This window comes from Rattus rattus, chromosome 3 (genome assembly GCF_011064425.1).
Source record: "Rattus rattus isolate New Zealand chromosome 3, Rrattus_CSIRO_v1, whole genome shotgun sequence".
NCBI classification, from domain to species: domain Eukaryota; kingdom Metazoa; phylum Chordata; class Mammalia; order Rodentia; family Muridae; genus Rattus; species Rattus rattus.
In genome coordinates this window covers 50,737,421-50,795,331 of record NC_046156.1, presented here as the reverse complement: position 1 = coordinate 50,795,331, position 57,911 = coordinate 50,737,421, and the positions used below count along the sequence as shown (strand labels likewise).

Here is a 57,911-nt window from a genome sequence, read left to right as displayed (position 1 = left end):
TCTTTCTCTACACCTCTTACAGCTACCCCGCTCGTATTGTTGTGGTTTCACTGTTTCATTGTGGCTGACTGGAAGCCAGGATGGACTACAGTGGCAAGCCTGTACATCAAAGAAGAGACTGTCCTCTCCTCTTCCCGAAACATGGTCTGACCACCGTGGCCCCATCCTGTGTCTCGGACACTCTGGATCTTGATATTTATGATCTCTGACATAGTCACCACAGCTTCCACCTTGGAGCCAGGACAGCATGGCCTTGGACAGAGAAATGTTTCTGGTCTAGGTGGAGGGAAGCTCTAAGCCTGCTGCTGTCCGTGGAGAAATGGTTTATGAGTGTGTTCCTGAAGATGATCAAGTTGAAGGCCTGGCTCCCTGTTGCAGTGAAGGGAACCTAGGAGATGCCACACTCTACCTCATGCTATCTTAGGGTCCTACTGCTGTTCCAGTCCTTGCACTTGTCTCTGCCTTCTCTCCCAGACTGCGGGTTCCTCTAGGCTGCACTGTGCTTTTTCATCTCGATAACACCCACAGTGGCCGCCTCTGAGGACCTATTTGCTAAGTAATTGAGAAGCTGCTGTATCCAAAACATGAAGCATTAGACTTTGTTGGCCTTCTCCCAGAAGCAATTTCCAGATTCATTAGTTTTAGGGTTTTTGTTTTTTTGTTTTTTTTTAAGCGTAGAACCACACCTACATCTTTAATATCCTCCCTCTTCATCTCGTCCCCTTCTCTCTGCTTCAGGTACTCTGGGAGATACAGGGAGGACTTTTAAACAGAAGTACAAGGTGATTGACACATCACACCTGACCACCTGACACTACATGTGCGTACCACCTGAGATCTGGACCAGGCAGCTCCGAGAGAGGTTAAAGGGCCAATGTAAACGCAAGGGATTTCTATAAAGCAAAGGTCTTGTCATTAACGAGGGTTTTAAAACCCCAGAAAACAAAAGCAAAACAAACAAACAAACAACCCCAAATTATCATGTGTACTAGCATGCAGGACAGGCCCATACCACCATCTTGACTGTAGTTAGAAGCACTCATTTGTGGGTATCCTCTTTGGGTACTCCCTTACTCTTAGATATTATGTCTGGATTCCAGAGTTTAGTGCAGCAAAAGAAATGCTTCAACATGACTGAGAAGAGAAGATCGAGGACTGCCTAGGACCGAATTGAGAAAGGAAGCACTACCAAGAGGATATTGATGTCCTGATGTGATGACATTAAAGTCCTCTCAGGATTGTGTCCTGGCAAAAAAAAAACAAAAACAAAAACAAAAACAAACAAACAAAAACAAAAACAAACAAACAAAAAAAACCTCTTCACTTTCCACTCTTCAGCCTGAGAAAAGAGACAAGTGGCTAGTGTTGGCAGGAGAGAGGAAGGAAACAGGCTACAGCATCCCAAATTTGATTTGTTTATTCATTGAGCACCCAGTACCTTCCAGAAGCTGTTCCAGACACTGATCACACATCTGTCTCTAGCCCCGGGAGACCTCTGTCCAGTTTGTGCTTCCATCCTGCAATACTGGTGGGATGGGGATGAGTGTCTGGGGAGCACAGAGGAGGAACCTTGCCAGGAAAAAAAAAGAGGCCATGAAAGAAGAGAGGTAGATGAGAAAGCTGCTGTGCAGCTTAGAGGGCCTTAAGAAGAGCTCAGGAAAAATGTGTTAAAGGTATTCTGAGACAGTTTAACCTAAAGCTCTTGACTAACCTGCCTCATGGGCCTTTCCCAGATTCCCTGGGAGAGTAAGCATGCTAAGGTTGGCATTCTGAGGTTTACTGCCCTCCTCTCTGTTTGTGAGGTAAGGCTAATCTCTTCCAAAATCTACAGGCTTAGAAGAGGCAAGCCCCCTACCCTACTGTGTGGGAGCGTGCTGCCCCCTAGTGGTGCTGGGACAACCCAGTTAAGGAACTGGCTCAAAGCTGTAAGGTATATGGGAAGTGGGTTCTGCTTACTATTGGTTACTAATGGCAGTTGACCCAGGATTTCCTGTTGATGCTAAGACCTCAGGCCTTAGCCCCACCTAACATTCCCAGGATACTATCTACTCTGTTCTCCATTCCCCAAGATCCTGATAGTTACAAGCCTAAAGAAGCCTGCCCCAGCCCCTGCTGGAAATGTTTATTCCCCAAGCTTCTCCCCACCCCATCTTGGTATTCTCTCTACTTTTCTTATCTGAGATATTGTCAAGAGCATCTAGAGCCAGTTCATACTGTGGGATCAGATGCAGTAAACTTCCAAGCTAGAATTAAGGGGGTAGCCGAAGGGTAAGGACAGAAGGCTAAGCTTAAATCTAGAGTGATGCGGATGCAGATTCTTGGGCTCCTGTATCCTTTGTAGGGCTCTTTCCTCATCTCCACTGAAGCCAGAGGGAAATTAAGAAGCTAAAAATTAAAGTTTCTCCCCATTGGAGATGGTCTTTGGTCTCCTTCTTTTAAGTGACAGGGGTCATCTGATCACTTTTCCACTTCTTTGGGACCCCTTTTTTCTGAGGGGCCCCAGGTCAAGGAGCTGGCCTATGGCTATTAGGATAAAGCTATATCCTTGGGTGCTCACGTCTCTTAGCATTACCAATCCTGCCAGGGACCAACCCCTCCTCCTCCTCCTCCTCCTCCTCCTCCTCCTCCTCCTCCTCCTCCTCCACCTCCTCCAGATGCAGGCCAAGGAGCCAGCATCCTTTCCCAGCATGCTCTGCTCCCTCTCAGCCCAGCAAATTGAATTGCTTTATCAGACTTCATCACCAGGCACACGTGGTAGGTCTTTGATTCTGTCCAGGATGTGTAGGGTGGGTGAGGGAGTACTGGGAACCTGTTTGCTCAGGAGTCCATTTTATTCTTCATCTCTCACCCCCACCCCAGACTCTCACACTCCATATCAAATGTGAGAGCTGTCTCAGGAAGGGTCTAGGAGGAATGTATGTAAGACAGTGAGCCTAAGTACTACCAGCAATATGGAGATCAGCTACACTGGCTCTGGCAGGGCTACAGGCAGGATTGGGCTCATTTTAAAGTCTCAGAGAACTCCAGATGGCTTTTGGTGGTCCATCTCCTAAGAGGAAGAGGCTGGAAAGGTACAAATCACAAGTTCAGGCTGGGTTAGAAGTCAGGGCTTCAGAAGCAGTGGCTTAGAGTCACAGGACTGGGAGGGACTGGGTGCTACCTCATAGGCATGTTCCTGTGGAGGGGTTCAGGCCTAGGCAGTAGCAGTGAACCTTAGAGATGGAGCTACCGCTAGGTTTGGACCAAGAACAGAGAAAACATGGAGGCCCATGTGGTCTCCACATGTAGGAGTCTGTTCATGAGAATCACAGAGCCAGAGCCAGTTGAAGGGTCCCCTAGAGGTCTTTTTATTCAAGGCTGTTGGGCTGTGGGAGGCAGCTGGGGCTGGAGAGTGTATACACACACACACACACACACACACACACACACACACACACACACACACACACAGAGTGCACAGCCCAGCTGGCATGACTCCCTGGCACTCTGCATTTCCATCTAGAAAAGTACATATTCCTCCTACCCGGGCTGAGTTCCAAAACGCAGGCTCATTCCAGTAGAGTAGTTAATTAGTCCCGATGGGTTTGATCCCCTCCGGCAGTATCCTGGGGAAAGGGGAGCAGCTGTCTGGAGAGACAACTCAAACCCAAGCTCTTGTCGGATAATCATGAAGCCCAAGAATCTATCTCTTCTCAGGTTAGTTCTGGACACAGGGCAAAGACACATTATCCTGCCAACGAGGACCCTGGGAGCCCAAGGGTAGACCCCTACCAAGTCTTTCTGGTTTGCAGCTGGCACCTTGTCTACATGGAGTAAATCTTATTCATAATAGGTTGCTGTTAAACAACTTGAGTCTTCTACACATCTTTCACACTCCTTACCATTTAAGCTAGTATGGCTGGCACCACTGGGAGGTGGACACACTAAGTCTCATTGTGATTGCTCGGACAAGACAAGGAACCTTGCCTGAACCACGCCTTTATGTAGGTCCTCAGGGTTTAGCACAATTCTAGGCACTCCAAAGAGCTGCTCCATGCTCAATGAAGGGATTAATGAGAGAAGATGAGAAGTGAAAGAAGGCTTTCCACCAGGGCCTTGTAATGTGGCAGAGTACACTGGATCGGAAGTCAGGAAACCAGGCAATGGCTATAGTTTCCCCTCTTTCTACTTGTTCGAGAAAGCCTTACCCCTTGCCTCTGTCTCCTCAGTTGTTCTAAGGAAATTCGGTCAGATCATCCCTTGAATTCACTTCATAGTTATTTTTACTGTGAAATAAAGTACCACTATATAAGCTTACCAGTAATTTTTCTCACTCACTATTCTATGGGCCAGGAAGTTAAGAGGGGCCCAATTAAGCAGTGCTTAGAGCTCATGCAGTTGCATTGTTGCTGCCAATGTATGAGGCTCCTTGAGCTGACTGTTCAGTGCAGCACATTCACATGGCTGGTGGTTGATAGGGGCTAAGAGTTCAGCTGCAGCTGTCAGCAGGAGCACCTGCAAGTGCACAGCTTCTAGCACTGTCATCTCAGGTAAGTGGAAAGCCTCCCAAAGCGGCTAACTTCCCCCAGAACCGTTATCCCTAGAACAACACCCTCTGCAAGTTCACAGCATTGCTTCCTCCATTTTCTGTTGGCTAGAAGAGGGATTTGCTGACCCAGGTTCAAGAGGAAAGGCAGAGAATATTCCTGATGGGAGAAGGGTTAAAGAATGGGGAGGTCTTTGAAAAGCCATCTGCAAACAAGCCACAACATTCCAGGAGTTTCTAGAATTCCCTAGCCCAGGCCTGTGGCTAGGGCTGGACGAGGCTGTGTCTGATTGTGACTAAGGAGGCATGACAGGGATAGGATTGGTGAGCGCCTGCTTCCCTTTTCTTTCCACCTTCCTTGGCTTCTTCCAGGGTTAGGCTGAGACTGTCTTTTAACAATGGTATCAGGGTGCTGGCTCATTGCATGGGTGAAGCAGGCCATGGCGCTTGCCCAGGGTTGGTGGAGAGAAGACAGTAATAACCAGCATATATTATATCCCCCTATGGAAAACTTCTATGCTACAGTCCACCTGGCACCTCAGTATTCATTTATTCCCCCCAGCATCTCAAGGAAGAAGTTCTATTGTCATACAGGTTCAGAGGGTTAAGCAGCCTGCCCGAGGTTGGTGACAGACTCATGATTGAAACAACCACAAACAGCCTTCCCCTGGGGCCAAAATGAAGCAGAAGAAACTGTCTCTCCTGTCCTTTGGCTTGCCCTTGCCATCTTCCTCCCTACTTACTGCTTCCATTCGGGGCCCAAATTTAGCTGTTCACCTCCTCATCCGGACACATTAACTCTGTGTCTCAGTTCTGTGTTTCAGAGCTAAGATCCTCTCAGGAAAAGCCTCCAAAAAGATCCCAAAGATGGACAACGGACACAGTCAATGCTCCAGAATAGATTTATTGTATGAGGACCCTCCAATTTCCAATCTACAGCGGGGTGAAGAACAGACACTATGACCCAGAGACTGGTGGAGGTGATACATTCCCAAGGCCAGGCCTTAAGAAATGGGCACCGCCAGCTTCCCTCTTTCTACTCCTGAAGTGGTCTCCCCAGGGACTTTGAATCATCAGATAAGAATTCGGTCACTCTGACCAACAGGTTCAGCCGTACTCCACGCCTACCCCCTTTCGACGAAGAACTAAATGTTTGCACAATTGTGAGACGGGTTCCAGACCGGCTCTTCTACCAACTGAACATCGCTCTAGTTTTCGCCAGTCCGCTGCCCCAATCCGTACTGGAATTCCTCATTCATAAAATGCAGAGGTGCGAAATGATGGCTGTTTTAAAACTTGAACTGATGTGGAACACTGCAAGAGACAACTGTTTCAGGATCACTGCCTTTAAACTACCCTCTCTCTTTCTTTCTGTCTTGCAAGTTAGAGGGTGTGTCTCTTTGGAAAGACAAGACCCAGCTGGCACCGAACTTAGACTTCGACTTGAGGAATCGGACTTCAGAGCTCCACTGCAGTGAAGCCCTCATCACCTTGTGCCTTTGTGTCTACGCACCCTTCCTGGAAGGATGGCTGGCGTTTCAAGCAAAATTACCAAAAGACGGAGTGACTGTGTGGGGAGTGATTTGTCCCTTGTTTGAGAGATAAGTAGATTTGACGTGACAAGAGAGGTGCGTGGCTAACTCAGGGCAGTGAGTGCTGACTTGCCTGTTTGGGGATGGCTGTGACCAACACGAGTCTGCTCGTGATGTGCTCTCATGTCTGTTCAGTGACTACCTCACAGTGACAGTTGAAGAGTTTTGCCAGGCTGAAAGGAGGACTGATGGGGATTCTGGCCACCTGGTGGCTGCTCCCGGAACAACGGGTGGCAGGGAGAGGAGATGGAAGGTTCCTTTGGAGGACCCTTCTGAATGAAACAGATCATATGGTCTTGAGCCCCACTGGGATGGCGAGAGATGAGAGTGAGGTTCTTCTGAAGACTATACTCCTAGCCGAGGCAGGAAGAGGGGTTCTCCGCCACCAGCCCTTTCCATTCTTTATGATCCTACATTCAGTGGGCGCCCATTTAACAAAACACTTGTGGCATCACCTCTTATACTTCACCTTTATCTCCCACTGAAGATTCCAAAAGACATTATCTGAAGTGAAGCGTAACTCCCAGAACTTAGAGCATGGCTCGCTGTGCTGTACCTCACTTCCCTGAGGATCAAGTCAGTCCCCTGCCTTCCCTGTGCTCCCCCTCAGACCTCCTTGTGAAGTGAACATAATATTGTTCTTCCTGAAGCCGGGCAGGATAAGAATCACCCTGAAAAGTCCTGGAAGAGGACATTAAACACCATCCTCATATCAGATGGAGGCCTGCTTTCCTTACCTGGAAAAAACCCCGTGGATTCAAGCATTTCCTTCAAAGAAAAACCTTAGATGTACAGAGTTGCTAAGGCCCAGTAAGGGCAAGCACTATACACACACGACTCTGGGGATACTCCTAGGAAACTGACTGCATATCTGTCTGCAAATTTCTCAGCCAGGACCCACAAGAATACTGCTCCACCCATCCTAAGACACACTTTTGTCCCGAAGCCTTCGTCAGCTCCCCTCCTGTAAGTAAAGAGGCAAGAGAGGATGCTAAGAACAGATACTTTATTGTACACCAGGGTAGGGGAGAGGAAGTGGGGGCTCTGGGGTGACAATGCCTTGTCTCCTCTCCTGGGCTCAGCGATGCTGACCCAGAGCACTGATTAGCCCAAGACACTCGAACTTTAACTGTTCTGAATGTGTGTCTGGACTGGAAGGGACTGCCTGGTATGTCTTTAAGGTCTGTACAAAGCAGAACTTCTCATGAGAAATGACCCTGGGCCCTCCTCCCCCAGCTCCCCGTAATTCAGACCTAAGAAGAGGGATCCAGGGGCGCACAGAGTCAGGTGTATACAACCTGCTTGATCTCACGTCTCTTTTCACAGTGGGCATACTATAGTTGGGGGGGGGGGATGGCGGTAAGGAAGGGAAGAAGGGCAGTCCCTGCCTGGTAATACTGCAGACCTGGAAGGGGCCTGGCTCACAGCCCCAGGGCTCATACGCACTGCCTCTGGAGGGCATTTCCTGGCAGCAGCAGCCTCGGAAGATTTATTGCTTAATGGCGGAAGCCAACCCTATCTACCATCCCTCTGCACCTCAGGTCTCCCCTACCACCGAACCTAAGAACCTCAGGCTTCTTGCTGCTCCATGAAGAGAGCTGAGGGCTCCCTGAGCAAGAAGTTGGTGATTGGAGCTGAGAGCAGGCAAAACAGGAACCCTTAGGTGTACCCCTGCACTGCCCCAACTCTATTGACTCATAGCCACAGAAACCCCTCGCCTCCTGGCAGGTACCGTATGGGCAGCACCAACCAGCGGCAGTAGGGACCCTGGGCAAAGACTTGGAGACCCAGCCCTCATTTCCGGCTCCTCCCCAGAAGCTGGGCCTGGTCTTTAGTGGTCAGGCGAGCCTACTTCGTCTCTTCTGAGGAGTCAACAGAGGTCTAAGAAGCAGCTGCCGCTTTCTGAGTACTCAGGAGTTTTTCAAGGACAAATGCAGGACTGAAGGGCAGAGAGATGCCTTCTTCCTAAGAAACCCGGTACTGTCTGCCTAAGACGTCATGACTCCAGGGTGAACAACAGAAGGTTGACTGGAAAATAAATCTGGGGGCTTTTCCCTCACCCAAGGCCCTCCTCCCCGTCAAAGGTGAAATGAGGGTGAGTCACCTGCAGGAAACACGTGCCTTTTCCCACAGCTAGTGTTTCTTAGAAGCGCCGGTCCTGAGACCTCACCCACAGAGCTGAGAGGGAGACACTAAGTCTTCAGAAGGTGATGAACACTGGGTGGGGGGCGGTGTCACAGATCAGCACCTTATGCACTCACACCAACGAATGTAACACACACACACACACACACACACACACACACACACACACACGCACAAAACCACAGAGCTCTGGGTCCTACGCCCAACTCACAGCAAAGATGTAGCCAGGACAGGGTCTGGCCTACGGCAAAAGGCTACAACACACACTACAGAGCCCACAATGCATAAGCCAGCAGCTCCAGCTCGGCTCCCCCTCCCCCACTCACTGCAGGCTCACAGGCTGGGGCCTGGCCCAGCCACGCTACAAAATTAAAAATATATCAAATATACAATGAAAATAGATCTGTACAGCACTGAGGATGGAAATAGTCCACCAGCCACAGTATAATATTGGGTTTGTCATTTCACAGCATTTACACCCACATGTACAGATTGAATGTACAATAGAAATAGCATGTGGGGAGGAGTAGAGATAGTGGAGTCTCTGCTAGGGCCTGGTTTTCCTGTTTTCTAATTCTGCTTGGGACTAGGCATGGGGCCAGCGAGGAGGTGTTGTCAGGTGAGGGGCCGATGATGGGGTGCCATGCCCCAAAAGCTCATCTCCCTCTCACCTTAAATACTAGGATGGGTGGGACCAGAAAGGCTAGAAGTGAGAGAAGGTGTGTGGAACTTAGGAAAAGGAGAGATGGCAGACTGAGAGGATAGGCCTCTCCGGCTAGGGAGGGAGGTGACCAGTAGGCTTAGGAGCAATGGGTGGACACCTGGGCCTAGACCGTCCCTCTCAGTACTGAGAAAAATTTGGACCACAAAAATAACCCAGGAGCCTCTGGAATGTGCCCCGGTCTGTTCCTGCCTACCAGAACTTTCAAAGATAGAAACCGTGTCTGTGTGTGTGTGTGTGTGTGTGTGTGTGTGTGTGTGTGTGTGTGTGTGTGTGTAAGACCACTGTACCTGGCTCCAGGGTGTGTGTGTGTGTGTGTGTGTGTGTGTGTGTGTGTGTGTGTATGTATGTATGTATGTATGTATGTGTGTGTGTAAGACCACTGAGCCTGCTCCAGGTTGGATAGAGGAGATTGAGAAATGACTAAACCCTAGTTATGGTGACCCCATCCACCCACCCATCCATCTGTTCACTCCAGTCAGCCAAGCATCTATGTCCATACACCCATCTCTCTAAGGTGATACTGCAGAGAGATACTGTGCTTCTCAGGTCAGCTCCTGAATCCTCACAGGCTGCTCTGAAGCAGCCCTTCTCCTAGGCAAGCCTTGAAAGGAGGTCAGGGACACTGCCATACTCAGTATCTCCCTTGGAACCTAAGACCAGAGGCTCTTTCTTGCCCAGAATTGCCTGTGCCACTTCTCTGGACAGGCTAGGGAAGTTTGGGGAAGGTTTCCAAGGTGTCTTCACACGATGTGCACACTGGTGGCTGTGCTTGTGCAACAAGGAGAGTGAGTGGCAGCCCAAGGGGGCAGTGAGTTTACCTGTCTTTCCTTAGAAACAAGGGCTCCTGGTGGCACACCTCTGAACTCCAGGAACCCTCATTCCAGGGGAGAAGCTGCCACTAAAGAGAAAATCAAGCCCCAGGTGAGGTGCGGAAGATTGTTTCTCTTGTGCTCCGAACCATCTAGATTGTGCTGGGGACCTGCAAATTGTGCTCTGGGAACTTCATCTTGCACTGTGCCCTTTTCTCTCTGGGACAGAGGCAAAGACCACCACCCCTGGCCCCAGGTTGGATAGCGAAGATTGAAAAATGGCTAAACCCTAGTTAAAGTGACCCCATCACTATGCTCTCAGGCAGGATCAAGAATATACCCCTCTTTGCCCCTGTTAGGGTAAACAGGAACATTCAAAGACTCCATGAGCCAACTGGATTCATTTCTTTCAATGCCAGCGTTCATGCTTAAGCCTGAGAGGGCTCCGCCTTTCTCATAGGACAGAATTGAGGAGATTCCATATACCTCCTGCCAAAGCAAAGCCCGAGTCCTGACCCACGAGTCCCTATCCCTATCTTAGCTCACGAGCAGCCTGGCTGGGTTAGACAGGACAATGAGCCCTGTTCTTATGCCGGGCTGGGCTAACGTCCACCTCCTGCACCCTCAGCCCTGAAGCCTCTGTCCACCACCACATTGACCAGTGGCACAAATGGACCCTCCCTGAGAACCAAGAACCGCAAGTGATAGGTTTTACAGGGAGAAGAGGAGGTGACACCTAAAGTGCCCACTTGAAGTCCCCCCATACTGGGATTGTTGTGGTTACATGGCTGCAACTTGGCAAGAGTTCTCAAAAAGTTACATGGGTTGGGGGCCTGGAATAGGGACTGAACTGTCCCCAGTCCCCTGCTCATAGGTAGGGAGTCTGCCGGGACTTGGGTGGGGAACAAGGCAGGACAGATCCTCAATCCTTGGACTGGCCTGGGTCTGGTGGCCACCATGGAGGAAGAGACCAGGCCCGGCCAAGTGGGCAGGTTGGGTATTGAGGGGAGGCAGGCAGGGTGGAGCTGTGGTCACAGCTCTGACTCAGGGGTGCTGGCCAGGAGGTAGCCACTCCCGTAGCGTCCATTGGGGTGGTTGCTGCTCTCCAAGGGTGATGTGCTGCCAGGCCCCAGATAGGAGCGGTGGGTGGGCATGGGGGAGGGTGCCTCACTGGGCACCTTGCTGAGGATGAAGCGTGTCTCATCGTTCTCCTCCAGGTTGGAGATGTCCTTCATCATGCGGCCCTTCTTGTAGGACACAGAGAGGGTGTTGGAACCATCGGAGAGCAGGTGGAAGTGCCTCAGGATGAACACCACAGGGATAGGCAGGGTTGCCACAGCAATGAGGGTGATCAGCAGTGCCATGGCCCAATTGGGGAAGTACAAGTAGCGCTCGGCGGCCTGAGGGGTGACAGCAGGAGAGAGGCTGCAGGGCACCAGACAGTGTGGGTCCCAAGCCTACAGGCCGATCTTGTCCCACCCTTGCCCCTGGCCTTCCCTCCTCCCCTCTCTCCATCCTGATCAAGGAGCAGTCCTGATGGTGTCCCCAGGGAGTGCTGCTTGAGTGTGTCCTAGGGTAGCTTGGTCCCAGGGACAGCTGTTTGGATATCAGCTTGGTTAAAGGGGCCTCAGTTTCTACATCTGTAGAAAGGGTGGGTTATTCCACTCCATGGACACAAAACAAGACCATGCCTTAGAAGAACTCGCAAGTGTGCTGATTTTGCTGAGCCTCGGGCCATGGAGACATTTATACTGTAGCAATAGTGCCACTTCCTAGGAATACAAGTTACCCAGCAAGACCCATTACAGAGGAGCTGCTTTAGAAAGCTTTGCTCTGTTATGTCAAAGGCCTGAGGAGAGATGCAAGTGACTCTGGGGTTTGTGGGGGCCACCACTCACCTCCTCCTTAATCCAGGCACTGTAGCCTGGGGGTGACACCCCCAGCTGGATGATGCTGGCTGTGGTGAGGACAGCCATGCACAGTGGAGACACAAACTTCCACATGTAGAAATAGAATCGGTACGGTCGGAAGCCCAGCATCTCTGTCAGCTCCTGCATAAACCTGCCAGGCACAGCAGAAGACAGGGCAGTTGGCACTGTCATCACTTCCTCCCTTTCTCCTCCAGTCACTTGCTTCAGACCAGTCCCTTCTGGGCCCTGCTAGTGTGAGGCTTCCATGAGCTCCAGAAGGCTCGGCTCTACTTCACACCACGTTCCACCAGAGACAGGATCCATAAGACAGGCCCTGGATCAAGTGGGCAGGTGCTAGAAAGCTCTGGATTCTCAGAGCACAGCCTCCTCCCACCGGTCTGGCTCCAGCCTCCCCCTGCTGGAGGAGAGGCAATAATGCACCTACCTAGCATGGGAAGAGAGAAACTCCGGAAACCCAGGGATCAGACTCTGTGCTAGAATTCAAGGAGGCAGGCAGGATATGGGTTTCAGTGGTATACAAAACTCATCTTTACCTCAGTTCCACTAACTGAGGCTGGTTGTTTCTTCTATTATAAGTGCAAGACTCCTCAGGACTGCCAACAATACTCGTGACTTTATCCCAAATAGATTGCACCAGACATTTATCATATCCACAACTCCTTCGAAATTACAGTTGTCACTAGGCCCACAACTAAATCTCCTTCAGATGCTCCTTTTCTTATGTGTTCAGTGTCTCCTTCTGTGCCTTCCCAGGATGCTAGTGGCCCCTGTGAGAGATACTGGATTCCTAACCCATATGGACATCAAGGAGGGTCAAGCCGAGGTAGTTAGTGGAAAGCCTGGGTCCCTCTGAAGACAAGGACAGTGGACACCATAAATACTAAGGGAGTGGGAAGGTGCCTGTTCTGAAGTCCCTGGAGATGCATATTTGGACATAAAGAAGAGTTGACTGTGAGTGGAGATATGTGAGATCCAACCTTTTCTTATTGCTCTGCAAAACCTAAACCTGATGCCAAAACCATACATAAAAAATATAAATCAGGCTGCCAACATCTACCAACTCTTTGAGAACAGGAGCCCCTCAAATCCCAACCACATGCTACACAAGCTTAATGGATATCTAAGGACTGGTATTCAGCAAAGGGGCTATGGTAGTTAACCATTTAAGCTGGCATTGGAACCTGAATCCAGGATTCCCAAGGTTTTTAGCATAGTTCTGTCTCTTTCTAGCCAGGTAGCCTCCAGTATTCATGTCCTCTTCATAGGCCTCAGTTGCCCCGTGCCAAGGGACCTTTGACCCTGACAGACCATAATGCTTGCCCCTTTTGCAAGCAGTCGTGAGAACACAAGACTCCCCAGAAAGCCCTTATGGGAAAGAAGCCACCACCCGCCACTCCTCTATGACCTCCTTACTTCTTGGTTCCATAAATCCAGGCCACGGCGATGTTCTCAAGGATGACGATGACAGTGAGTGGCAGGGTGGCCGAATAGTCATCAAACATGGTGACAAAGTAGTTTCCGGAGCGCTGGACGAACAACAGCCCCACGAAGAATGCAAAGACACAGCAGCCCACTACAGAGAGCCGGGAGGCCGGTGTGGGGGCAAAGGTGCAGGGTGGGTGGGACCCTGGGGGTTTGGGGGGGACCCAGCTCCCTTCCATCACACTGCTCTAAGCAGGCCTGCAGCCTGCCCCACAGGCACAGCCCTGCAGGAGAGGGCCGGAAGCTGAGGTTCTGAACTCTCTGGTATCAGGCAGGAGACTCAAGGAAGGTAAAACTCTGCATTCCTCTGCCGTGTTCCCTGCGCCTGGCACAGCACCAGCTCAAGACAATGGCTCCACTTAATTATTGAATTGAATTGAGATGATTCAACTGATTGGTCCTAAGATTTTCCCCCCCAGGACACCATAGTTTTCCCATTTGAGAGGAGGAAGATACTCTACCCCATCCCTATGACCCAGGGATGCAGGTAAGAGGTAAATGCATATCCTGGGAGCTGAGTGGCACATCCAAGATCTGTAGTGAGGGAGAAGGGCCTTCTGCAGACAGGGTACTGAATAACCCCATCAAGTCAGAACCTAATTGTCATGCACATGCTGGGCAACAGGGAGTTACCTGTGAACATCTCCTTGGGCACCTTGAAGGTGTCGATGATAGGTGTGGTGATTCCTGCCATGGTCCCAATCATACTGCCCAGGCCCAGGTTGATGAGCATCAGGAAGAACATGACCGACCAGAACGGGGAGGCCGGGAAATGTGTCATGGCCTCAGTGAAGGCGATGAAGGCCAGGCCTGTGCCCTGCACAGACTGAGGGCGGGGCAGAGAGGAGAGCCCACCTTTACTCCACAAGTCCCCTGCCTCCTTTCCACTGTCCTTAGGGCTATAGGGATCACCCTCCCCTATTTCATAGGGGTCCCCATTGCCACTTGAACTCTCTCAGCTCGAGAGAGTGGGTCTTAAACTTTAGTATCAGAATCTCTGAAGAGAGCTAGCTGTAGTGACTCATACCTCTAATCCCAGCACTCAGGTAGCCTAAGAAGGGGGATTGCTATGAGTTCAAGGCTAGCCTGGGCTTCACATTGAATTCCCTGCTAACCTAGACTGCAGATTAATATTGTCGAAAAACAACCAAACTAAACCTAAATGTAAAAAAAAAAAAGCTTCTGAGAGTTTCCCTGGGGGACCTATAATCTACAAGTTGTTCAAGGAACCCAGTGATCCAGGTGAAGACGCTCAGAGAAGCACATCCAGTGTAAGACTCTGCTCTTCTAAGACATCATCTTCGTTGCAACCACAGTGACCACTCCCATTTCTGAACTCCCAAACTCCAGACCTTAAAGCAGCAGGCTCAACTGTGCAATAGAAGCAACTGTAGTCTTTAAGTCCCCATCCCATGTCATTCTCCTACAGAGGCAATGACTGCATTGGTCTAGGGTTAAGCTGGTGTGAGATTTTATAAAGCTATCAGGAAAAGTCCAGGAAGAGGAACCGTTGCTTTAACACAGAAACCCTTCGCACAGGCTCCTGTTCACACGTTGCCTGCTCACATCACTTACGACTGTACTGACCTTGAGGGAACACATGGCCCAACTTGAGTTTTTAGTTGTCATTCAGATATGCTTGAGGTTGTCTTGTGTGAATCCTGGTTTTGCCAGAGGATCAGCCCATGCCTGTGTGACTGGGTGGAATTTTATGGAACATGGAAGGAGAGGATCCTCTAATTGGGCTCCCTCACTCTTGATCATGGGAGAGAGTAAGAGATGTGGAATGCAGCTTCCATAAACCAGTGAAGCTGTCTTTGTGATTTTCTTCTGTTAATCCATTTTTTTAAAAGTATTCAGGATCAAAACCGGGGCTACGTGGATACTACACAAGCATTCTACCAACCAAACTCCACCTCCAAGCCACAGGGATGCCTTTGACAGTGTGCTCAGACGTCTCTACGTCGGCTCTCATGAAGAATCTCAGGGACTGTGGGTTTGCTATTCCCAGCATGAACCTTGGCTCCAGCCAGGGTCCTGGGATCTGTGGGTTTGTTTCCTATTATCACTTTTAGCAGAAGTCATTTTGAAAGTTGACAACGGTGCAAATGCAAACACAAGAAAGTTATCCTCACTTCAACCTGAGCATTAATGAGGAAGCAGGATTTCTGCTCTAGACCAAGAGCTAAGTGTCATTGTGGCAATGGAAGTGGAGGCAGCTGGGGAGGGCAGAACTCTCAAGGAATGATGCAGAACAAGGACCCTTACCAAGCCCCTCCCCCAACCTACAGGCTGCTTATTGACAAAACTGGGGACAATATTCATACTCAGCTCGTAGCGTTGCCACAGGAGCCAAAGGAAATGGAAACAAAAGGGGATTGGCATGTACCTGTTTCACAGTGCTGTTCTAAGTGCACTGTACACACAGGGTCCTGTGCTCAGGAAGCTTGCTCAATAAATGGTGAGGCTGGGCTAGAGAGATGGCTCTGCAGTTAAGAAGACTGGCTGCTCTTCTAGAGGACCCAGGTTCAATTCCCAGCACCCACGTGGCAGCTCATAACTATAACTCCAGTTACATAATATTTGGCACCCTCACACAGACATACATTCAGGCAAAATGACAATGCACATAAAAAAAACCTTGATAGATAGATAGATCAATAGATAGATTAATAGAGGGAGATAGATGATAGATGATAGAGATTGATAGATGATAGATTGATTGGTTGATAGATAGGTGGTAGGTAGATGGATTGATAGATGATTGATAGATAGATAGATAGATAGATAGATAGATAATAGATAGATGATAGATAGATAGATAGATAGATAGATAGATAGATAGATAGATAGATAGATAGATAGGGAAGCTCCCTCAAACTGACAAAGGCTTCTGTGATTTCAATGCTTCCTTTGGCCCTCATCTAATCGCAAGCTTACCTCTGGCAGATGCTTTGGGTGACATCTATCTTTCTCCATACATACATAATATATATATATATACATATATATATATATTCAATAAGCCTTTGTTTATTAGCAAATGATTACTCCATATGGTCTTTCAAGACCTGCTCCCAAGCCCCAGCCACCAAACCTGTCTCTGGGTTCCTGTCTGTCCCGGAGAGGGCAGCCTGTTCCAATACCTTGTCCAGCTCATCCTCCAGGAGGCAAGGATCCAGGCCCAGGGCTGAGAACTGCTTCTCCTTAACAGTCATGATGACATTGTACATCTCTGAGTAGTCCTTGGTGGTCAGGTGAGAGAAGTTGACGTGGGGTGGGATGAGGTCCCGGCTCAAGACATTGGAGTTGAGGTACCCTAGAATTTTCTCAGCATTCCTGCAGTACAAAGAGGCCAGGACCAGGTAAGAAGGTAGGAGTAGGACCCCAGAGGACCCTCTCAGAAACCAGGCAGGTACCCACAGGCCACTGACAGAAACATCCATGAGCCCGTCCTTGTGGGCCAGGGCTGAGGAAGATGACGATCTCATCCCTTATGGAACAGAGAGGACCATTCACCCTTCCCAGCCCACCTACTACCCCCTGGGTGAGGCAAACAGGAAAAGGAGGGACCAGAGGGGCCATGCCACCTACTCGACCACACACTTCTCATTCATGATGTTAGCTTTGAAACCCAGCACTGCAAACACCACGAGGGTGGCCAACACGGAGGTGAAGAAGTTGATGAAGGACACCAAGGCAGCATCGAAGTGGCAGTTATTGTCCTGTTTGTTGTAGCTGGAAAAGGCGATGACTCCTCCAAAGCCCAGCCCCAGGGCGAAGAAGACCTGTGTGGCTGCCTCCCGCCACACCTGGGGGTCCAGCATCTTGTCCAGCTACAGGTATAACCACGGGAGCAAAGAAAAAGACAAAGAGATGACGGTTTTAACCATGTGTCCAACATCCCCGCCCTTTCCTCAGCCTCAACCGAGTCTACGCAACATGACGTGGCTGTGGATCCTGGGAAATTCACCTGACTCCTCTGAGCCACAGCTTCCTCAGGTGCAAAAGACAGATAACAGTGTCAGCCTCAAAGGGCTGCTTAAATACTGAGTCCTCACACAGGAGGCTGGGCTACAAGAGTATTCGGGTGATAAGGAGCTATTCCCAAAGCCTTTATCAAATCAAATTTTCTTTCACTCTTCACTCCTCAAGGTTCCAGCATCCTTGGAGCTTATGGACTAGTTGGAGAGATGGACATTGGGAAACTGATCCCACCAACAGATGCTAAATTGCAAATATGGCAAGGGTTGGGCCAGTCAGGCACTCAGTAGGTCAGGAGGCAAGGATGCTTCTCAGGGGAGGGAATCCTCAAGATGGCCTTCTAACTGGTGATAGCAGAGGCAAGAAAAGCATTAGGGAGGAGGGATCAGTGTGAGCATAGGGTGACATATAAAGGGACATAGAAGTGCCCAAAGTGCTTCCACAATGAAGGGGTACAGCTAGACTGATGAAGTAGTATAAATATGCTGGAGCAGTAGGAGTGCAGGTGAGACAAGCAAGTGAAGTGGTACAGGTTCAGTGAGTAGGCAGGAAGGTGGTACAGATGGGATGATGTAGGTAGGAGAGGTGATACAGACACAGTGTGGTGCAGGTGAGGTGGTTCTTATGAGAGAGTACAGGTGAGCAAGTGTGTTTGGGGAGTAAGGCAGTGCAGGTGGGATAGTGCAGGTGGGATAGTGCAGGTGAGGCAGTGCAGGTGAGGCAGTGCAGGTGGGATAGTGCAGGTGAGGCAGTGCAGGTGAGGCAGTACAGGTGGGATAGTGCAGGTGAGGCAGTGCAGTGAGGCAGTACAGGTGGGATGGTGCAGGTGAGGCAGTGCAGGTGGGATAGAACAAGTGGTTCTAGAAAATCCATGAAGAGTCAAAGGACTTTAGAGATCTTTGTATTCATTCTAAGAAAGCATTTGATTCGAGAAACACTAAGGGAATGAAGAAGGAAAGGCACTATTGGATGTACATTCACAAAAGTAACTGGTGTATATAGCCAGGAAGCCCCAGGGAAATACCTTATGGAAGTCCAAGTGGCATGTGGTAATGGCTTTGCCTGTCACCAGATGGTGCTGAGAGAGAAATGGAGACCGTAAAGATGGACTAGGGGTGGGTATGCTAGACTGGAAGGCCATGCCTGTGGCTGGCTTGGAGATGAGCTTCAGGGAAGAGGATGTCCACAGGGCTAGACAGAGCATGTCTAGACAGCAGGTACCGAGAAGCTGAGTTTAAAGTGCTAGATGTTGAGTAGGGAGCTGGGCAGATAGTGCAGCTTTACTGCAGAGAGCACAGCTGGAGAAAGAGGTTGTGACTAGCACATGTCCCTGTAGGATAGAGGTAGACACGGAGAAAACCACAGCTCCTGGGTCCAAATTCATCTTTAAGGTTTCACGCAGGGAAGAGGAAGCCATCTTGAAGGAAGCAGGAGAGGCACAAGGGGGAACACCCAGAGCCAGGACACTGTAAAGGGAAGGCCAGCACCCCAGTGAAAGATCCCCAGAGAGAAAGTCAGCAGCCGGGAGGTAACAGATGGTAGCTGTTCCGGGATCCAGAGGCTCTGGAGCCAGGTGGAGAGGAGGGAGGCAAGAAGCGTAGGGAAAGAAATAGAGCCATGCACATAAGCTCACTCCTAGAGAAGGAGCCTTGGAAGGCAGCAGAGAGGGTGTTATCAGGGAAGAAAATCTGTGCAATGAGGTTGTCGTTTTTCTATATCCTCATCTATGGTTTGATGATCAGATAAAAAAAAAACACTAATGGGGGCAGAGATGTAGGAGTGGGGCATGGAGCTGTCCTTCACAAGAGCCCTTTGAACCATTTGCTAGAAATGGAAGAGGAAGGACAGGACAGGACAGGTGCAAGCTTGTCAGTACCTACAGCTTTTGCCTGTCACATGAGGGGTTCTTGACTTGGTAGTCCTGCTTTCCCTGAAAAGCAAGAAGCGAGCCAGAGTATCAGTGTGTTAGGTATCAGTGGTTGTGGAGGAGCCTGGGACACAAGTAGGGGAAGGATACCCTGCACTGCTGTGTGCCACCTCGTGTGCAAAGGTGAGGTATGCTTTTTGCTGTTGTCTCTTGAGAAAAGGTCTCACTCTGTGTGTGTGTGTGTGTGTGTGTGTGTGTATGTGTGTATGTGTATGTGTGTATGTGTGTGTATTTGTGTGTATATGTGTGTGTATGTGTATGTGTGTATGTGTGTGTTTATGTGTATGTGTATGTATGTGTGTGTGTATATGTGTGTGTGTTTGTGTGCGTGTGTGTGTATAAACAAATGTACAGTATGAGGGGTGGAACTCAGGGCCTTCTTTATGCTAGGATCCTGTTCTACTTCTGAGCTCCATCCTTAACACTAAGGTCTGTCTTTTTTATGTAAGATTAAATGTGTTTGTTTGTTACATTAGAAACCCAGGCCCAGGGCTCTTACATAAAACCTTGGGGCCAAACTGGGTTTAGACTTGGTGGCTTTTGTTTTTATTGTATGTTAAGACAACAATACAGTGCTATGAGACACAACTGCGTTAACGTACCCAGCAAGGTCCAGGGTTTCACCCTGTAACAAACACTTAAGGGTCTCAGCAACACAATAGGAGTCTTCACACCAAGTAAATCAAGAGACTATAAATGGCCTCACACCTGTGCAGGTGTTTTCCCTCCAAATGAGTTCTACAGGGCTCAAAGGGAAGAGAAGCAACTTTTTAAAAGAAGACATTAGTAAACGGGGGTCTGTAGTAGGACTAATTAGAAAAGTAGAGATTAGAGAGAAAGAGAAGAAAATAGGACTAGTCTAAAGGACTTTTCTAAACCCCTCTCCCGTCACCCCCTTGGGTGACAGATTTCCAATGATTCTCCAAAAGGTTCCAGAAATGGGTTGAGGGATTGCGTATACCCTGAAGGCATGTTGGACTTCACTGGTGTTTCCTGGTGTCCACTGTGATGATGTCGTTTACGTCTGAGACTCAAGCATGGGATTTCCTTAGGGTTCTCATTATTCCTGGAAGCTAAAGCAGGTATGTGGCTATGTCTAACCCCATGACTGTTTAGAGCCACATTTCTTAAATAGAAGCAGCTATTCCAGGGAGACAAGACAGTTCCAAACAGATGAGTAAGACTGATCTAAAAGCTTGAGCACACCTCAAAGGACAGGGCAGGGTGGAAGTGTATGAAATGATTTTTGTTAGAAACAATTGGTTTTTTTTGTTGTTGTTGTTAAGATCATAGCTGTCATTATTCTTTTTAACTATGACCTGTAGAGAAGGGTAGCATAGCAAATCCCTATTCTAGTCATCCCCCAGTTTCAGAAACCACCCACATAAGAGCACCACCCCAAACCCCTCCAGCCCTAGACACTTTTGAAGGAGACTGATAGCTCGGAATTGAGTTTGAATCAATCGAATGCTAAAGCTTGCCCTTGGCGGGGAGATGGGTTCTCCCACACCCTTGCTTCTAGTCCATAGCTTAAATAGGACACTTTAATGTTGGAGATGAACAGATACCCAGAGCTAATCTGGAGGTGAACTCAGTCAGGAGGTTTCAGCATGGAAGGCCTGATGCTGCTTGATTTTAAAGGGGGTTCTTGCCTTGGGATGACAGTGTGTGATTTCAGGAGGTGGCAACAGAGGTCACTCACTATCTAGACAGGACACATCCCTTCCAAACACTGGGATAAGTCTACAAGAGGAGAGGGGGGAAGGGATTTTCTGATCTGGAGAGACGTCCAGTCCCTCCCAGTGTCCAGTGTGATACAGCATTGGCTTCCTGATGTTTCTTTGGCACAGTGGCTAAGTCACTTCCTGCCAAGGGAACAAGATGCTTTCTGAATGCACAAGCAGCCGCCGAGCACCACCTGGGTATCGAGTGACAGCAGCTCACATGTGACAGCAGCTCACACGTGACAGCAGCACACACTCTTGCTTCTCAGTACTTCTCCAGCACCTGCCATGGCCGAGCCAGACTGAGCCACAAGACAGCAGATGGCACTGGAGTGCAGAGTTCCCACTGCCTAAGAATAGTGTTTCCTTCACAAGGGACGGGGACAATAATAGCTTGTGCTTGCCATGTGTTCTCCACTTGCCGGGAGCAGCCCCATGCGCTCTGCCGACAGCCCTGGGCAGGGGTATCACTGTGCACCCCACCTTGCAGCTATGAAAACAGGCCTCAAGTGATGGGGAATCTTCCCAGTGGAAGCTGGGTAGTGAGTGGCAGGTCAAAAGGCTGGGCATCTTCTTCATGAGAGGTCTTTGCTCACATAGGAGTCAAGAAGTCCCACAACCAGACTCTTTTCTTGAATTCTCGGGACTTGCAGGGACTTCTCTGCTTTTCTCCAGGAGTTAACATACACCCTTGGTCCTCTAGGCTCTTTTTCTTTACCCCTCAATCCCAGAAGTCCAGTTTCCTTCCTCAGACACATGTAACCATGATATTGGCTTCCGGAGCATTCTTCCAGTGACATTCATACAGACAGCAGCACATGCAGTATACATGTCATGTTACAACATATACAGACACATGTGTGCGTGTATTTCTCCCACACCTCACGAAACTTTTCCTACTCTGGGAGCACACCATCCTGTTCTTCATCACCATACCTCCTCAGTGTGGATCCTGGGATCCCACAGAGTCCCCGAGTGCCTAGCAAACTGCACTGCTCTGTCTCCTCCCAGCCTCAGTTAATTCACCTCTTTGGGGAACAGCAATAGTAAGAACACTTACCCTGAGGGGCCTTACGGGGTTAAACAGGTTGATGTGTGTGAGGAGTGTAACACAATTGCTCACGCACCTCACTGGTGTGGGAGGCTATGTGCTTTCAGAATACTCCTGTGCTGAGAGCTGGGGGTGGTCCATGCTACCAAAGTCCTGCCCACTTCTGAGCCCTATTTACCGGATGCCTTTTAGGGCCATGCTTGGCCACTGTTCCCAAATGGACAGTGACTTCACACTCACACCCCCTTGGCTCTCCAGGGCCCCTTCTTCATTCCTCAGCTAACCACTTGGTTTCCTACCTTGCTGAGAAAGATGACTCTATCAGAAGAAGACTCCCACCATTAGAACCCCTCCCTTCCCACCGCTTCTCCGTGACAGCTTGCTGCCTGGGGCTGCTCTCTCCTGTTGGTGTGGAAACTCTGAATCCAACTAACACCAGCTCTTCCCCCAAGGACACTGGGCCCCTCCCTGATGCCATCTGGATCTTTTTAAAGTGCACAGTTCAACGATTTTTAGCACAGCAAAGTCATGCAATCTGTACCACTATTAATTTAGAGCCTCTCCCCTTCCCCTTTAGGGAAGCACGTTTCTATTAACAATTGTTCCTCCTCTCTCCCCCCAAGTCCACCCCTAAATGACTGCTAAAATACTATCTCCATGAGTTCACTTGCTTTGGCATCTCATATACTTGGGATTACATAGTACGTAGTTTCTTATGTTTGGCTTCTTCACTTTGTTTAATGTTTTCCAGGGTCTACCATATTGCAGCATGTAATGAATTACTTAATTCGTGTGTGTGTGTGTGTGTGTGTGTGTGTGTGTGTGTTATACATGTTCATAGGGGAGGGGGATATAGTTCTGTATGTACATGAGTGGAAGTCAGAGGTTACCCTTGAATCTCTTCCTCGGTTGCTCTCCACCATATTTTGTTTGTTTTGATACAGGGCATCTCACTGGTTTACTAAGTCATTGAACACTTGTGGCCTAGAATAGAGCCTAAACCGGCTGAACACCAAGTCCCGAGGATTTTCTCATGTCCCCATCCACAGAGCTGGGGTTGCCAGAACATGTCACCATGCTCTTCTATGTAGGGGTCACATCTGGGTCCTCAGGCTTGCAGTGCATTCGTGTTACGCATTGTTACCGCTCTGGTACCTCGTCCCTTATCCATTTTATGTGCATACCCCACCTTGTATATGTCCATTCCTCAGCTGATTGGCATCTGGGCTGTTTCTACTTCAGGTCTACTATAAACCACGCTGCTATGAAGATTCACGCTCAAACTCCGTGTGAAGTCACATTTTAAGTTTTCTTAAGGTTGAAGTGTAGAACGGTTGCATCATATATGGAGATGGCAGGCTGTTTTTCAAAGCTCTTTTGAACTCTAGCCTGACAGTGTCGGAGGAATTGTTCGCACTGTTCTATAAATCCTGCAGTAATATCCTTGACCCCGGGCCCCCTCCACTTACTACTACATTTGTCTCTCTCTGGTTTTTGTTCGGTTGTTCCCTTTTATAGTGAAACTACCCAGTATAAATGCTCTCGCCTTCTTGTCTCTGACTTGTTACCTCACTTTTCTTTTGGTTCATTACTATTAGAGTTTGTCCCCCATATTCTACCAAAACATCTCCTGTGAAGGTCACCAACGGTGCTTCTGTTGCCAGCTGATTGGTCTGTATCATGTGAGCATCCCATCTTTATTCAAGCATTCTTCCCACTCTGCTAGGGGCTGGAGGATGTGTGCTTCTTCCTTCTCCTCTGCCTCCCTCACCTGATATCTTTCCTTCAACCTCTGAACACTTAGGCTCCAGAGCTGAGTCCTTTCTGACAGTGATCACCCTCCAGGTGATATGAACCAAGCCAGTACCCAGGAATCCCAAATATGTTCCTTCACCGGATTCTTCCAGATTTTGACAGCGAATTTCCACTCGGCATCTCCACCTGCCCATCTGGCATTTTAAAACCACCACCTCCAAAACAGTGCTCCGAGTGTTCGCCTTAAATTCCGCTTCCCCCATCCTTCCCATCTCTGGAAATGCCATCCTCGTCCTTCTGTTGCTCAGGCAAAAGACCTGGGAGGTCCTCTTGACTCCTCCCACACGTCACATCCAAGCAACAGCAAACCCTCCTGAGTCTGCTGTCTGAATGGTTCTTCAACTCAACCAATTCACTCCTCCACCACTGCTTGGCTGGCAGTTGCCTCTCACCCAGTGACTCTCACAAGCAAACCCCCCTGTACTCCTCTGGGACTCTCTAGGGGAGTCTTCTAAGAGGCTTAGGGTGACCATATTATCTCATCCCTCTGCCCAGAACCTCCTGCTGGCCAGAGTTCCTACAGAGTAAAAAAAATGCCTTCATGGCCCCGTAGACACTCATAGCCCCAGTTAGAGCAAGTCCTACCTCTCTCCTTTCCATTCTAGCACGCTTTCTAGATTTTTCAGGATGGACCAGCCTCGAGCTCCTTTCATTCATTGTCTCTCTGTCTAGAATGGAAGGTGCAATCCCCACATCTGCATGTAGCTAAGGAGAAAGGGGCTCCTGAGAGTGGCCATTCAAAGGTTCTTTCTCCGTGAGGCCTTCTTTGACCACTCTGTATAAAACTACAACTCTTCTCCTAGATACCCCAAGTCCTTTGTTCTCCACTCTATTCTCCCCCTCAGCCACAGCAGTCAGTCTCAGTAGCTTATCAGTATCCTAGCTTATAGCATCCATTATGAGGGCTGAGAAATCCTTCTGCTGTATTCATGGCTGGATCTCAGAACAGTGCTTGGCATCCAGTGAGCCAATGTCAGATGAATGCAAAGACAAATGCTAGGCATTTGGAGCATGTCAATCTCTTGCTACTAAAATCGTGGCAACCAATACTGAGTGCTGACCATTTTGCTTATCTATGATTACATTTCCAGGAAAAAAATATCTACAAGTGAAATTGCTGGGCTAAAAAATATGAATGTGTATAATTCTAACTCTGAGAGTTTATGTGTTCAGAGGACTCCAGTCACCATTATATGTTGGACAAATTGCATAAGAATTACAGGGCACCCTGTGGTGACATGGGTTTGCAACTGGATGAAAAAAATGATAAGGGGAAGCTGTCCGGGAATTTCCAGCAATTCAGTGACCATTAGCAGCAATTACTACCCCATCGGAGGCACTAATGAGTCATCACAGTGTCCTGGGCACACAGCAGTCGTCAGATCCACTAGCTCTCTGCTTGCAGACCTGGACAAAAATCATAGGTCCTATATCCCGGATAGTTTCTGATGTTGGGAGAAGTCAGGGAAGGAGGGAGGGCCTCTCACATCATCTAGCACAGTCTGAAGAGAGACTGAGATGCCATGGTCAGAATTACCTTGGACTCTTTTCAGGATGACAAATGGCATGGCCTCTTGGGATGTTACTGATGTTGAAGCCTCTATTAACGAAACAGTGCCCACATCCTGGGCACCTCTGGACAGTTACCTGGTACTCTATGGTACCGAGAACTTTAAATGGACATAGAGATCCTCATATCATGGCCCCAGAGACCCACGTTTTACCTCCTATGATCTAAAACAGCCACTTCTCCACAGTGGTCCTCATCCTGCACTGACTGCTAAGTGGCTGATGCTCAGTGTGGGTTCATCTTCTCTGCACAGTAATGGAGATCTGTAAATAGAAACCTCACTCCAGGCAAACAGTAGCACAGGCTGCCTCAGCGCCCTCAATGGAGCAGAGCTCGTCTTCTTTGACATCCCCCCTGTTCAGTGCAATCCTCCAGAGTCTCGGGCAGGATCTGTTCCATAAGATTGCCCAGTGGAAACAGTGTCAAGGTGGGTCAGAAAGATGTGCCCTGGAAACCAACGAGTCAGATGAGCCATGAGCTGCACCATGCCAGGGGACTTGGCTTTACTAGGATGTCCTGGGTTTGATTTTTCAGCTCAGAAGATTCTGGCTCCACAAGTGCCAAGATAGATTCAGATGGCTTCTGGAACATCCAGGAAATGGTTTGAGAAAGGAGGCGCCCCCACTGCTCAATGAGTTCGTGAGCTATATGCATCAACTTGATGGGCAAAAAAAGAATCTTGACTGAGATTGAGTTTGATATACCGTGAGTGTTCGTGGCTACAACCACTTGGGAAGTATTTTGGCTGAAGATATGTATACCCTTTGAGACAGCAATTCCAATTGTTACTGTAGATACCCTAGAGAAACTTGAACAAGGACGGGTGTAACAATGTTGGTTATAGCTTGTGCCGGTTAGTTTTGATTGTCAACTTGACATAACTTGAGTTCCTGCTCTGATTGTTCCTCAGTGATGGATTGTGACTTGAAAGGGTAAGATGAAGTAAACCCTCTCCCTCTCAAGTCGTTTTTGGTCTTGCTATGTATCACAGCAACAAGGAAACCAACCAGTAGACGTAAAAACTATCAGCAAAAGTAAAAACTGGAAACAAGTTAAATGACCATCGAGTAGAAAGCAAATAAGAACATTTTAGTTTAGATCTGTGGTGAAATATTATACCGTACTGGAATAGATGTGCTAGAGCCCTACATACCAGTATATGTAAAACCAAAAGAAGTGTCATGAAAAATCAAAGCAGGTCATAGAAGTATACCTGTGAAGATATATGTGAACTTTAAGAGTACATAGAAATGCTATGCACTGTTTGTGGAAATATGTCTATGTATAACATCTCAAAGGATGCATTTGCAGGGTAAATCCCAAATTCAGAATAACAGTTTCTGTAACCCCCAATTCGCACTTGAGCCCTAATATTCAGGAGTGATTCCTTGGAAATGACTAAATTGAGGAATCCACTCTTGTGAGTGGGATTAGTGACTTTATAATAGGGACTCACGCTATTAGGAATAAGATAGTAGACACGAGAAAGCCACCGGAGAATGAATCTGAGAGCGAGTCAGTAAGCAGCATTCCTCAGCTTCTGCCTGAGTTCCTGCTCTGACTTTTTCTCAATGATAGATTGTGTCCCTCTGCCCTTTCACCATGAAATCTTCTGGTGCCTTCGAGTTGACCTTCCCAGTTCTAAAACTGTGAGCAATAAATTTCTTTTGCTTATAAATTACTTAGCCTATTTTGTTACAGCAGCAAAAACAGACTGCCAGCAGCCACCCTTTGAGAAAGGAAAGCAATGTCACATCAGAGAACATTGCTTTTTTGGCATCTGTGATTTTTTTATTTCTTTTAAAAATGTCTATTATATTACTAGGTATGTATACTTATAAGCTTGAAGTACTTCACAATTAAAGAGGTAATATAATGGGTGTCTGAATCCAATGAGGTGAATGGAAGTGCTGTGTGCACCAGGTCTGGTGGCCAAGTTCAGTGTTTCTGTGCCATCACCTTCTGGGTCTTCATACCAGTGACTCCTAACTCTGTGAGCAGCCTATCTGGAGACATTTGTGACACGTTCATGTACATAACCAGAGCTTATAACATCTTCATGTAGCTCAGTGAAGTATAACTCAAAGACTCAAGTAGACGCGTGAGATGGATTGTGACTCTAGGGTGATTGCTGAAGTAACTCACAGAAGCCAATGGCCTTCTTCTCATAACTACTTCTTCTAGAGGAAACACTGGCTTTCTGTTAGATGTCATGTGCTTACAGTCCTATTGTCTGCTTTAAGAGACGCACTTCATGCTTGTGGGTATGTCTGTAGAAATCTCGATTGTTTGGTTAAAGGATGCCTAGGCCCAGTTTGTGCAGTTATGTATAGTGTAGGCCCTAACCATGGCCATCCTCCACACACCAGAGCCTACTCACAGTAGCAGGGCAGGATTGAGGTCTTCTGTGTCACCCAGTGTGAACTCCCTGTGTAAGGGCGTGTGCATGTGCATTTGTTTACATATGGAGCCTTGAGGTTTCCAGCTGGTCTGGCCCAGTCTGACCTGGAGCGCATGGGCTAGAGTCTTAGCAGGCCCCTTTGGCTGCTACTTATCAAGGGGATTTGGAGATGAAACTCTTGGTGTCACCAGCGGAAGGCACTAATTACGTTATGACAATTTAAAATTATTATTCCCCAGTGAGATGACCCCCATAGCTGTGCCCAGTGGTCTAAATGGCCATGAGGTGGGGTCAGACCACCTTCCTGAAGGCTGGGCATACATCCTCAGGACACCTGTTTCTCATCTGCAGCCTCTATAAACAAAGTTTCTGTGCATTCCCTTCGTAGGTCATTGGTAGGATTGAGAGGGAGCCTGAGTGGGCTCCCTGCTCCCCTGGTTTGGGTACAAACTGCAATTCCTAAGGGGAGTGAACATCTTCTTGACTCTCGTTGTCACAGATCCATGAAACAAAGCTATCCCTCGAATGAATGAGTGAATAAGTGAATGAATGAATGAATGAATGAATGAAGCCCATCCTTCACATTTCAATGGAATCTGTCTGTATCAGTGCTGCAGGCATGCCTGGTGCTTTCCCACATCCTGGCTCATGTGTTTTCCTCTAATTAATAACTCATACTGGTACTTGTCAAAGCCCATCCTGCTCTGCAAGCCTTTACCCAAATTGCTATAATATCTCTTTCCTCACAGCATGAGGACGAGCCCATGGCCCTTTCCTTGCGCCCCTCCATGGGGGCTGGCAAAAGCCTTGATCTGCAATAGGATTTGGATGTGAAACTGCATGAAGCTGACCAGGCCCCGTGGATCTGATGGGGTTCCCCCACATGTGGGAGCCGCAAATCCTTACCTTAGGAGTGAACATGTGCAGGATGCCATCAACTGCCCCTCGAAGCAGCAGTCCCCGGACCAGGAAGCAGGCCAACACCACATAGGGGAAGAGGGAGCTGAAATACATTACCTGCAGGGAAGACAAAGGCCCCTGTCACGCCAGCCCCTCCTACAGCAGGCACTCCACTTCCCAGCTCACAGCTGGGGTCCATGATCCTCCTCTGATACTAGGCAGCAGAACTTGGAGCCTGGAGCCCCCAGGCACCGAGCCAAACCCACCATCCATCTGGCCCTGGGCCCAGGCAGGAGCAGAACAAGCTGGAGTCAGCATGGCTGTGCCTGAGGCTGCTCTGCCTTTCAAGGGCGGACAGGAATGAACTGTTAGGCTCCACGCCTGAGGGCTGTTATGGGGTGAAAAACTCCTGTGCTCTCCCTTCTCATTTCCCAGTCTGGTGTCCCCAGTGGACAGTTTCGGGATCCCCCCTGTCTTCAGAGGTCCTGTAGCAAAAGACATCTAGGAGGTCTTGACACTGTTGCCCAGCAGAGCCCACCAGAGGCCCAGCCCCTAGGGATCCCGACCCTGAGCCATGCGCTAGTTGCTGGCTGATCTGTGTCATGCACCTTTCTACAGCCCTGAGTGCCTGGTACGGAGCCACACACACAGAGTTGGCTCATGGACCCTCAGCTGCAGTAAAACAGATCGTGGGGACACTAAGGACAGGGCAGCAGAAAGGAACGTTCTGAGCTGAGGCCTGAGCACTGATCCTGCAATCCTGAGGCCCCAGGCTCTCTGCTTAACCTTAGTATGCCTTTGTCTCCTTGCCTTAAAGGGCTGCAATATCCTTAACTCATAAGTGGTGAGAACGGAGCAAGGATGTGACAGTTCTGACAAAGGCCTTGAAGTCTCAGCTGCCATTGTAACCTCCAGAGAGGGAGGAGATTGGTGGCTGAAGTGATACCAGCTTCCCACAACTTAGTTTGGGTACTCATTGAGTCTGGTAAAGAATCAGAAAGCCCAGACAGGCAGACAGACAGACAGGGCTCCAGCCCAGACAGACTAGCTGTATGTCATTACATGAGGCACGTTCCCCTGTATAGACTTTAGTTTCCTTGTCGGTAAAAATGAGTGGGGGCCTATCAGATGTCTGTCATCTTTGCCATCACTTGAAGACCAATTCTACTGAGTCACAAATAATCCAGGTTGGAACTGTTAGGAAAGGTGGCTGGGGCTTGGCTGTTATGCACGCATCTTCAGAGATTGGACTGCTTTGGGGAGCCTCAAAGTTCTCAGCCGCTCTAACAGCCTGTAGACAGTGTAAGGGGCAGAGTTTCATCAAAAACTGCATGGAGTACCTGATGAACCTGAGGAGGTAGCATCTAGACAGATTGCGCCCCAAGATCAACACCTCTATCTTCCCTTCTCCTTGGTATTTGCAGCACAGATCTGAACTAAGAGCACCAAGGTGGGTAAGTGTTCCAGTAATGACTCTCTAGCGAGCTCGTCCCTGGACTGTCTGCAGTGGTAATGCTCGTACCCCTCCCAAGAGGCTATCACTGAAGTATTCTTCCTTGGCGGCTTGGGCTTCAAGCTCCTGCTCTCGAGACCCAGCTGCCCTATCCCAGCTCACCTTTCCAGAGGACTGGATGCCCTTGACTACAGCCATGCCCACGATGCTCCAGGCCACAAGGAGGCAGAGTGTCATCTTCCAGTTGAGGCCCCCACTCTCTGAGATGGAGTTGGAGATGTCCAAGGCCTCTCGATACCAGAAGTAGGTAGTGGCTGAGCTCTTCTCGCACTCAGGCTCCACCACTGAAACCACAAAAAGGTCACAGAGCTTCAGCTTCCAGTCCTAAAGATCACGTCCTGTGTGGGACCCTGCCCCAGTAGCAGCGGGTGAGTGGGTAGCTGAGAGTGGGCTCTGCCATGGTCCGGCAGATCCTCAGGAATCCTGAGTCTCTGATGGGACCTAAAAGGCTTTAAGCCACAGTCAAATGGCTGAATTCCCACCCAGACCATCTTCTACTCACTAATTCACAAAATGAAGAGCTAAATCTGTCTAAAGGTTCTTGGGGGGAGGCCTGGAGAGAGAGGCTGGAAACCCAGAATTCAGATCACTGGTTAAGTGGACAGTCTGAGCATGGGAAAAGTGGCTTTGGGATCTGTTTTTCCATCTGTGGAGTGGGACGGTCTGCTGCACACAAATTAAAATCATTCTCAGACATGCTAATAGGGTACCACAGTACTGCATAATAACCAGACAAGATTCAATCCCTGAGACCTCTGTGAGCCAGGCCAGAAGGAGATCAGTTGACCATTCCTTCAGGAGAAGGAAAGAGATGAGGATCAGGAAATCTCCAAGATGACTCAAGGAAACAAGGAAACCCCAAATCTGAGCACTAACCAGGTTAGACTCTTTCCTGGGACAGGGCTGGCTAGAGACCGTAGCTGGGGTTCCTTGGGGATCCCACACTTGCCTGCCACAGTCCCATTCCGGATGACAGGACATTCACTCCAGGGCAGTGGGTACTGGAAAGACTTGAAGAAGTAGAAGACGCTCCATCCAATGATCACGTTGTAGTACAGCCCAACGAAGAGGCAGACCTGAGGGTGATGGCCAAGGTAAGAGCATCATAGGGGCTATAGGTAAAGCTGTACCTCCCCGCACACCATCCAAGGCCTAGCAGCTCAAAACCAGCCATGATGGAGAAGAAGGGGGTGAGGTGGAGCAGGAAGGGCCTGCTGCTAGTCCTCCTGCACTCATCGGATTCATCTGGTACTCAGGCAGGCCACAAAGGAATTCCTGGGATATTAAAATTTGCTCCTTTAAGCAATAAACTCTTAAAATGCTAATCCTTTCCAGTTTTAAATTCCTGTAAGATACTGAAGCCCTTCCTCCATCATTTCCTGATGACTTGGGATTTTAATTAGAGATGCCCTCCAGGACCATGGAGGCATCCACAGCACTGGTCCCTATAGCCCAGACAGTGATGTATTTTGAGACTGTGTGGATTACTGTTTTCCTATGTCTTCCCTTCTTTTGGGTGCTACCCTTTCTTTGAAACTTTGAGCAATCTGCCTCTAGAGACATGGTAATTAAACTTGGCAGAGTTCTATTAAAATACGAGGGTCTATCCATGTGTTACAGGCAGGGCTTGGCCGTATCTACTCCTGAGGCTCAGCAGTCCCTTCCAAAGCCTTGGCTAACACAGACAATTGAGTTTGCTGGTTAGTGTGCGTGCAGAGGGTTCCCGGTGTCTTCCCTCTCACGTGAGCATCAGTGTGAAGAAGCACATATTCACACAGAGAGAGAAAAAGAGGGAGTGCTGCACTGGAAAAAACACAATGGTATCCGTTTCCTTAGCAGCGGTGTTTTCAGTCTAAGTAGAGTATTCCCCTCCTTTTACATTCATGGCGTGCGTTCATGGCCAGCCTCGCACTTAGACTGTGGCTAAACACACAGGTCATGCCTGGTTTCACCACAGGTCTTAGGACAAACCTCCCATCAGGTTTGATAGGATACGCAGTCCCTTCCAGATGTGGGTTCCAGTTTTTATCTCAAGTGTGAAAGTGGGCACCTGGGGACTTGGCCTTTAAGGGATGCTCAGTTTCCTCAAGAATATACAGCTCTCAGCCAGAGTTCAACTACAGCCACAAAGATGAGCCTAAAAGTCCCCATCCAAGGCCCACGAGGTCTCCCAAAAACTCATGCCTCCTGGTGTGGATCATAAGGCTCCAGTCTCAGTATCTCAATTGTCCATTTACAAGACACACTAGCAAGGGATCCTAAGCCACATACATTTGAGACATTCTCCTCAAGGAAAGGTAATGGAGTTCAAAAGAAGCTGAAGGCTGGTGAAGAGCGGTGAGGACCTGGGATAGTCCATCTGTCTCCAGATAATAGGGACTGAGATATTCTTGTGAACATGTCACATTTTCCCTCTTTTGCATCAGTTGTGAATGTCACATTGGTTTCTGGCAGTGCCGTTAACTTTCAGTTTAGGGACTATGGTGACTGTGGCTCTGAGATGCCAGTTATAAGTAATTCTGCTGATGGTCTCTCTTGCTCTGCTTCTCTTGGCCCAGGACTGTGGGCTAGTAACCCGATAATGTCCCCTATAGTATCCACCAGTGACCCCTCTGCCTCCCTCACAGTGTCACGCCCCAGCACCGGACTCACAATACAGCTGGAAAAGCCAATGCCCCCCAGGCGGGGGCACACATAGTGCCAGACCCCAATGCTGCCACGGCGGATCCTCTGGCCCACAGCCAGCTCCAGAAAGAAGAGGGGGATGCCAATAATGATCAGCAGCACCAGGTAGGGCACCAGGTAGGCACCTGCCAGGAAAAGAAAAAGGCTGTTAGAATAGGTCTGGATCAGAGGGCCAGTGTGAGGGAGGGGGTAGCCATAGTGTCCTACAGTCTCAACCGCCGTGTGTGCAGTGACAAGAGGGTGAGGGAAGGGACGTGGGAGCCATTTACTACAGTCTCAGCCACGTCTCTTAGGCCATCTGGAGCTTCGCTGTGAATAGTATGGCTGATGGCTGTGATCTCTCCAACACCGGCACATCCAGACTTTCTTCTCCTTGATCCTGTGACTTAGATGTGAATAGAGGGGGCATATGGATGCCAGAGCCTTCCATTCACAGGGCTGGGTCCAGAAGTGCTCACCGCCTCTCAGGGAGCTGCATGCCAAGTCTCAGACACTGACCTCACATAGTATTCTGTGGCTACCTGTCTACAACCCGCCCAGACGTCAGGATGAATCCTGCTCACTCCTTCCCAAGGGCTCATTCCCATCCCACCCCACTCCGCGGTCCAGCCTGCTGGCATCTGAGGCAGGTGCTGACACAGCAGACTGAGGAACTCTAGGGAAGCCGAGCTTGGAAACTCTCCAGGGAAAGGGTCTGATCAGCCTCATCATTAATCCACAGCTAATTGGGAGGAATGGAAGAGAAATTAGCTGTTCAGGAAAGCGTGATAAGGGAACCATAAAGGATAGAATGATCTTGCTAAAGATTACAGATAACAAATTAATCTTGCTGTCTTAAACCTAGCTGCAGATGCGATCTCAATTCCAAGTGACAGGGCATTTAGCAGGAGAATTAAAGCCACGGATGGACATGGTCGAGTGCACCCCACCAAGAGTTGTGCCAAGAACATAGCCCTGTTAGCAACACTATCAGTCAGGTCCTGCCTGTCAAACTGTCTTGCTGGTCCCTGTCTCCTGGATTCCTAGCACCTCCAGGGAAAGCCTTTCAACTGAGGAGTCTCCTACAGACCCCAGCTACTCTGTTCTGTCCCCTGTAACTCAACCTTCTTTGGCACACACCCCATCTGCCAATGAACACTGGGGGTCAGGCATCTCCTGGACACAAAATCCATCAGTTAGCAACAGAAGCTGTTTACCATGGGTCTCCTCTGGGCCAGACTCTGGCTTTGGGGAATGCAGGAGGAACAAAAAGCACAGACACCATCCTGGGAGACTTTGTGGAAGGTGTGTTCCTCAGAGTCATTTGGGTAATGTCAGCAGGCGCATGCATACACACATCCTGGAATGGCCACACCAGAGGGTGTCACCTGAGCACACATCTACTGAAGGAACTCATGGGGAGAGCATTCCAGAAGTTCCCACTGAGACTCACAGAGCAGCATCTAACTTAGTGCGTGCTTGAGCACACATGCGTAGCACAGACACACACACGCACACGCACATGCACATGCACATGCACATGCACACACTCATCCATCCTGTCATTCACAAGCTGCCCTATCAAGTGCTCTTAGGTGGAAGGAAGCAGAGAAACAGTAGAAGGACTAAAGAACCATAGGCATAGACCAGTCTGTCTATGCCTGTCTGTCTTTTACTCAGCCTTCTGGTCTTTAATGGAAACAGAAGCAATAGAAGCAATTTATTACAGAAAGACATCAAAAAAGAGCCTCGCTGGTTTTTTATTTTCCCTTAGATGGGGCAAGATGTACAGGGAGATGAGCGTAAGAGTCAGAGCACACTGGTGTCTCCTATAGATGTTTCCTCTTGCCACAAACTGGGAGAACCTCTAAAAGTGATCTATGGCAAGAAAAAACAATGTGGACTGGCCTCCTGTCCTCCTGTGGCCGAGGGTCCTCCTATCCCAGTCATGGTCATTACCTCATTAAACTTAGTCTAGATAGAGGGCTCAAGGCCAGGACACTTAGGTGAGCTGAGTTCATGGTAGTCAAAGACAAATGTGTGTGTCGGTCCTTGCTGAAGTCATCTGGACATGCAGCAGCACCCTCTCCCACCTTGGAAAGCGTGACTTGGAGACAAATGGATTTCTTCTGATGCTGCTGAGTCCTTCGGGGGTCCTGGGACTGAAAGCTGGAAGCGTCACTCGGGGCAGTAAGGTGTTTAGCAGAACACAACCACAAGCGGAGCCTGGCTCTCCACAGTTCCCCAGATCCCTAGCTATACCCTGTGCTTGCTTTTCGCAAAACCCTTCTATTTCTTGTGACAGGAAGAAGACTCACCAAGAGTCCACTTTCGGCCCCAGTTATAAGGATTGAAAAGGAGCTGAGACAGACTCTGGGGTTAGATCATCGAGACTAGAATCCGGGCTCTGCCTCCTACTTTGCAACTTTGGACGAATGACTCGATCTCTCTTTGCTGTTATTCTGTCAGCCAGGTAGACCAGTGGTTCTCAACCTGGAGGTCACGACCTCCTCAAGGTCAAACAACCCTTTCACAGGGGTCACCTAACACCATAGGACATCACACATATTTACATTACTATTCATAACAGTTACAAAATTATAGTTATGAAGTAATAAAAAATAATTTTATGGTTGGTGGGGTCACCACAACATGAGGGACTGTATTAAAGGGTCACAGCATTAGGAAGGTTGAGAACCACTGGTGTACAGAGAATGAAAATATTAGGCGAAACTGTATGAAATTGCTGATATATGCCCATTTTTAATTTACAAAAATGCTACTTCGTGCTCCTCCACTCCCTGTATCTGTATAAAGGGTTGTCATGAAGAAGACGTGGATTCTTTTGAATAGGCAGACTAAGAAGAATGCTGCTATACAACTCTTTAGGAGGTGGGGTCTGGCTGGCAGAGATGAGGCACTGGGGTGAGCCTTTGAGAGTTACAGCCTGTCCATGATTCTGTACTGCTGACTGTTTTCGGTCTACCTTGCCATCACTCCCCAGTGCACCTCTGCAGGCACAGAGACACACGGAGACACTCATATATCCACCATGACAATGGAGTGTGGTGGTCCCAGAGCAGCGGACCCAGGAGCTCTGAAGTTCCCTGCTGGCAGCCTTCTCAGGAACACGATGCAACTTCCTCCAGCTTTCCTCTGTATCTTTGACTGTCAGCTTGACTATAGTCATCTGAGAAGGGGACCTCAATTCAGGGATTTCCCAGATCAGACTGGCCTCTGGGCAGTGTTTCCCCACGGTATCTTGAGAAGTTCTTGCCTGAGTTCCAGCCCTGACTTGCCTTAATGATGGACTGTGACCTGGACGTATGTATATAAGCCAAATAAATCCTTTTCTCACTTAAGTTGCTTTTTAATAAGAGAATTTTATCGCAATAGAAAAAAAAACTAAAACACAAACTTACTAACGTTTTGTTGTTGTTTTTGTTTGGGTTTGTTTGTTTGTTTGTTTTATAATTTTCCCATGGTTTCAAGCCAGTCTGCCTCTGGAAAATTCTGGTGAACCTCCACACTCTGGAGAGACAGAGCCTAGGAATATCTTCTTATCCTAAGTGCTTTATCAGCACTGATGATAATTTTACAGCAAGCCGTAATGCTCAAGAGAAATCTGCATGCAGGTGCAGCCTCAGACCCCACTACAGGCAGCCAGACCATGCGGTGTAAAGTGCTCAGGCCAGGCCCACCAGGTGAAATCCCGTCACTAGCATTAATCCTTCATGCCACGTGACCAGAAAAAATTTACCCAACCAATTTGTACCTCAGTTCTACAGTCTTTAAGGTAAAGACAGTGGCCTTCTCCCTTAAACAAGGTTGCTGGGAGGAGCCAATGGATGAACCATGTGAAAGGGCTGCTTTAGCTGTTCCAAATGCTCAGCTAGGAGGAGTTTCTACCAGTAGGCCCAGCATCCATTAAGTGCTTAAAATAGTGCTTTGTATCTCATAAGTGTTTGAGAGTAATAGCCAGCACTTGTTTTTACCAACATAGTATATAAAATCCATTTAATCCTTCCAACCATCCTGCAGGCAGGAATACTCTTATGCTCAATTTGCAGAATAAACCCTAAGAGGTTCAGCAGCTTGCACTAGGTCCCAGGCCTGGCTGAGAGTGTTGCTAACAGGACTATGTTCTTGGCACAACTCTTGGTGGGGTGCACTCAACCATGTCCAGACCCACATTCTTATCACGGCCTCCAGCCTTTTTATAGCTATGACTCTCTGAGTCTTGTTCTGGAATCCTGCACTCCTTCCTCTCTCCGAGAACTCCGGTTCTGCCTCAGCAAAGGCACAGCCCTATCTAACCCAGCCCAGCCCACGTTCTGGGTATCTTTGATCAATCATGGTTACCTCTTACCTCCTCCATTTTTCTGGCACAGGTAGGGGAACCTCCAGATGTTGCCAAGGCCCACAGAAAAGCCGATCTGGGCCAGGATGTACTGCAGCTTGCTGTTCCAGGCTGGCCGGTCCTCTGCGTCCAGCTCCTCCTCCGCCACCTTCTGCTTGCCACCTGTCTCGCCAGCCACGTTCAGTACACTCTGCTTATAGTCCACAGGCTCCTCGAGGGCCAGCAGGTCAGCCACCGACTCAGTGACATGCTCATTGCTGTGTTCACGCTGGGTCACCTTGCTGTTCTTCGGCATGGGTGCCACTGGGGCCGCGTAGCCCTATTCCCCAGCACGCAGAGAAGGTGGGGCTCAGCTCCTGTCAGCTTTCTCTCATCCAAAAGCCTGCGAAAGCAGACGAACAGCGGATGGTTCTCTGACAATGCCAGACACCAGGATCCCAAAGTAAACAGATAGAACCCAAATCAAGTCCCTGGTAGATATCCCAGACTAGAGAGGGTTCTCGGGGGTTGAACGTGCTTTTGGCCCCACCAGGATGCTCACTGGGAGTTGAAGGTAAACACACACAATCCGTGTTACTTGGGCGTCTCTAGAAGGTGCTGGAAACCTACTGTGGAAGAACCAACAATACCTTAAGCCGAGCCCAAATAAAGGTCACCTACCATGACGTCTGTCCTTTGCAATGCAAAGCCTAGAGTGGTGAAGGCCCTTAGACACACCCACAGCCTTCTCCCTCCATTGTTGGGGCTCACATCTGTCTCCATTGTGTGCTGGCTAGCCAAAGCCACCTGGTGGGACCCTGGTGTGGTAGTTTTGACTATCAACTTGTTAGATTAAGGAATTGCTTCCTGAAGTACCCCTCTGTGTTTTAAGGGAGGGGGGGTTTCAGGGATATCCATCCTGTGTGTGTGCCATCCCATCCCATGGGCTGAGGTCCCAGACTGGAACCTCTTCAGGAAGAAAACAAGTCAGCAGCTCCCTGCTGGGCTTCCTAGCCTGTGGAGACGGGGCGGGGGCGGGCACATGCTCCCTGCCGCCAGTGCCCCTAGCTGCTCCTACCACCAAAAGATGTCCTCCTTCTCTTAAGTTGCTTCTTGTCAGGTCTTTGGTTACAGCCACGAGGAAGTAACTAATACACACGGGAAGTCAGTGTCTGATGACTTCCCTAAATTCTTCCTGTTCGAAACATAATCCACAGGCCAAAGAGTCCCTAGGAGTTCTGTGGAAATGAGGGCTCCCAGGACTGCTGATGGTTTGGGAAGCTCTGCAGGAATCGCTATGGCGCTCCTGGACACTAGCTTCTAAGTCCCTTTCCTATTTCCCTGGCAAGAGAGCTGCCCAGGCTCAGTTATGGATTCTGGCACCAGGGCCCCAGAAACGCTTGCTCCGTGCCAACAAACCCCGGGTCATTGCTCAGCACTGACATTATCTGAAGGCCACCGCAGCCAAGAGCTGTTCTCCATCCTTCAGCGACAGCTTTATGGCAGATAATGTCAGCTCGACATGGGTGGGGGAGGCAGAGCCCTCCCCGGCTGCTGCCACCCCTCATTTGTCTTTTACACGTTCCCTTGAAGAAAGAAAGCGCCAAGAAAACGAGTGCTTTGAAGATCCCCAGCGCTCTGTTATATTTCAAGGCACCTCCTCATTAAGGAGAGGCTGGAGGATTTAAAATTAAACACACACACCCCAGCCTACCATTGCCCCGCATCTTTCTAGGGATGTAAATTAGCCAGCGCTGTAATTACTTTATTAAGGGAACAAGCTGTCTCTGGAAGCCAGGCTTGCTACTCTTCTCACGCACCTATGTCCCCTGAAAAGCACACGCAAGGTCGTTGTGAGACCGAAGGGCATGGAACATTCTATCTTCTGGGGATGATACAACCTTCCTGGTAACTCCAGCTAGGACCTAACCATGCCAGCCCTGCTACACGTATGATAAAGCTGGAAAACCTATCTGATGGGAGCAAACCATCCATGCTAGTCTGTGGGACTGGCTAGTTGGACCCATGCCAGGCCATGGACCACAGCAGGAGGTGACCCTAACCTGTTATTTTTGCTCAAGAACAGCAGTGACTCTTTTGCAGCTGTCCCTTTCCATCCTGGGAAAAGCACATCGGGGTCTGAGGCTTTGGAGGAACTAGGGCAGAGTCACCCTGCCTAAAAGATGTCAAAATTCCCAATAAGGAACTCCATAGTGGGCTAGCTGAATATCCCATCATGTCCTAGAGGGTGCCCTACAGGGTGTGTCTGTGGTCTCAGCAGCCCCCAGGGCAATCTTCCCAGCTGCTGTACAGCCCCTGCTACATAAGTGAAGGGTGCTCTGGGGGTTATGCAATACCTGTGTCTAGGCCTGGGATGTCAGGATGAGAACCTGTATGGACATGCAGAAGGTCTGACCCAAGCTCACTCAAATGGAAGCATTCAGTGTTCCTTGCTCTGCTCATCCCCTGAAACTCACCTTGAAGGCTTTTACTGCAGATTAGAGTACTGGTTGGGGGTCTGGAGACTGCAACCACTCAGATGCTTTGGCTTAGAATTTTGTCTAGCTACTTTTTCCACAGAGGACTTCCCAGGACACTCTGCAGTGCATTAAGTCTGATTTACTCACCATCAGGCTTGAAGTGGACAAAACCAGGGGAGATCCCCACCAGCTGCTGAATGCACCCCAATGCTAGCCAACTAGAGCGCACGTTTCCCCATAAATACCTAGTGAGTAGCTCTGGTCACTAATGTGAAAAAGAAAAAGTATCACCACTTTAAGCTAGAAATGCTCATCTCAAATGTAGAAGGCAGCCACAGCTGCAGGACCGGCAGCCACAGAGCCACGCCCAGTGCTGCATGACCTTCTTTCTGCTGATGTCACTCATAGAGTGTCCTCCACTCTGTGGGATGGGGCCCAGGGACCCTGGTACCACCGGATCTGCAGGATGCAAGCTTTGATATGAGCCTTGAGCTGCAGAGCTGGGCTGTAGCCACAACCAGGAATTATTTTCACAACCCGGTGATTATTTTCAGGTGATGACAGAACCATACTCTGCAAAATTAAATCTCCAGAGACCCTATAATCGTCCAATACAACATTCCATATACATATGTGTGTGTATACATGTGAGTGTGTGCATGTATATATGCATATGTGTATGAAAGAACTAAGCCCCAGAGAGAGGAAATACATTGCTCAATCTACCTAGGTCCTCCTGACAGGGAATCTCACTAATCAATCAGGATCAACACTGCTGATCTGGGGAAAGGGTTGCAGAAAGGACACATACCAGGATCTGTTCTGGGGACAGCAATACTGCGGTGAGCAAGGCAGACCCTCTTGTGTAGTTCATATGTCTTTCACATAATCAGATACTAAAGAAATAAATATCAAATGCAGAGGAGAAGAGCATGGGAGGAATGGAGCCACCGGCCTTCATGCTGTGGATGGAGGATGTCAGGAAAGGCATCACAGTGGCTATGGTGAGCAGAGCCCTAAATGATAGGAGAGAACACTAGCAGAGATCACACACAGAAGTAGTGTGAGTGATGCAAGAACACAGCAATGTGGTCCAAATGGCTAAAGAGAGGAGAGGGCATGAAATGCATGGTGGGCATCCAGGACTTGGATGAGCACCTGGATGAAGTACTGACCCCTGGAGGACTTGACCACAGGCAAGTTGTGTGCTCCTGGTCAAGACCTGTTAGTTACCAGAGGGCCCATCTCCTCATGGTGAAAATGGCTCTATTTAATGGCAGGCTCCCTCTCCCAAAAAGCTGCTAGGAGGCATAGCAAATGGCTGGAAGGAAGTGCCCAGCACAGATGCAGGCACCAAAGGAAGAGTACAGCTGGCACCAGCTGCAGCCCGAAGGCCTAGCACTATTCAACCTTGCACATTAAACTATACAAGTTTTCGTTTACATTTGTTACATGATTCCCTTCTTTCTCCTAAGAAAGAGCCAGAGTGAGCTGAGAGTGTGTAGAGGTGAGTGGTTGAGAGAAACACTTCCACCCACCTCAGAAATGTCCTCCGTGTGTGTGTGTGTGTGTGTGTGTGTGTGTGTGTGTGTGTGTGTGTGTGTGTGTTGCCAACGATCTAACCCAGGGCCTTGTGCGCATTAGGCAACTGCTCTCCTACTGAGTTATAGCCCCAGCCCAGAAGTACTCATTCTTCACAGCAGGAACTGGGCCCCCCTGAGGCTTCTCACCAACACCCCATTCATCAGGCCCTAGAGCCCAAAAGTGCACACCAAGCATCTCCAGGTGTGGATTCAGAAGCTCAGCAACATTGCTTAGAAAGGTCAAGCACTGTTATTAGTAGTCACATAGCTCAGATATAGCCTTTGTGGTCATTTGAAGCCACTTAAAAACATTTTTTTCATGCTGATATAGTATGGGGTATTGATTATGCTAGGTGTGGGTTCAAATCCCAGCATCACCGTGTTTCAACTACCAGGGCTTCTGTTCTTTCATCTGTCACAGATATGTTCCAAAGTACTCCTCACAGCACTGAGAATTGTCATGCTGGAGAGAAGCCACAGACTCTAAGAGGTTTGCACGAACACATCTCAGCATGGGGGCTTATTTGAGTTCCACTCCATGGGACCCAGGGAAGCAAGCAGTAAGCTGCGTGTCCGTTTTGCTTACAGATGGGAGTACCCAGGCCACGGGTAGCACAGAGCGTGGGCCACACCTCACAGGCACCGTACCTGCTCATCCATCTTTAATGTGTTTCAAATTTTTATTGCGTTTATCTATTTATTTATTTGTGTGTGTGTGTGTGTGTGTGTGTGTGTGTGTGTGTCCACATGTATGCATATGGAAGTCAGAGGACAATTTGTGGAAGATGGCTCTCTCCTTCCAGTGGATGGAGAGTGAACTTAGGTCATCAGGCTTAGCAGCAGTGGCATTTAGCTCCTAAACCATCTCAGCAGTCCTTTACAGCTTCTTTTAAAAGTAAGATGGTACCAGCAGCTTTTAATCCTAGCCCCAACCCCCAACACACACACACACACACACACACACACACACACACACACACAGAGAGAGAGAGAGAGAGAGAGAGAGAGAGAGAGAGAGAGAGAGAGAGAGCGAGCACATGCCCAAGCCTGGAGTCCATGTGCTGGCTTAGTCTATGGCTAAATGCCAGCTTTCAGATCAGGGAGTCCACAGTTACCTAGCCAATGGTCCTAAAACAGCCTAGGACAAACACCAGGACATTAGAATCCTGAGAGGACAATGTCTCTCTGCTCTGCCTTTACATCCCACAGGGTCAGTCATGAGCCAAATATGTAGCCTGCACCCTAACTTCCCTGGATCTCAGTTTCCCAGTGTGCAAGTGAGGATTCTGTGCAACCTCCCAGCATATGTCTAAAGAGTGTCCTTCTTGCATGTTGGTATGAGCAAGGCATGGCCCGCCCTGCCCAGGCATTGAGTACAGTAGGCTCTGTAGTCTGTCTGTCCTGCCACTCTCTGTCAGCTGAGATCCTGCTGGAGTGTAGTGAGGAGGTGTCAAAAGCCAGCCTACCATACTCTAGCTATCCCCCTGTAGTAGTTTGGGTAGGCTGTGAAGTCTTTCAAGAGCAGCGCATCAGATGATGAAGTTGCATGGTACTCTGAAAAGAATGCCTCAATTACTTACAGCACAACACAGAAGGGCTCGAGTGCAGAGCAAGCCTTCAGTGCCAGCTTGTCACTTAGCAACCCGTGTGGCTCACAGCTCAGAATAGCTCATGCGAGAAAAGCAGGACTGAGCAGTGAACTGTGAATCTTCTTTAAAGGAGAGAAAAGGAAAAACAATATAGTGAGACTAGGAGGCAGACAGGTAAAAATATCTCCTGCCAGAGCTCTAATGGGTCCAAAACAAATGTTCAAACACAACACCTCAGTAATTAGCCATAGGGAGGGTATGGTCATTCTCGGCCTGTGAGCAGGCCCCCAGCTAAAAGCAACTGAATGCAGAGGAAAGTCTCTTCTGGGATGCTAGGTTGGCTCCTCTGGATCTGGGGTGGCTCTTGTTCAGGAAGGTCATTTAAGGCATGAACTCCCCAGAGAAGCCAGGTAAACAAGATGTCATCTTTGGAAAAGCAGGCAGTCAGCCCAACTGTTCACACAGCAGTGCACATATTTTCCAGTCTGTGGTATGCCCAGTTCTGTTCCCTAAAATTTATGACCCTGGAAAGCGCCCTGGGTCCCAGCCATTCTGAAGAAAAACCTTTACACTGAGGCAGACTCTAAGCAGGAATGGAGGACTCTGTTCAGTGGCAAGGCCAAGCTCCCGTTCGACAATACCTGATGGTAGAAAGAAAGTGTGGCTAGATCCCTTTCCCTCAGAATGCCTAGTGGCTTCCTGATCTCCATGTGACCAGTGGTTGTGACCCCAGCAGTTTTCCTAACTTCTTCAGAGCCTCTGGGCTTCCACACAGCTCAAAACAGGCTAGGGTGCTCTCAGAGATACAAATTGTTCTTCAGATTATTTTCAATTATTTTCTCCAAATTTCTTTTCTTTTTCTTTTTTTTTTTCGGAGCTGGGGACCGAACCTTGCGCTTCCTAGGCAAGCGCTCTACCACTGAGCTAAATCCCCAACCCCTATTTTCTCCAAATTTCTGACAGACACCAAAGGCATCACTCTATCCAAGTGCCATGAAATCTTGCAGGTGTGTCCGTCTCTGCCCTGACCCCATCATCCTGCTCTGCCTCAGACCCTTTGTTTGCTTAGGAACTTTTGGTAGTCTCCCTATTCACTTCTCTTAGCCATCCACCCATGACCTTTAGTGTATATAACCATCATGCTGGTCCTTACATGTGGTCCTCAGAAGCAACTGCTGGAAATATGATGTCATCCAGATCTGCTTTAAAGAGAACCCATAGTTCTTCCCAAGACATTTGATCCCCTACATGCCTATCAATGTTGGCCTTCAATTCCTCCCTCTACAGAAACCCTTCCACTTCTGCAACCTCTGGAAGCCTTTTAGGTCCACTTCTTCACTTCACCTTGGTAACACCTCCTGTAATTCTTTGTGTGAACACTGTAGTGGCTATTCCTGGTTGTCAACTTGACTATATCTGGGATGAACTATAATCCAGAATTAAAAGACTCACTTTTGATCCTGATCTTGAGGCTGGGAGATACAAGTTTCTGACCTGGATTTTGGTATGGAGATCTTGAGGCAAAGTGGCTATGAATCCCAGGAGCTTAAGGTGAGGAGATCTGAGTTCAAGGTCACCTGGGACAAAGCAAGTCCCAGAGGCGTGGGGGTACACGCGTTTAATCTGGGACACACCTTCTGCTGGAGATTTACATAAGGACATTGGAAGAAGGAAGAGCCCCTCTCTTTCTTGCCTGCCTACCTCATGGGACTGAGCCACTGCTAGATCCTTGGACTTCCATTCACAGCTGCTGCTGATCATTGTTGGGGAGTTGGACTACAGACTTTAAGTCATCAACCAATTCTCCTACTATAGAGAGACTACCCACAAGTTCTGTGACTCTAGAGAACCCTGACTAAGACAAACACTAACGGACCTTTCCCCTTCCTGTCTTGCACACTCTGTAAGACTACCTTGGCTCCCTGGGATAGTCAGCCAGCTGCTCCTATCCCCAGCCCTTTACCACCAAGACATCCTTTCAACGCAGGGACCAAGCTGTCAGCGTGTTACCCACCGTTCACTGTTCCTGTACAACCATTGCTGTCACACACAGGTTACTCTACAAATTTCCATGGGTGAAGCATGGACTCGGGAACAACCTCCTCTCCGTGCTTAAATTTCTACTGCTGCCTTTAAAACAAAGAGGCAAGGTAAAAAGTGAGCAGAGTTGACCAGGGAGACACTGAGTCCCACCAGAAGCCTGCAGGCCCCCACCAGGGTGCTAATCAAATGCAGCTCTCTGAACATGTGGGGGGAACCCAGAACTTAGAAGCCAGTTTTCTGTTCCTTGTTTATCTGTAAAATAGAGAACATCACTTACCTACCAACTACATCTGGCTGCCACATGGGTGGAAGGGAAAGGAGAGCAGGAACTCCTTGAGGATCAAATACAGGGAATAGGGATTTCTGTGATCGGCATCGCAGGCTTTCGGGTTTGTGTTTTGGTCTCCTATTCGGCAAGACTAAATTCTGATGTTTTTCTATTAATATGTGTTCAATAAATACAATACAAAAAAATGGACCTGCTTTTTTTTTTAATTCCCCGCAGATATTTCCAGTCTGATTCAGTTTCATAGATTAAAAGTCTTTCTAATTTCTGATGCAATATTCTGATTTCCAAGAACATGTCATGCCCAAGATGGTCATTTAAAAACAAAAGCACCCGAGAAGCCTGAGTGTGCCCCATTGTCTCTTCCCTCTTTCCGAGGAGCCAGCATTTGTGCTGCACCTTCACCACCTCACAGATGGGATTCATCTTCATCTCAGAAATAAGTGTGGATGGGCACCATGTGGCACAGAGTGTGTCAGGGGGCTAAGGACGGGGGCTCCCAACAACAAATGAAGCCAAGGAGTCGATTGTGCCTTCTACAGTCAATGCCTTCCACCTTCCTGTCATATTTGCCAAATGTGTTCTGTGTGGCTAAAATCTTGTTTTCTTAGTCAAGAGAGAAAAGAAGCAGAAAAGGGGGCAGATGGTCCAGAGAGGGAGAAACTGGCACTGGAGGATGTGGGCGTGGGCGTGGCCAGTGCCAGCCAGACCTTTGGTTCCTTTCACCATTTCCTATAAGAGGGAAACGCATGCTCAGTATGTAAGACTGGTGACATGATGCCCCGTCGGCATGAGGTCAACCTGATAGCATTAGGTGCTGAGCTGTCTTCTGGGGGGCCTCTGAAGATATAGCACGTGTGACAATGACAATGACAGCTGCAGCCCACAGGTCACATGTTGAAGAAAATATTTAATCTCAGTCTGGGGTTTCTACCCTGCCTTTGATCGACCATTCACTTCCCAGAATGCAACCTTTATATTTATAAAAAGCCTTAATCAGCACTACAGCTGGGCAGACATTTACCCTCTATGTTATTGTGTCTACTTCCCCATAACCCCCAATTATAACCTGTTATATTCCATCTGGGCTACTAGTAAACCCAATTGGCCAGCCCTCATGGCCATGTTTTAAAGAGTCTTACCCCATGGCATCTTCTGCTCTCTCCACCTTCTCTCTCTCCTCCTCATGGTTCTCCTCAGACCCCAATTCTGGGAACCTCAAACCCCATCTATCTCAGTTCTTCCCAGCTATAGGTAATAAACATCTTTATTCACCAATCAAGGATAACTTGGGGGTGTTGGAGGGAATCACATAATGTTATTTGGAACTCCAAGCAGATCCTCTCATCCCTGAGGGCAACCAGACCCTGGGGGCAGTATTTGTCATTACAATACAAGCAAAAGACCAAGCCTCAATAGTCACACTGCTTGAGTTCCACCTCTGTGGGAGCCATGGTGCTAAGCACCGCTCAACCATTGTCTACTTAATCTCTCCATGATCATAACTGGAAATATCACTGGTATCCACATTTTAAAATGAAGAAGTGCAGGCTACCAGGGATTACCTGTGTTTCACTGAGTTAGAGATCCTTGCATCATGAGCCAAAGGAAGTCACCCCTGCCACAGACCAGCTGCCATTTTGAAATGGATGTTGATCACATTACATCCTGCTTCTAAGACATACTAGTGAGCATAAGCATGTCTTTTGGAATGATGGAATAAGGCAAATAGTGCATGACTGAAAAGTGGAGGCCACTGGATCTGCACTGTCATGGTCTGACTCCAAGGCCTGACTCCCAACTTGGCTGCAATCATGGGAAGCAGCCATGTGTCCTGCTGTGCTGTGTCCCAGCAGTGAATCTCTGGGAACGGACGTAGCCTCTTTTGATTCCAGCTTCTGGACCTGAGAAATGAACACTCCTAATTCATGTGGATAAAAGCATAAGGGCTGTGGTGAACAGAGCCCCCCACTCTCCGTAAGGCAACACTGGCTGGATCCTTTAGTTGAGATAATGTAGGATTTGGCTCAACCAGGAACATAGGTACATCCACCTGTGGTATGCCCTGAAATCGACGTGGAAGTGGCCCAAGGGAACCCACTGACATGGTAAGCTTGTAGGGACATGCAAGTGATCATTACTCAAATGACTTCCTACTGACCTCTTGGGCTGGGAGAATGGAACCCAGATTCCTGTCAATTAGAAGCACTACTGAAAATACATTTAAAATTGCTTTTTTTTTTGTTTCCTTCCTTTCTCTTTCCTTCATTTTCTTTTTTTTCTCTCAATATACACTATACACAACGTGCCAAGCCCTGTTCTGGGACAGCAGAGGACAGAGGAAATTGTGTTGCTGCCCTGTGGGATTTATATTCTCATGCTGGGAGGCCAGTAAATATGTGATACATAAAACACAATATGAACAATATGAGGGGATGGGTTTAGGGGAGGGGTGCTATGAGATTTTGAGCTGTTAAGAGCACATTCTGATAAGATAACAAAGGGGCCTAAACAGAGAGAATGAGCCATTCAGATATCCTGGGAAGGCAGTCAAGATAGAGGAAGCAGAAAATACAAAGGCGCTGAGACAGAACCAGGGTGCTTAGCTAACGTAAGCAACAAAAAGGTTTATGGCCAGAGCACCCTGAGTAAGGGATGTTGGGATGGACTGACGCTGAATGCCCAAAGCAGGCAGGACCCACAGACATGGAAAACAGTTTGGGCTTTCTTTGAGACTAGCAGAAAGGTCTCGGGGGGGTGTGAGCTGAGATGGGATCTAACACAGTTATTTCAAAAGGATAGATAGCTGTCTGTAATTCAACAACTGGAGAAACTGGGAGGGCAGAGGAAAGATGGTGGCAACCTGGATCGGGCTGCTGTGTGAGGTGAATGTTTTGAAGAAAAGAAAAGGAGGAGCCAGGTTGTTGGACACCCCAGGCCCCAGACAGAGACCTCTGTGCATACCACATCCCAGGCCCCAGACAGAGACCTCTGTGCATACCAGTTTTAAGAAAGAGAAAGGTCTAAATTAGATTTGAAAACAAAAATGAATGACTCCAGGCCTCACTCTCTGCTTTCCCCACCACGGGGGCTCACCATGGTGACAGATGGGTCTCCTAGCATCTGCCCAAATCTTCTGACCTGGATTTTCTTAAACTCATTATTTTCTCTTGTCTCAAAGAGACACAGAAGGATCATAGTGTCCAATTACCTGGGTTACCCAGCAGAGTTCTGAAGAGCACTTGAAGGAGTGGTAATCAGAAACCCTTAATTACAGTCCCCACATGGCTTCTCCTTCCTGAGAACAAGAAGGGTTGGATCTCTTTCATCACCAGCCCTCTGTGCAGCTTGGTGGACAGCTGGGAAAGAAAGTATTCCTTACCGGCAACAAGTTAAAACAACGACCCACTACGTACACTAGCGGAAAGTACAGTCATCGTTTAGTAGTCGAAGATTCCTAGGCAAAGAAACTCTAACCATCATGTACAAGGTTACCCAGTCATTAGTGCAAGAGCTGAGTTTTTAAATTGTGATTTACCAAGCTCCATAGTGCAGCATCTTTCTCATGTGCCAGTATTTTCCCATGTTTTCAAATCATGGTAGACAGAAAAATTAGTAGTGGTCTGGAACATTATGGTAAATGAAGGAGGCTTTGCAACCCTGGGCCACCCCAAGCCATTCCAAGATATTTGGACATCATGGTTTCTGGACTATATGTACTAGTAGCACCCATTGGGAAGATCTGTAGTATATCCTGCTGCCTTGCAAAATGGTGTACCCAAATCCACCCCCACAGGTCCAGAAGAACCACCTCACGGACCATGGCAACTCCCTGAGTCAAGAGCTTCCTTACTTTCTCGGGTGTTTCTCCAAAACTAATAGAAAACTGCACTTGGAGGCCTGGTCAAGCAGATTCTTCCTAGCCATTGTAAGGAAATTACTAGCATGCAGTTAGCTTTTGGGTGTGGCAGGACCGTGGACAGCGCCCACCAGCCATTTTGGGAACCAGTCTAGCAGAAAAACCTGAGCTCTCTCTCTTTTAGATCCCAGAAGAAGAGATGGTCTGGGTCCGCACTGATTTCTCACCTGGCAGCATCTGCCGGGACCACCTACTGGGCGACATTCACATCTTACAGCTCCTATGGGTCTTTAAACCACACCACAAGGATCTAGGGTTCTTATTCAAGGAAAAATACAATTGGCAGAGTGTTGGGACCAATGGATTCTATTTGAAAATAAAAGAATGGATGACAAATTGGTAGTGCATAAGAAATTCTAGTTAAGACAGTAAATATAAACGATGGGGTGGGGTGGGATGAGGCAACTTGCTGTCTTTAGATGAACAGCTGGGCAAGGAACATTGTGCCAGGGCTTAGATCTGGGGTTCTTCTGGCTTCGCTCCCATACCACAACTACAGAGGAAATAGGTCTTGACACCTCAACTCCAAGCTGTAGAGGAGGCAGCCTATGACTCACTGGCCCCAGAACCATTCTCTAACAAAGCATACCTGGTTCTGAGATAAGAATATCTTAGTAACGCAGTGATAATTCATACCACCTCTGAGCACTTGTTCTCACATAGGAGATTTCTGTTCACAGGGAATGTCTAATTGTGTGTTTTTTAATAACTTAATTTGCACATTGATGGATGTCTTAATTTTTTTTTATTACTTGTAGAGAGAGAAAGAAGAATTATCAGCAGATTGTGTTTCCACAAAATGGCTGCCCCCGAGGCAAAGATTTCTGGGTAGCAAGGTTTGGGCAGGGGACCATTAATGCTTACATTTCAGTTCTCTAGCCTTACTTACAGGAACTTCTCCTTTGAGATCTCTGGAGGTTTGGGGATGGGAGGCAGGCTAGGACAGGATGAGCCTGTTCCTCTGGGAATGGCAATGTCTCAGAGAAGAAACAGATAGGCAGGAGGGGCCCGTTTTCCTCCTATTTTCCCAGAACAGCCAAGGACACAGTGGTAGAGGCCTAAGAAGAGGGGAATCTCTATGGATAGTGACTAGGAAGCCAGCAGCATCCCCCTCCCCAGTCCCTGTCAGCAGCTGCAGTAAATAACCTTGGCAGAGCAGTTTGGCTCTGGGGTCTGGGCCTCATCGGAGACTGCAAATCCCTGGCACATACTGTCCAGCAGGGAAACCTGACACACCAGAGCTCCCATCCACTCCTGCTGTCCTTGATTCTGCAGATGCAGAGATTCTCAGGGCAGCATCTGACCTGCTCTGCCTCGTCCCTTCTGGCTCCAGGCAACAGCCCTGGGTGGACAAACTTCAAGGGAATGAAATCTAGAGTGGTCACGTCAGGAGGAGAAAGATGGGGACAGGACAACGGAGCACCAAGATAGAGTCCAGCATCTTTATCTCAACTGCAACTCGCCTGGAACCAAATGTCATACGCCTTAAGCCTTGGCAGTGTGGGTCTGTTCATTTTCTACCAGTTTCCCATTGGTAGAGATCTAATTCTCCTCCTTTCCAGGGCACTAGCTTGAAGAGCAGAACCCACAGAGTTTAATAAACCTCACTTTGATAAATGCCTGCACAGTCGGCCACATTTATTAAGAACTTGTTATTGAGAACATATGACACAGTGACTAAGAACATGAAGTTTGAAGTCTGACAGAAGCCAAGAGCCAAATACCAGTGCCACTCGGTGATCTGAGTGACCTTGAATAAATTAGTTAACCTCTCTGGACCTCAAAATCCACGTCTATAAACTACAGATGGTGCTGTCTATCTCCTGGGATCACGGGGATGATTGGATAAGATGGCCTGTAAGGAGGGCATTTCCCACAGCACAGAGGCCTCAATCAAAACTGGGTGTTATCTATGCGTGCCAGAGAGGGGAGGTACTGGAATGGGATGGGTGCAGCAGGCTCTGAAGCACTGCCCCACTTGGGTTCCAGGATAGTATACCAGGAATCCAGGATTGTGCTTCCAACCTCCAGCAGCCTAGGAGGATGCTCTGAGGAGGCTGGCACAGGTCTGTCTGTTTTGTCTTTTCCCACCCTGGTTCTCAGATATTCAGCTGTCAGGATTTCTTGCAGCATAGCCTGGAAGCCAGCGATAAGTGAGACTTTGTCTGGGGATTTGGGGGGGAGGCGGGGGCAGGCAATCCGCCTTCTTTTTAAAAACTCTTCTGCAGCTTATCTTAGCAGTTTTAAAGGGATTGATGATGAATCGTCCTACTGCAGCAAAACTGGACAGGAGTCTGGGGTGGGACCGCCAGGCAGGAGGCTGCCGCTGCTCTGGAATCCTCTCATCTCTGTTTCTATTGGCTGCTTCTAGACAAAATACCAAAGGCATTGGCTTCAGAGTGAATGAATATACAATGTAATCAAACAAACACATACGCACGCACACACGCACGCACATTCAGTAGCCAATTGGAGTCTCATGGGTCAATCTGGAACTTTTCTTGCTACCTTGGGGGATCTTATGTTCTGTGTAGTCCTGGCTGTCCTAGAACTCATTCTGTAGATCTCAAACTCACAGACATCCTCCTGCCTCTGCCTCCCAAGTGCTGGGATTGAAGGTGTGCCACCACCTCCCAGCCATGTTCTTTGTTCTTAAACCAAATGCATCTTAGGTCAGCCCTAGATTGGGGACTTTGTAGAAGAGAAAGGCAGTCCCCAAGAAAGTGGGAGACTCATTTTTCTTTTTCCTCCATAGGAAAAGCAAGCATCAGTTCTGCTGAGAATGTCTTTTAAAGCTTCTAACTCTGTTCTAGACAGGACGTGTAGGTAGGGAGATGGCCAGACATCTCCGAACAAAGAGAAAGAACCCCTGAAGTCTACCCAGCAGGGACCCCAACCTGGGAACAGGCCAAAGTCATAAATAATACCAGTGAGTCAAGGTCTCTCTGTCGGAGTCATCCAGGAGTTATTGTAAATGATCACACCGCTCACCTCACACAAGCCTGGGTCTTGTTCCAGCTTCCCCTTCCAGAGACCTGAAAGTTGGAATTGGGTCCATTGGAAGCTGAGTTGTGGGGTCAGTCATACAGGATGTAGCCATCTTCTTACACACACACACACACACACACACACACACACACCATGCTCAGGAGCACAGCAGAGGTGGTGGGGGTGTCATCTCTGGCTGAGATCCATAAGTGAAGAGGTGGGAATTTAACATCTGGGCAGCACCTTCTATGTCTAGCACTGGTCATAAAGTAAGAAAAATGGTACCAAGGGCATCCTCCTTAACAACTTTGAAAACAGATGTTCCATGATGCAGTGACTTGCCCAAGGTCACCGTGTTGGCACATGATGGAACACTAGGCTAAACTGTGACCACAAACATGGGACCCCCTCTGCAGCCTGGTCCTACTTGCCATCCCCATCGAGACAGAGGTAGACAGGCCCTCGTTAACAGCAGGCAAGCTGAGTTCTACACTGAAGACTTGCCTATCCCTACACTACTTGGAGCTCAGACCATTCCAGCTCACGAGTCCTGCTAAAGAACTCTGAGGAACTCACAAACAGCTGACACACGACTCGGTGTGACTCAGGCTAAGCCAACTCCAATCAGAGCTGGTGGGCACGATTCCCCTCCTGCACTGAGTCACCGTAGACTAAGCTGCAGAAATTCTCTATTCAACTCCACCACCTACTTAGCCACAGCTGCTCCATTAGAGGAAAAGGGAACACGGGAGCTACAACCTCTGATGGCCTTACCCACAGCCAAGGGCAACCAGGTGTGACCTGAAAGTCCTTCTCTCCCAAGAGATGGACCTAGCTTGCTGGGCATGGTATAACGTGAGAACTGTGGGAGACACAAGATGTTTAAGCTCTACATAGTCTGAACCCCACCAAAGGAGATGCTAAAGTTTTGGTGCGATTTTCATAGAGCCGTTTCACGGTTTTCTCAGGCCCTGGCAGTTTTTGTTAAAAGGACAATGACAGACTTTATTCTTCATCCCCATCCAACCCAACCCAATCCAACCTGCCTCTTGTTCACAACTAAACTGCCTTCCATAGTCGCTCTACTTAGACATTACCTAATTCACATGTCCCATTAAACTATTTCCAAAGAGGGTGGTAGAAAAGGAGAGAGGGAGAGACGGGAGGAGGGAGGAAAGGTGAACGGGCGGGGAGGGAAATTTTCAAAGAATAAAGCCCACTTGACAGTAACTGGGTCTGTCTGTCTGAGTAGCCTCAGAACTGAACTTAACCCCCTGATAGAGCTGTTGGAGCTTTAAGGAGGAAGAAGCATCGGGCTTCCTTCCAAGGCGGCCGCGCCCCTGGGGGAGCAGTCTTGACGTACTGCGAACATCCCTTCAAGAGCCCTGTCTGCACAGGTATAAATGTGGCGGAGGCCTCTCTCCAGACAGCTGGCTCCTCTAGACTGTGGCTCCTATTGCACGTCTCCTATCTCTGCCTCTCGGTCCCCAGATGCGCTTCCCTCGAGGGAGGAAGGGCTCTTCCACTCTAGCCCCAAATTCACTGAGGAGCAGCCCCAGGGCTGGGAATTAAATATTCATCTCAGGCGAGAACGTTCTGCTTCACTAGCCAATGTTACCGTCAAGGTCACGGGCCAATGGCCGAGTGTCTGAGGCTGGGGTCTCCAGCAGCGCCGGAGCCTCCCTGTGGGGCTGTGCCCTGGGCGCGCTCCAGGTAGAGGGACCCACCGAGTTGGCCTCGCTGGTCCTCCGTCCGTGCTCTCCTCTGCAGCTGTCCTGTTACCTCCGGAGTTCTGGGGCATCCTGAGCTCCAGAAGCTGAAGCTCAAGTCCAACCTGTGCAGGAGATGCTGTGCACCCTTGACGCGCCAGAACGTCGGCCGCCCCGGCCTCCGTCGCCAGGCAACGGTGGCTGGAGCGGCGGAAGGAGCCCCGCGCCAGCACAGGGTCGTGTAGACCCGGAGGAAGCGCCGCCTTGCACGGGGGTCCTCTGGCCTTCCAGGCTGGGGCGGGGCCACTGCAAGCAAAGTTGCAGTGGCTGTCCCGGGGATGCCATTTGGGGAACAGACAGCGACTCACCTGTCCCGCGTGGGCCGTCGCGCGGACTCGGCCCCTGGATTCCCGCCGAGCGGCCGTGGTCCCCAACGGGTCGCGGGTGCACCGTCCTTCCAGAGGGCAACTGGAGTCAAGCGGCAACAGGCCCCAGCCGGGGCTGGGGGGACCCGGAGCTGCGCGCGCCGGCGCACGCGACTCAACTGGCTCGTCGCTTCCTCTGTCGCCGCCAGTCCCAACCCAACTCCCGCCTTCTGCCCGCTCTGGGTTCTAGGGAGCCGCCCGGGTACAGATCCCGCCGCGGAGGGAGCGCGTGGCTGCGAAGGCCCCGGCCGAGTGCCGCTGTCCCCGCGCCCGGTCCGCGTCGGCTCTGCGGAGCGGAACGGAGCTGGGCGGAGCGCAGCGCGCGCTGTTCCCTCGCTTTCCGAAAGGCCACCCTGGCGGCGGGGCGCCGTGACGCAGGCCTGACTCACGCGCGGGCCCGCGTCAATGCTAGGCTCCCCGGCTGCGTGAGAGGCTCTGATGGCGGACACAAGCGGAGGGGTGGGCAGGGAGCAGGAGAGGGGTTGCCGAAAGAAGCCGCTTGAGAACTGAGGGTTCTCATTAGGCCATCTGCTCTCAGGAAAATGGACCGCCCTGGCTAAAGGCCTCCTGAACTGGGACCTCACCTGTCTTTACAGACTCACCTTCTTTTGACCCTCTCAGGATTCCAACCCTACTCAGTGGTTATTCTTTTTCCACCCCTACATGGATGTTGCCTCAATTCCCACTTTTGGCTGCCCTTTTCCCCTGGCATTCTTCCATCTTACCACCCTACAAGGCCAGCCCCTATACAACTCAGTTTCCCAGAACCCTGACAGATAAGTGAGGGCAGTAAGAGAGAGGGAAATTGTGACTGGGTACCAAACAGGTGTTGAAGGATGCTGGTCCCAAAGGATACGTAGAAAAAAGGAGGAAAGGCAGCTGGCCATGGTGGAGGGAACAGTGCAAATGTATGTATTTGCTCAGGGCACATGCACAAGTGCAGACTAGGTACATACAGGTGGTTGCCTGAGCTGAAACAGAACTAGAGAGTGACAAGAGGTGACAGGACCTGTCTGGCTGGAAGTGCTGTTTGGGGAGTCAGAAATAATTATCTCTGCTCTAGAGGACTTTTGATATACCTAAACAGATACCTGTTTGGAAGCGATGGAGGAGGTGAGATCGTCTTAACTATCCTAGTGAAAGTCGATGAAGACCAGAAGCGAGTACCGGGATACTGTGTACCTCAGTCTAACTAGCTGGCCTGCCACAGTTTTGTGGGTGACGACTGAAGACACAGAAGCCCAGGGCCAGAAACAAAGGACTTGTATTACGAGTGAAGATCAGTTTCTCTTAATTCTCAAGACTTATAAGAGGGCTTCTAGTTTAGGGAAGCCTAGCTGTTTTAAAATGGACGACAAGAAAACCTGCAGGTGATTTGCCCGGACAGGATTTTTATCACAATGAACAGCAAACAGAACTGCCTTCCACTATCTGTTTTCCAAAGCTGTTCACTATGCAAAGATCCACCAGTTCACTGTGCAGAGATCCTCCAAACTTTATCATAACAAAAAGCCATCAGTTCCTTGGCCCATGAGACATCTGGAAATGCAAGGTACCCATTGAGAATGATCTCTCCCAATAGGTGGTTCTTTTGGTCAACGAGTATTTAGCAAGCTGATTGTTTGCTGGGCACTGTTGCAGTCCTGTGGACATTACAGGGAAGACCCCTCATGACTTCTGCCCTCACGGAACTTATGTTCTGATAGAGCCAAGCAGGAAATCACAGGGATGGGGGTACATGGAAGAAAGAAGCTAGTGGTGTAAGAGACATGGGGGAGGTGAACACAGTGTGACAACTGAGGTGCAGAGAGGCGGTGTGAGAGGAAGGACAACCTCAGGTAAAGGTAGTTTTAAGGAAAGGGGTCTTAGAGTTGGTGACTGTAAAGAACTTCTGTGCCTCGTGAACTTAAGTTTTTACCCAGACTTCGTTACTTACATACCCTGAGTAAGATCTATAACCTAGTGACCCCCTTTCCACATCTGTAAATGGTACATACTGTAAGAAAACACATATCCTATGCAGTTGTTATGATCACATAAGATGCTTATTTTAAATTATCTGATAGCGCTTGATAAATGACAGTTACTGAGTTATTGTATTTGTCACTAAACCAAAAAACAAAACAAAAACAAACAAACAAAAAAAAAACCTAGAAAGAGTGGACTTAGGAAGAAGGAAATGAGATCCTGGCTTTGAGGCATACTGAGAAAGCATACCTATCAGGTAGAAGTCCCTTGTCTCTTCATATCCGCTTGCCGACAACCCTAATCCGGAGTAAGCTCAATACCTGGTTTCTTCACGCACAGTTCTCCGGGGTGGAAAAAGAGCCACTGTATGGAACCATCTCCCTCTGCCTGCATGGCGACCAGCCTTGAAATGGGCTTCTTGATTCCCAGTACCTCCATGTGGCTTTATGGTCCATCAGTTCCTCTCTCCAATTAAGGCCTCTCCAACTTTCTATTCTCTTAACCACATTTGTACCTACTCATTGCCTCCCTGGTCTTTCAGAAACCTCCTCAGAAGCTCCCCCACCTGGAGCAGTTGCACTGCCCCTCCTGCACCCACCTGAACAGCTGCACTCTTTTCTTCCCTCCCATCCCTGAGAGAGCAGGGGAGCCTTCCCTGCTGTCAGAATCCAGGCCCTACTTAGCTCTTGGATCCTGCAGCTTCTTGACAACCTGAGTCAACCTTAGGTATCCTAGACTCTCCTGGCTCATCAACCTCTCCCTTGCTACTGTGCCTTTCTTGGCAGCTCTTAAACATGTTCAAATATCTCCTTTAAAAAGTGACTCAAACTTCCTTCTTCCAAGTTCTCTGTCCCAATTTCTCGTCTTCCCCTCACCTCTTAGCCAACTCTACTCTATCCTGAGGTCAAGATGGATCTCATCAATGACCTCTGACTGACTAAATCTGCAGGGCAGTTTCCAGTCCTCATTCTATGTACCTTTCTCTAGTCCTTTCTTGGACCCCTTTCCTTCATTAAGTCTCACTCCTTACGTCCCTCTGCCCTCTGGTCACCCCTAGTTCTCCTGCTGACCTTAATATGCTGACTTCTTGGAGTCCAGTCCTTTTGTCATTCTGGGTTGTTTCCTAAACCATCTTCACTATTGCCAATATCTTCATGGAGTCTCCTGGGCTCTGCACACTCAATTCCTTGCTCTACATTTCCAGGCAGATCTCCTTACTCAGAGACCCCTGCCTCCTGCAAAACAGTCAATGTTGTGCTTCCTGCTCCACCTCCAAGTCTCCCTTCCAGAAACCCATTTGTCACCTTGCAACCTACCTCCTTCTCATCCCTTCATGTTCTCCACATTAAATCCCAGAGGTCTTAGCTACCAACAGCCTCTAGAATCTGGCCGCTTCTCTTTAATTCTTCTGTCACGATCTTGGTCTCAACTATAACCATCACTCGTCTGGACATTCATAATCTCCTAACTGAAATTCCAGATTCACCCCTGTTCTCCATGCAAGAGGAGTCTTTTAGAAGGGAAACTGTAATGGCACCGCTCTCAAGCCCACAGTACCTCGGAGCCCTTTCTTGTCTCCAGTCTCATCCATCACTCCTCCCTCCCTGGCTTGCCTGCTGCCCACTTGCTCCAGCAGCCTTCCTCTGCTCTCCCCACTCTTCCCACGCTTTCCTGGCTCAAACTTCAGGCCCATCTGCCGCTCCCTCCTCTTCTTCGCTTGTTTCCTGTCCACTCACACAACAGAATCCTCCATATCTTTCTGACCATGGAGGAGAGTGATGTTAACCCTTCACGGGGATATATTCCCCTTTGTAACCTTTTTCTC

At 48.9% G+C, this 57,911-nt stretch overlaps 1 protein-coding gene across 1 annotated transcript; it reads right to left on the bottom strand.

Annotated features, from left to right (window-relative positions):
* Positions 1-7,104: 7,104 nt before the first annotated feature.
* On the bottom strand, positions 7,105-54,440 carry Slc6a17 (solute carrier family 6 member 17). The gene is made up of 12 exons (XM_032897514.1): positions 54,062-54,440; positions 37,127-37,499; positions 32,746-32,903; positions 31,043-31,169; positions 30,196-30,377; positions 28,587-28,697; positions 16,803-17,044; positions 16,355-16,547; positions 13,842-14,034; positions 13,140-13,299; positions 11,694-11,856; positions 7,105-11,195 (listed from the first exon to the last, which is right to left on the bottom strand). Exons 2-12 carry the CDS (start codon positions 37,410-37,412, stop codon positions 10,827-10,829), a joined length of 2,184 nt encoding a protein of 727 aa, XP_032753405.1. The 5' UTR covers positions 37,413-37,499; positions 54,062-54,440; the 3' UTR covers positions 7,105-10,826.
* Between the last annotated feature and the right edge of the window lie 3,471 nt (positions 54,441-57,911).

Excerpts from the sequence above, each read along its gene's own strand:
- Slc6a17 (XM_032897514.1), bottom strand. The coding sequence starts at position 37,412 with ATGCCGAAGAACAGCAAGGTGACCCAGCGTGAACACAGCAATGAGCAT. Across the intron at positions 13,300-13,841 it reads GCCCAAGGAGATGTTCACAG|TGGGCTGCTGTGTCTTTGCA; the intron begins GTAACTCCCTGT and ends GGCTCTCTGTAG. Across the intron at positions 11,196-11,693 it reads GTGCCTGGATTAAGGAGGAG|GCCGCCGAGCGCTACTTGTA; the intron begins GTGAGTGGTGGC and ends GTCACCCCTCAG.